At 36.4% G+C, this 72089-nt stretch overlaps 3 protein-coding genes across 6 annotated transcripts; all 3 read left to right on the forward strand.

Annotated features, from left to right (window-relative positions):
* Window positions 1–17197: 17197 nt before the first annotated feature.
* LOC132615383 (uncharacterized) lies at window positions 17198–21989 on the forward strand. Its single transcript, XM_060329986.1, has 3 exons — window positions 17198–17490; window positions 20004–20077; window positions 21632–21989. Exons 1-3 carry the CDS (start codon window positions 17263–17265, stop codon window positions 21717–21719), a joined length of 390 nt encoding a protein of 129 aa, XP_060185969.1. The 5' UTR covers window positions 17198–17262; the 3' UTR covers window positions 21720–21989.
* A 7575-nt stretch (window positions 21990–29564) lies between these two features.
* On the forward strand, window positions 29565–29990 carry LOC132613169 (uncharacterized). The gene has a single exon (XM_060327218.1). The coding sequence runs from the start codon at window positions 29565–29567 to the stop codon at window positions 29988–29990; it is 426 nt and encodes a 141-aa protein (XP_060183201.1).
* Window positions 29991–37818: 7828 nt separating this feature from the next.
* LOC132614475 (uncharacterized) lies at window positions 37819–44792 on the forward strand. 4 transcript variants are annotated; one of them, XM_060328930.1, is made up of 3 exons: window positions 37819–37972; window positions 39606–39892; window positions 40167–40543. In XM_060328930.1, exons 2-3 carry the CDS (start codon window positions 39611–39613, stop codon window positions 40332–40334), a joined length of 450 nt encoding a protein of 149 aa, XP_060184913.1. In that variant the 5' UTR covers window positions 37819–37972; window positions 39606–39610; the 3' UTR covers window positions 40335–40543. The 4 variants fall into 4 exon arrangements, with proteins under 4 accessions (XP_060184913.1, XP_060184912.1, XP_060184914.1 ...); XM_060328929.1 differs by lacking the exon at window positions 37819–37972 and adding an exon at window positions 37994–38979 and having other exon boundaries at window positions 40167–40542; XM_060328931.1 differs by lacking the exon at window positions 37819–37972 and adding an exon at window positions 44524–44792 and having other exon boundaries at window positions 39027–39892; window positions 40167–40337.
* The last annotated feature ends 27297 nt before the right edge of the window (window positions 44793–72089 follow it).

Consider the following 72089-nt stretch of genomic DNA (forward strand, 5'->3'; position numbering starts at 1 on the left):
TTTTCAAAATCTGGTCCAAAATTTATGGCCAAAGGCTAAATTTAGATTTTTAAGGTATCATTGACAAAAATAATTTAGTTATACTTAGTTACCTAATATTTTCTTAAGCGAAATGTAAAATCAACTGAATAAATTAATTAAAAGTGCCTTTCTTTTCTGTGGTTTTTAACCTTCTTTTCTGTGTTAGGGTGTGGTTGGTCTCTTCTTTCGTTCTCCTAAAGTTGAAAGGCTCATCTGACCTTCTTCTTTATAAAGCATTAATTGGCTGAACATTTAGGAGCTCAAAAGTACTGATCTTATATTTTGTGGTATACTAGTAAATATGTCTATAATTGAATCAAGTGAATTGAGTTTAGTCTAATTAACTTGCTATATTATGGCGTTGTATCAAGTCCAATCAAGCTTTGTTAAAATAAAATTGAACTTGGATCGACTCTTTAGGTTCTTTTCCGTGCGTGTGGCTTCTTTTTTAAAAAAAAAAAAATCCACAACACAAACTTATTATTTGGCTAAATAGATATTATAATTTATAATAATCAATAGTTTAAATGAGAATTATATTATAATGTGATTGAATTATATGAATTGTTGTTTTAAGTAAGAACATAAATTAAATGCAGTTAACTAAATATAGAGCATCAAATTGAAGCTAAAACATACATTAATTGTACAATCATTTTCTTTAACTAAACTGAATTTTATTAATTTAATTAATACACACTTAATTACATTGCATATCAACTGTAAAGTAAGCGAAACTTTAATTACCTAGAAGGGAAAAGTACAAAATTACAAATTTATTTATTAATAATTAATCGAATGTTAGAAGTTAAGCTAATTACTAATTAATCAAATGTTAGAAATTAAGCTAATTACTACATGGACCGGGTTGGTTCGGATTTTTCAAATACCAAACCAAACCAATTGCATCGAGTTGTAAATTTATAAACCAAACTAAACCAAGAAAATTCGGGTTTTTTAACTTCGGGTTTTCTCGGGTTATTCAGTTTTTTCGGGTTTCTCGGATTTTTTTCCGAAAAAAGGTCTTCATACAAAACATATGACTTTTACTTCAAATATTTCTTTAGTCCCAATAAGATACAACTATATAACTAAGGTGTTTCTTAAGAAAATAACACAAAATGTAGATGGGTGATGACATCGTATTAAAATATGCAACAAAAAAGATAATAAAATCCGGTAAAATAAGTATTGATAATTAATAAGCCATAAAGAAAATGACTTTAATCTAAATACTAAGTTATGCTAAAATAAGTACGGCTAATAAGTTTTAATTACATAACAGAGAAAAAAATTAAGCTATGTATTTTTACGCTCTAAACCAATTATGCAGAATAGATATCCAACATTATTGTCATTCCCAGTGTTAGGATTGCATTTCTTTTGTTAGCATTAGTGTTGAGTTGGTTTTGATTTGGACTTTATTTGAGTTACTAATATCCATGGGATATAAAACTTATTGGCATTCAAAATTCTAAGTTCAAGCTTAAAATAATATGATAAAAGACAAAAAACTATGAAAAAATTTAAGAAATATTTACAAATTACATTACAAATAAATATTTTTATGTATAAAATATTTTAAAAATTGAATACAAGTAATGTTGGGTCGGTTTAGTTCGGTTTGGCTTTTTTTTAGCTAAAATCAAACTAAACCAATTATGGTCGGGTTTTTTTTTCAACACCAAACCACTAGTTGGGTTTTTTTCTCGGTTTATCGGTTTGGGGCGGTTTGTCGGTTTGCTTTGTACACCCATTGTGAATCTATTTGATTGAACATGGAGTTTTAGAAAGAAATAAAGACTTTTGAAACTTGTGGTTGTAAATATGTGAACATTTGTGTGATTACATATAAAAGTTTGTAATTAAAGGTAAAATGAGAAGCTTAAGTAAAATTATTTTAAAATTAAAAAATAAACCATTCTTGATAAATCCTAGTGCTTTTTGTTTTGATGATTGTCAAACTGATTCAAAACCAAATAGAGACTTGGTCTGTGATCTACTTTCTGTGTACTATGCACCGTCAGCAGAGACAGCTTGAAGCCGAGCTACTCACTGCACAAGTACAGCAGTGAGCTAGTCCATGCTTTAGGTCAAACTATTGAATGAGTGGTCTTTATCCATCCCACATACTTCCCACTATATATACAACATATTGCAACATATTGTGTATCACTTGAAAAACCTAATCTAACTTGTGCAATAGCTGTTGTCGCAACAATTCAAGTGATCGCAAGAACAAAGTTACTTTCAAGCTGACGAACCAGATCTTGATATGTGTTTAGTCTATGTTCTTTAGGTTGTTGTAAATCTTTGTTTAAAATGTAAACCTACTCTTTTGTGTTAAGAAGTTGTCTGTAGGTGTTTTGAAAAGTCTCAAAGTGTACTTGCTGGAAGTATGTTTTCGCAAGCTTTTGAGTAGTACAGTAGGCTAGAGTTAGTCTAGGTGTATTAGTGGTCCTTGGTTAGAGTTAGTCAAGTGGAGGTGCTTGCAATCAGAGTATTGCAAGTGTGGAGGGACTTCGGGGGTTAGTTCCTAGGTTGCAAAAGTGTTATTATAAGGGTGGGAGATTATGGGAGTTAATTCCTAGCTTACGATAGAGTTGTAACCTGAAGTTGCTCAGTTAGTGGAGGTGAAATCCTACTGAGGTAGTTCGTGATTTTTAATCTCTTGAGCAAGGAGTTTTTCACGGTAAAATCGTGCCTTCTTTACTTACTGCACTACATAAGGGAACTGGTACACAACTGTTACGGTTCGATTTTACGCGGGTTAAGGCATAAAAGTGACTACGAGGTTGTTGGTGCTCTAATTGGATTTAATGTTTTTTTAGAGTCGCCACCTAATTTATTAAAGAAAAACTAGGAAAACCGGGTAAAAGATTTTTCAAGCAAAAGAGAAATCTTTTGGTACCAAAGTTCGAGGTAAGGGTTCTGGTGATCCCCTAGGAAAGGTTTTACGCATCCTAGTATTAAAGATCTGTAGAATACGGTTGACCTACGAGCTTCAATGTATGATTAATGTACTTATTTGTTTAAAAGTGTTTTGTTTTTCCGCAAAAATGTCATTCATGTCCCTAGCATAAAAAATTTGGCAAATATTCCCCTTAGAAAAGGGGTTTTTGGGTTCTAAAAATCCACGTAAGTGTTCAACTCACTTTATTGCCAACTAGGACACACGCGGAATTTCTCCCAAGTAGAGTCGCTACTATTCCTGTCCTAATAAGATGAGTTTAGTTCTTACGGGTTTTTATTTTTTATAAGAAAATATGGAGTATTCTCCTATATTTATACATACATATTTAGGTATATGTAAAAGAAAATCTCTTTTAGGTAAAAAAAATAAAATTATTCTTTTGAAGTCCATAAAGTTTAACCGTTTCCAATAGTCCAAAGTCCATCATACCTCTGTTTGATCCATGTACATTTCTCTTTGTTTTTTCAATTCATTTGGTTTTGGGCTTCCATGCCCAAATCATCCTTTTATCAAATTCTTAAACTCACAGCCCATTTTCAGTTTTAAAAACGTACCCAATTCAAACGTCCAAACCAAAAACAAAACAACTGCACGAGTTTTGCCAAGAATTGTTTCAACACTGTTTTTAGTTCCAGAAAAAATGCCAAGCAGCTTCTTTTAGAATTCACAAAATTATTTACCAAATTTTTGAAGAAGGATGTTAGTCATTACTCCTTTTCCTTTGAACTTAATAGAAAAACCCCATTTTTTTAACACTTCTTTGCCACAAACAGTGTTACTCAAAGCAATTTGAAAGAATTATCTAAAGTTTGATTTACCATGCGAAAAATTGCTTGTTATCCCAGTTTTAGAAAAAAGGTTTGACGACTTTCCTAAGGCACTAAACGTTGATTTCCTAGGTTCTACACATGCATAGGGTTCCAATATTTTTAGAGTTTTTACAAATACACATACATGAACAGATAATAAATAAATAAATAAATAAATAAAAGGAAGAAACTTAGGCTGGTGAGCATACCAAGCCCACCAATAAACTATTTTCACCCATAGTTGGGCCTTCAAAAATTTAGCTTCCCTTTCTATGTATTTTTTGACGGACTCGATCAAAATGAGTCATTGGGCCCTCAGCATAATGGGTTTATGCAATTGGAAGTCGCCCAAGCCAAGGTATTTCATGCAAGCAAGAATAAAAGGGATAAGGATTAGGATTTGTTCAACTTAAGATAGCAAAAAACAGACTCGTGTAATACATGTATGTATAAGGCAGGCCATTCGTCATTGGATAGGGCAAGAAACTGACTAAGTATACCTAGATTGGGGACATCAAACAAAATAGGCTCAAGACTTGCGAGTAAACCAAGGCCCATAGAAACAGACCCAAACATTGAAAATAAATAGAAAAAGCCCACAAGGCCAATTTTCTTAAAATAAAAAGTAGGCAGTGCTATACAAATATACACTTCTTCAAACTAATATACCATGGATATACACACCCATAGAGATACATAGATAGCCCAAAAAGGAAATCTTTTACCTTCTTGTTCCTGACGCCGCACAAGATCCAAGGGGTTTCTAGGAACCCCAGGCATGGCGTACACCAGGGAAGGCTTAGGCTTGATCCTTGAGCGCTACTAAGCATCTCCATTTATGTGCTAAGCTTATGGTATACAAGAGAGAAAGTATCAATACTTGTATGCACAACTTACTACAAAAACTAGCTATAGCACACATAATATACAACCAGTCGAATGCATTGCAAAATTCAATAATGTAACACCTTTAAAAGACAATCAGGCCCAAGTTAAATAAAAGTGAGAAAGAACCTTAAGCCCAAATAGTATCACTTATCAGAAATACAACAAACTAGGCTAACTAATGAATTACACTTAGTCAGTTAGAAAAGGCCCAAGAAACTGGCCTTAAACCCCCAAAACTAATACAATATTAATTAATGCGAACAGACTTATAGTAGTGATATACACCATATATGCTAGATATACCAACCTTTATACACTTGTGAGGTGTATAAAGTTAGAGTATATCTTATATATCTAGATATACCCTTTCATTCGTTATTGAGGAAAACAAACAACTCTACAAAGCAGATGATAAAACAAAGATGATAGACCCTCAAATATAGAAGTTTCAACCAAGCAAAATCCAACAGAATTAAGAAAAGGAAGGGATTTACAAGTCAAATGTCAAGAAGATATGTGATTATAGATATTCCTACTCTCTTTTTACTCAATATCAAATGATAGCCTCTTGCCAACTTAGTCTTAGGTGTCCATGATCACACATTTACTATATACGAACTCTAAATCCAACTTTTGTAAATAATTCCTTTAATCAGACACATGATAGGGGGAAAAAGTGTACAGAAATGTAAGACAAGAGCAGTGACAAGCAGGACATCATGTTTTTAAAATTATTTTTTAAAACCAAGTGGCAATGATAATGCTTGCAAGTTAAGACATGCCCTACACAGGACTGTATCATAAGATAGTTTGTAAACAGGTTCAAAAGATCAAACATCTCATCACATCTCACCAAACACAAGATTTTTGACTACTATCATGAGTCCCACAGACCATGATTGCTAGTTTTAAGAAAATACTGAACATGGATGCTAACACTTAGAACTCATTCTGGGACTTATAAATTGAAACCATTTAATCAACTTTGTGGCATAAGCCTCATAGTTATCCATGGAGCATGTAAAGATCTTAGTCACCATAGACAAGTCAATTTTATTCTTTAAAGTTGCAATCTCATTTTAAACAAAAAACCTCAAAGAGATTCATGTACTGTTTTAACTTTTGAAATTCATTAAGAGCGGTGTGCACACAATTTCATATCAAACAAAGTAATAGACAAACACCATTGTCAACTAAGCAAAATACTCCTAATTTCCGACATAGTGCAAAGGCTAAACAAGTTGTTTTTCACAGAGATCTAGCTTAAACAAAACCAAACTTGACATCTTAAGATACCAGATTTAGTAAAAGTTAACATAAGATAGGAGTAATAAGTTTAAACATGGTCTAATTCAATAGGATCAACCAAAAGTTTCCTACACTTAATATTATTGCAGTATTACCCATCAAGCATGAGACCATCAGGCCAAACAAAACCAAACTTACTCAGGCCAATTATAGCAAAACAGTCAAGCCAATATTCAATCTCACTAACATATTCAAGCCAACAATATCTAACAGTCATCTAACCTGCTCCCAATAAGGTAACAATACACACATTATTTAAGCAACACAGTATATGTTTGGACATGAATAAATTTAGGCATGAAATAAATAGAAGAAGAGTATATTTGACCACACAGGTCAGACTTGAAGAGTCTGTGCCTAACTAAGTCAAGACAAATAACTCATGGTATGGCCAGTTTGATGTAAACAGTACATAAGCACCCTTTTTTGCCATATTAAGACTTAAACTATATAATCCTGCTTTCATTACAAACAAGTTAGATTAGACTAACAAATAAAGCATGTCTGATTAGAGTTAATCAAGTTATTAAAGCCAAAGTCAATATGTGGCATATTTTGATTAGGCTAGATTATCTAGATATGTTAAGTAGACTTAGTTATTGATGGCAGAATTAATGTTCATCTAATCAACATACTTTAGCTCACATAATCTTACCTACTTTAACTAAAAACAGACTAAGTAGATATACGAACCTAATTAACTGGGCTAATCCCACATAGATAGATTTAGCTACCCTACTTAAGTAACAAAACACAATAACTCTACCAAAACATATAGATAGAATAGCATAGAACAATTTAAGGAAAGACAGAAATAGAAAGAAAATTTAAAGGAAAATTACCTCTTTTTTGTGAAGCCCTTTAGTCGAGATTCGAACTTGGAGACTTCAACTATTCCCCCAGATGCTCAGAATCACACAGAAACCACACAACCACAATAGATAGACTTTTAAAATTCTTAAACTAGGTTCAAAATTAAAGGTCTCAGGCAAACAAGCTAAGAATCCTAGGAATTAAACCTTTATATATGCAAATGAAAGTATTCAAATGCCCATATCTCCAAAGTCTCCCTAAAACGTAGTTTAGGGTTTCTTATTATAGAACCCCAAACTTGTAAACAAAACCCTCAACTCCCCGATGTGGGACAAGGTTGAATCCTTCGAACAAGCCTTGTTCCTCAACATATCAATGGTCAAGATTCATTTATAAATGCACCAAGGGCCAAAATTGACCCAAAATTACTCAAATCTGCTCAAGTCCTTTAGGACCAATGAAAATACTAGATTCAAATCATGTACAAACAAAATCCAGTGAGGATTTCAGTTATGCCCATTGCAAAAATGCAGAAAAAGTAAAAAGGATACGAAATAATACTGCTTTGGATAAGGATCGATGAAAAATGGCTGAGAGATGTCAGAGCAATAAATGCTCTTGCCATTCTCAGCCTTACAAAGGCAGTACCACCAACAAGGACCCATAAAATTACCAAATCCGGCGACGTGACGAGGAAAGAGAGGGAAAGGAATGGAGGCGACTAGGGTTGTTCCTTTCACTTTGAGTCAAACAAGACCCCTAGGTCTGTTTGTGTATGTATCTGTGTGTATGAGGGAATGGTGGGCCGGGTTTGGTCCTTTTTTTTTTGTCAAAACCACCCAAACTGGTGGTATTTTATTAAGTAAAAAAGCAATCTGTACAAACAAAGTGGAAAAGAAAACAAAGAAAGTGAAAATAATACTAAGGTTACATATAATCCTAATAACACTATAAGAGAAAGACTACTTTCCAAGGGCCTTGACTTGTATCCGTTTTTCACACCTTCAAGTCTCACAGGTGGAATGGATCAAAGTCTGTTGAAGAATTCTTCAGGCATTCTTGGTTATGATAACCTCCTCATGCAGTGTATGTTAGGATCAGCAATCACCTAGCATGTGTAGAAATAAACCAGATCATCTGAACACTGATAATACTGCATCATGGAGAAAATGAAGAAGTTCACTTGTAAACATGTTTTGATCTTATGCATCCTCAATAAGCATCCCTTTAACCTTGTGTTTGCTGCTATATTCTATAACAAATAATATGAAACTTCCCATCAAGCATAGCAGTGCCTTCAGCAAATTGAACAATCAAGTTAATACCACACACTGAAGGCAAAGCTATGTTCAGTTTTTACCTTCCCAACAATGATTGTATTATATTGTTTGCCTTGCTTGTGAACTGAATCTAAAGTTAGGGGTTAGATCCTTTTCCAAGTTGATTCACCTTCTTCCTGATGATGGAACTTCTTGAAAATGATGAAACTGCATTGTATCTGCAAAATCAAAAACCAGGTTAGTGAAATAATCAGCCAAGCAGTTCCCTTCTCTCAGAACATGGATATCTTGTATCTGCCTGCCTTCTCTTAATTGTTGGATCCTCTTCACCATCAGTAAGATACTCCATGGAACCTCCCATATACCATCTAAAATCTTCTGCATTGTTAAGGAGTCTGTTTCTACTATCAACGGCAGAAAAAGATGATCAATGCAGTCTGGCCCTTCGTGGGGTTGGACTCGATCTATTTTAAGAGGAAATAAAAAGGGCCCAACTTCAATATATATATATATATATATATATATATATATGCATATACATGTATATTATGTATATATCATGTATACATGAGAGGGTATGCAAGATTTTAATAAATAGCCCCATTTTTAAAAGATGTATTATTGGATATAAAATATATAAAAAATAATAAAACCCCATTTAATGCCAATCGGTCAGATTTTAAAAAAGATAATAAAAAGTAACTCAGATTTTAAAGAGGTAACAAAAGTAATTAAATTTTTTAAAAGAGACAATAATAATAATAATAATAATAATAATAATAATAATAATAATAATAATAATAATAATAATAATAATAATAATAATAATAATAATAAAAGAGATAATAATAATAAAAAGTAACTCAGATTTTAAAAGAGATGATAATAAAAAGGTAACTAGATTTAAAAAGAGATAATAATAATAATAAAAGGCAACTAAGTTTTTTTTTCTTTCTTTTTAACAAAAGACCTTAATTAAATTTGGCTAGTTGCCATAATTGGTTAATAGTTAATTACTTTAATTATAGCTGCTTAATGACAATTTCAAAATTAATTACACTTAAAACTCAATTAATTATGATAAAACAAATTTGATTAAATGAGAAATTAGGGGTAAAATGGTCAATTTACTTAATTAATCAATTTTCCTAGAATTTAAGTAGAGTAAAATACTTTGCAAATTGCTATTTTGATAATTTAGACAATTAAGTGAATGGATCATGAAAAATTTATCACTCTCTTCTTGGTTAATTTTAACAAAAGTATATTAATTGTGAAAAATACTCAAATTAATTTATAATGTTGTAGAAATCACCTTATCAAAAAAATTAACAAAATATAGCCTCAATAGATTTTTTTAGAAAATTATTTTGACTTTCTAAAAACATATTTCCTTCTGTTTAATATCTCAAGGACTCTGGATAATTAAAGTAAATTATGGGAGGTCAAAAATTAGGTGTCAACAACAATCAGGTCCCTCATGCATTATTTGGTGGACGCATAGCCTCTAACAAGTGGTATCAGAGTGGGTGCTTTCTAAAAGGTTAACACCTAGAAAGGATATGTGAAATGGCAGCCCCACCAAATATGGAAGAAGGACAGTCATTCACCAGACCTCCCAGATTTAATGGAAAGTACTATGGGTGGTGGAAGACTAGGATGCACGATTTCAACATGGCTGAAGACTTGGAGCTATGGGATATTATCTGTGATGGTTCCTACATTCCAGTTCACATGAGTGAAGACGGTAAAGAGACCATTATCAAAACGAGAAAGGAATTCAATGAAGTTGACAGAAAAAGGATTGAAAAAAACTATAAAGCCAAGAAGATTCTCGTGTGTGGAATAGGACCGGATGAATACAATCGAGTCTCAACTTGTTCATCAGCTAAAGAGATCTGAGAAGCTTTTCAAACTACCCATGAGGGAACAACTCAGGTAAAAAACTCCAAGATTGACATGCTCACCAAGGAGGACGAGATGTTCAAAATGAAAGAGAGTGAATCCATTCATGAGATGCACACCAGATTCACCTCCATAATCAATGAGCTTCACCCTCTTGGAGAAGTCATCACAACCACCAAGATGGTAAGAAACTTGCTTGGTGTATTACCTAACTCCTGGGATAGCAAGGTAAATGCTATCTCTGAGGCCAAGAATCTCAGCAAATTGACAGTCGATGAGCTCATTGGGAACCTTAAGACTTATGAAATGAAGATGATCATGAAGAAGGCAAAAAAGAATGAGGTGAAGAAGGAGAAGAGCCTAGTTCTCAAAACTGCAAGAGGAGACTCAAGTGATGATGAGTCAGAAATGGCCTATCTCAAGTAGAGATTTCACAAAATGATCAAGAAAAGTGAGGGATTTCCCAGAACATGAGGCTCCAGTAGAAACTTCAAGGGAAATGACTACTACTATCATATATGTGGGAAATCTGATAATTTCATGAAAAACTATCCTCAAAACAAGTAGGACAATTATGACAGGACTACAAAGAGCAACTAGGTCCCTGACAAGAGTTTCAGAAGGAAAGAGGCCGCTGATGAGATTGTGAAGCAAGCACTTGCAACCTGGGGAGACTCCTCAAGTGAGTCTGAGAGTGAAAATGACAAAAGGGAATTGTCCATGATGGCAATTAATGATGAAGCAACTGAGCATAAGTCAGACTTTACACTCACGGCTAAATCTGACACGGATGATGATGATAATGATGAGAACAAAGAGGTAAATTTCTTCGATTAAAGAAAAACCTGAAAGTTTACTCTTAAAGGAAACTCATATCACTGTCAGGCGTGTTGATTGATGCATATCACACCCTGATAGCAGAGACAAATGAGTTAAATCTTACTCTTGATGAAATAGAACTGGATTGGGAGGACTTGTGTGTGTTAGCTAAAGATATGAAGGATCAAGTTTATGAGACAAACCAACAAAATATCTTGTTGGAAAGTCAAGCGAGAAAAGATGAGGAAATCTCCTTCAAAAGAAGAGGAGAAGCAAGCAAGACCCTCTTGGAGCATGAAAAGGAGCTGAAGAAAGTAAAGCTGAACTTCACTGCTGAAACTAAAAAGAATGAGCAGCTCAGGAACGACTTAAAAAGGGCTAAGTTCGATCTTGACAAAACTCTCAAATGGATCTAGTTGTCTGATGAATTTACTTCCAGAAATGAGACCAATGGAAACAGCAAAAGAGGACTTGGCTTTGTGGAGGAGAAGGCGCCCTACAATCTTCACAGCAATCATGTTTTCAATATGGAAAACTGGGTACACACAAATGGTAGACAATCTGATCACCACCAGGAAGCCTTTGAAACAAGGACTGAAGTTGTTCAAACAGAAAGGAACCTTGTCAAGAAGGGAACGAGAAACAAAGGAACAAGCCCTCAATAGAAAGGATCTCGAAGGAAGAAAAGGAACACGCTAAAAGGAACATGCTACCCGAGTGGGTTAGAAGAAACTTAATCCATCCTTTCTACAACTACAAAATACCCAATCTAGTTTGGGTTCCCACATCCAACTACTGACATCGCCTAAAGAGGTGGGAAAGAGAAGGAGCAGTCAACATAAATTGATAAATCATGACAGCTCCAAGATGCAAAGACTGAGGTCAAAAGGTCTCCTTTCAAATCCCTTATAGCAGGATGTGTGTCGTATGGAGATGATTTTTTTCTCAAATGGTGCAGGAGGGGATCTCTCAATGGCTACAAAGGAAGTTAGGTACATCGCTGGCAAGTGTTTTTTGGCTATATCTAACTCACTTTTGTACCATTACAAGTATACATACATAGGAGGATCAGGAGAACTTAAGCGCAAGCAATTTTGCACAGTTCACAGTGATTGCTGATACATTCAAATTACCGCTCAGAGACCTGGTCTCCGTATCTCCAGTCAGTAATCCCTTCAGTACTCATAAATGTATTTGAACGGTAAGATTGACAAATAAAGTATATATCCTTTCCTCTTCTAAGATCCTTCAAAATAGTATATGTGCCAAATCGCCACTTAAACCAATCCTTTGTCCCCTGTTACACCTATTCCAAAAGTGTCAACTCAGCTTGTTTAAAAGACATCCTTCTCATCATGTCCTCTATTCACTTCCCTAAACCTTCGAAGTAAAGAGACCAGGTTCCTCCAAGACGAGAAGTAGTAAAAAGAACCTACAAAATCAAAAGGTTATCTTTGGGAGAGTTTTTATGTTAAGTTGAGAGAAAAGAGCCATAAATGAAGGATTTGATGGAACTGGTGGAATTCCAAGAGCGGAGATATCTCTTTACTCAACCACCACCATGTGTATATGAAGTAGAAATTGTTGAATTCTATAAGAATCTGCTATACTATGATAATGCTCTGGCCCTAACAGTGAATCTGACAGAGTATGTGCTCACTAAGTCGACACTTGGGAAAATCTTGGGAGTAAAGACAGTGAGATTGAAGGCAGTAATAGATAAGAGATCTCCAGAAAGTCATTGTTAAAGCTGAGGGTTAGCAACAACAGCTGGTCTCTGAAAGAGTGAGCTTAAGCCTGAGCATCAACGAGCTTTCGAGTTTGTTAGCAAGGGGATTTTGCCAAGGATGGAGGGATGATCTACCGTCACGATAACAGACCTGGGTCTAATGAAAGCTTACATTTTTTAAACCAATCAACTTGCCGGCCATCATGATCGAGAGAATGAGTAAGGTGGCGCAAATTGTGCAAGGAGGACCTGGTCTCCTGTATGGATTTTTCGTAACGAAAGCTCTTGCGCACTTAATGTAAGAATTGGGAGAGCCTCCTTGGGAACTAAGGACCATGTGTTCTCTCTGCAACCTTGAAGGAGTGTGATTTTGTGCCACGGGGACCTAATACTGGAAGTCCATCCATTCTCTCAATTCTAATTGAAGCTCAAGAAGCGGCAAATGCAGAGATCAAACGACTCACGGAGGAAAATTATCTTCTAAAAGCCCAACTGGCTGAATGACCGAAAGAACCAGATTTCAGGAGAGAGGCAGAAGAAGAAATTAAGAAGCTACGGGAAGAGAGGGATCAGTTGAGAACTCAAGTGGACGCACTTAGAGATGAGATGATAAAGGATCGTCAAGCCCATAGAAATTGACCTATACTTGCTCAGCCCCTTCAAGTCTCTACACTGTCCAGTAAATCCTTCCTAGGCCCTATCCCTTTTGCATAAAATTGAAGTCACCTTTTTCCTGAATTTTGCCAAATTTGCAGTTTAACTATCATTTGTGTATATTGAATAGATTACTATCTGCACTTGTGCTGATCTTTCTATTGGCATATTGATGTGTTTCTGTGCCTTACTGCTAGCTTGATTTCCTCTATCTTATTCATGATTATGTTGCCCCTGTGGCTCTGAGTTAATATATCTGAACTTCTTGTTAGCTGTGCTTTAATCTTTTTGATGTTGCCAAAAGGAGGAAGATATAATTATGAGGTAAAAGTGAACTGAACTGAACATGCGGTGGTTAAGGGGGAAGACATGTTGCTAGTTCACTTAACATGTGGTGATTAAGGGAGAAGACATGCTGCTAAACTAAGGGGGACAATTTGCGCTCTACTATGATGGTCTGCTTGACATGATGCTGAACCAAGGGGGAAGAACTGGAAGATTGATATGTGATGATATTGTGGCAATTTTTTTATTCCAGTTGAAAATGGTATTATGTTGCTAACATGTTATGGGTTCCTTGACAATGATGGTCTGCTTCGCAGAAGAAACAAGTAGGAAGCTGGTTCTCAGGGGGAACATCGTCTATAAGTTTGTCATCATCAAAAAGGGGGAGATTGACAAATCCGAGTGCTTTTTGTTTTGATAATTGTCAAACTGATTCAGAACCAGATAGAGACCTGGTCTGTGATCTACTCTCTGTGTACTATGCACCATCAGCAGAGACAGCTGTAAAGCCGAGCTACTCACTGCACAAGTACAGCAGTGAGCTGGCCCATGCTTTAGGTCAAACTATTGAATGAGTGGTCTCTATCTATCCCACATGCTTCCCACTATATATACAATATGTTGCAACATATTGTGTATCACTTGAAAAACCTAATCTAACTTGTGCAAAAGCTGTCGCCGCAACAATTCAAGTGATCGCAAAAACAAAGTTACTTTCAAGCTGAAGAACCAGATCCTGATATGAGTTTAGTCTATGTTCTTTAGGTTATTGTAAATCTTTGTTCGTTTGTGCTTAAATTGTAAACCTATTCTTCTGTGTTAAGAAGCTGTTTTGTAGGTGTTTTGAAAAGTCTCAAAGTGTACTTGCTGGAAGTGTGTTTCCGCAAGCTTCTGAGTGGTACACTAGGTTAGAGTTAGTCTAGGTGTACTAGTGGTCCTTGGGTAGAGCTAGTCAAGTGGAGGTGCTTGCAATCGGAGTATTGCAAGTGTGGAGTGACTACGGGGGTTAGTTCCTAGGTTGCAAAAGCGTTATTGTAACGGTAAGGGATAATGGGAGTTAATTCCTAGCTTACGATAGAGTTGTAACCTGAAGTTGCTCGGTTAGTGGAGGTGAAATCATACTGAGGTAGGTCGTGGTTTTTAATCTTTTGAGCAAGGAGTTTTTCCACGATAAAATCGTGCCTTCTTTACTTACTGCACTGCATAAGGGAACTGGTACACAACCAGATCCCTCATACATTATTTGGTGGACGTATAGCCTCTAACCATTCTCTTTGTAATGACTTAAAAATAAATAAGTCACATGAACTGTTCCGGATAGACTAATAATTAAATAACTCCTCCGAGCTTATAACAGTGTGGATTTAGTTTGTGTGTGTCAATCTCTCAGACCTATACTTGTATTTTTCTACTTCAAGTCTTCCCTCTTCTCTCTTCTCCAACAAGAAAGGGATAAGTCATTTCAATTTGGGATTTTCCCTGTTAAAGTCAAACTCATAGTTATTAAAGGTTGGAAAGAAGAATTTTTAAGGACTTGAAAAGACCATTAAAGCTAGTTCAAGTTTATCGATTTGCATATTTGTTATTTGTTTCGATTGGGTTATATTGAGTTTTATTGGAAATAGCTTAAGGAGCTTGAATATCAATTTTTGAGGTGTTTAGAGATAACTCGAGACAGAATTGAGATGGTTTTTAAATTGAAAACTCGAGGTTGAAGAAAATTCCCTTCATATATCCCGATGTTTATCTCTATATATATCAGTGTGTATCACCCTATATATCCATCTATCTCTTGTATATAATGTATATTTATATATATCCACGAAATTCTTTGTGTGACATATAATATATACAATGTTGCAATACACGTTAATTAATACAATATATAACATGATATGCAAATGTCATAATAACGCATTCCAGGTTCTGAAATTTGACTCCAATCTAGCCCAAATTGCCTCCAATATTTCTCAAATTTGGTACATAACTTAGTCTAGGTATATTCAGCGAATCTCGACCACGCCCACTCAAAAAGCTGTTACAGTTTCTGATTCAACTTTAATTGCGGTTTCAAAATTTATATTTTGGTGAAAATTTTTCATTGATGAACTGACTCGGTGATTTCAGAGATGATAAGACAACGAATGATCAAATGAATAAGTCCAATTGGTGGTAGGTGCATAAATTGTGCATTATTGTTAAAAATTAGGATTTGGCTACCCGCTGATAATTTTCTTGTATATTCTTAAACTTATCGGGTCATTTGCATTTTCCCCCTATTTTGTATCGATCTTTAATTTTTGTCCCTCAAGACAAATAATTTTTCGCGGGGTGTAAGTTATCCCATAATAGCGAGGCTTAACAGATAAAGAGAAGAGGGTGGATAACTTTCCAGATAGAAGATGACAACCCTAATGAATTGACTGTTTATATTTTCGCTCCATAACATCTTACATGCTATGCTAGATCCCTTATTAAAAGAACTTATGTTCCGCTAGACATAAGTTCAATTTTGAAGAGCAAACATTAAAGACCAGCCCATCTTACCCATTTACATTGTAACCCAAATAAGTAAGGCCAATTTGCACGATTGTCCTTATTCGGGTGGTCTTTAATTTTTGTCCCTCAAATTGATGGTCTTTAATTTTTGCCCTTGGCCTAAAATACCCTGAGGTTCTGGGTTCGAACCCCAGCTTAGCAAAAAAATAAAATAAAACCGCAAGGTAGAGTTTCGTAGCAAAATTAGGCCTATTCGGGCAAAAGTTAGGCCTTAAGGCAGAATTTGTCTTGAGGCGTAAATAAATTCTACAATTTTTTTTTCTTTTACTAAGCGGGAGTTCGAACCCAAAACCTCTAGGTATTTTCGGCTGCTTTTTTAAGTGAAGGCAAAAAATATAAGACAACAATTTGAGGGACAAAAATTAAAGACCCGCGCCTTTGTGCAAAACAAACATTTTTTTGCGCGGATTATCCTTCATTTGGGGTGGTCTTTAATTTTTGTCCTTCAAATTGCAGAATGCCCATGTGCAAATTCTGCTTGAAGGACAAAAGTTAAAGACCACCATTTTGAGGGCCAAAAATTAAAGACCACCCCCAGCGAAGGCCAATCCTGCAAATTGCCCAAAAACAAATGAATAACTAAGGGCAATTCGCAGGGGTGGTCTTTAAATTTTGCCCCTCATATTTGAAATCTTTAAATTTTGCCCTTCGGTTAAAACCCATGGGTTCCAGGTTCGAACCCCCACTCAGTCAAAAATTTTAAAAAAATTCGCAAGGCAGAGTTTAAATTTCGCTATGCCCCCACCGGCATACACTTGTTAAGGAATTACCAAAGTTATGCCGGACCTGGCATACTTATGCCAAGTTTGCCCATAAGGCAGAGTATGCCGGGTCCGGCATAACTTTGGTAATTCCTTAACAAATGTATGCCGGGTTCGGCATACACGCGACCCAAATCTTGCCTTGCAATTTTTTTTTTAATTTATACTTGAGCGGGGGTTCGAATCCAGAACTTCATGATTTCTGCGTGAACGCTCAGGGTTGCAACGCAAAGGGCAAAAATTAAAGACTAGCAATATGAGGGGCATAATTTAAAGACCACAAATATGAGGGGCAAAATTTAAAGACCACCCCAAAAGAAGGGCAATCCGCGCAAAAAAATGAATAACTAATTGGAGACGGCCCATAATGTTGGGCCCATATGACTTCCTCGCCCTCACTCTTTCACACTTCTAACTTTCTTCTATACTTTCAACACGCTCAAAAACACCAGCAAAAATGGCTCTAAGTGCAACAATCCGACGAACCGGCGGTTCGATCGCCGGCGTGAACTCCACTATCCGTCGATTTGTCCACGTCACTCCCCGTCCGGCCCCACTAGATAGCGTGGTTAATTTGCCGACGGCCACGTCACCGTCGTTAGTTTTACCTGAAAATGACAACACTAACAGTAACATAGGATTCATTGGTGGGTCCATGGAACTTATGGCTGTTCCTAAGAAGAAGGTTTGATTTCTCAAAGATATCTTTTTCCTCTTATATTTGGCACCTATAATGAATTTGTACTTTTAATTAGTTACTCCCTCTGTCCCAATTTATGTGATACTTTTCGTCCCCGATATTCAAACTGCATGAACTTTGACGTATTCTTTCACCAAATTGATAATTGGAAAAGTTGCAACATATGTAGTTTTCAAATATATAAATTTTAATCTTAAAATATTGAGTTAATCTAATCCAATTTAGCTTCAAAGTTTAGTCAAATTGACTCTTGAACGGTGAAAAGTATCACATAAATTGAGACCGAGACCGAGGGAGCAAAACTTTAAATTTAACTCTGCGTATGTGAGTGTCATGAAGTGTTGCTGGTCTCACCTCAGGTAAAGGAATTAGGGTCGTAATTAGGTTCACGGCGTGCTTTAAATAGTCTAACTATGATGAATGAATATTTGGAAGATTCATATATCTGTCGTTTGACGAATTTGAGACTTAGACATAGTTGATTGAGTTAAAATATCCACTAAATTTAAACACATTTGCTATTGTGTGTGTTCATCTTTCCGAGTTGATAGTTCAGTAAATTCTCCGTTTCAATTGATGTGATGGTGTTTGATTGGCCACATAGTTTTAGAATGAAAGGAAGGTTTTTGAAACTTATGACTATAAATCATCTCATAAGGGTAAAACGAGAAGTTTAGAGTTAAGTTGTTACTAAATATAGAAAATATCTGGGACTGACTAAAAAGGGAGTGTCAGATAAATTAGGACCGAGGGAGTACTTTCCTAGCGCGTTTGTACTTTGTTATGCAATCTGGACATCACTTTCAGGATTAAGTTTTCTTGCGCTAGCTTGGACTGAGGCATAATTTTGTTGTTATTGTTTGTTGCGGTAGCTTCCTTGCATATCATTCTGCTTTGACAGATTAGGTTCACTATGTACTCATTTATCCATTGCTTTACTCGCATTTGTCATTGGCAGGTCATTTTGGTTCTGTAAAGGGATAATAGTTTGGAAGAGTTTACATATTTCATTTTTTTCCTATTATGGTTTGTCTGCTTTGTGATCGTATTCTGTAGTTGGTACTGGGCTATCTTGTACTAGAAGATTTCTCTACTGGGGTCTCTCTACTACTTCTATAGCTGTTTGGCATTTTGTATTTAACATCAATTCCTGCTAGTTTATCTAAGCAACCTTGCGAAATCTTTGCACTTCCCTTGTTCCTGTTCGCTTAATTCTGTGCTCTCTTGAAAACGTTATAGCTACGGTCATACTAGAAGATAACCCTTTGGTTTGAAATATGACATCTAGGAACTAAAGGTACTTTTAACACTTTAGAACTTGATTTGGCTGTGTGGACCAGTAAAGTACTCAATTTAAACTTAAGCTTAATCCATTTACTTGATATATCCTTTAGTATGATAGACATATAGCACTGAGATTGTAGGAATTATTGCATATTTGCCTGTTCATAGCAATTTGAGGCAATGCAAGCTTAATGCCTCAAGGAATATTCTGTAGTTAGCTGCCGTTTAGGATCACTTTGAACATATTCGACTGACTTTATGTGCTAAGTAGTAGCAAGAGTGATACACTTAATCACACTTTGGAGGATATATATGCTGAGAGAACTTTCCTCCCTTCTTCTTGCTAGTACATGTCTTATGCTCATCTTTTTTCTTTCCTTCCCTTTGTACCCCTTGAGTATCGGTTATAGATTGGAATATGATCCTTGTTCCAGGAAAGCAAAGCCATTCTATGTGTTGCTCGGATCATCTAAATGAAAGTCGTCCTAGCACCCGTCAATGAAGTTTAGTAGTAACTAGTAAACCATAAGCATTTGGTTGATTTAAAAAAAAAATAAAGCCATAATTTTTTTTTTTGAGAATGTAACATAAAATAAAGCCATAATTACACGTACAACAACAACAACAACAACAACCCAGTGAAATCCCACATCGTAGGGTCTGGGGAGGGTAGAGTGTACGCAGACCTGACTCCTACCAAGGTAGGACGGCTGTTTCCGAAAGACCCCCGGCTCAATAAAAGCATAAAAAGAAGTCAGATACGGTTAGATAAGGTTAAGAGATTCGGATAAGAATTATTGATCTTTTAACTTAAATAGTAATCAAGTTAAGTATTGCTGGCTAAAACAAAATTGTATTTTAACTAAATAGAAGTTCCGATCTATACCCCCAAGTCCTAAAATTTATGTGATGAGAAATCCAACCCGTAGATCCACACCTGTGTCGGATACCCATAGCCGTATCGAGCAACACAGGCCATTGGCTTAAACAACATTAATCCTTCGTAACGCGTTTTAGTTGGTTGTGCATGCTAGCTTAGCACACTTGTTTAGATTTTCCTATTCCATCACATGTTTTTATAAAATATGTAGATGCTCTGAAGTTATGTGTGTGGGGTTGTTTGGGTTGTAGGATGATGTTCTCTTGGAGAGAGTAAGTTGCAGAATTTACATCTGATTGCTTTTTTCTTTTGTGGGTTGTGGTTGATGATGCAGACTTCCCCTCACAAGAGAGGCATAAGGAATGGACCAAAGGCTCTAAAACCCGTTCCGGTGATCATTCGTTGCAAGTAAGAGCTTTTCCAGCTAAGTAGACAAGTTTGATTTGAAAAGTTTTAACTAACAAGCAAAATCCCCAGTGTCATTTAGCCTGTATACTCCTGAATTTAGAAGAGCTGGTTTGAGTTTTTTTTTTTTTTTTTTTTAAATTATAAATTTTTAAAAATACTACTTTACCTGCAATCTCTCAAAAATAATATGAACCTAGATTTCAAGGGCAAATTTTAATGATTTGAATATGGAAAACACCTTAGCCCCCAAATTTTTTACAAAAGTAAAACAAAGAAAAAGAGTAAAAGAGGGTTATGCAATCAACATAAGGACATGATTATTTAGATAATAACTCCATGTATTCAGTTTGCATTGGGTTGCTTAGCTTATTCGCCAATGTTTGGTTGACATTCTGTTAACCTTCTTTGTGGAAGTTCAATGTGCTTTTGTTTTTTTTCCTTCTGTTGTTCTTAAATTCGACTACTGATAAATGAATGGAAGCATTCAGTCTGAGTACTGAGGTTGAGCCAGAAATGTCTGATTGCAAAATTAACTGCTCGGAACATTTGTTGATTCTCAGTTGACAATTCCAGATCTGGGACTTCTCTAACTAAGTTCTATCATTGCATACTAGTACCAAAGTTGGTTTGATTTTAGTTGAAACATTTCAGTTTTGAAATTTTACTTCAAATTTGCGGATTGAAGTTCCAATTGCTGAAGTGCATTGGTTTAACTGTGTTTTGAAGCAGATGACAGTTAAATATTTTCCAAAATCATAAAACAGAATTAATTGATAACCCTTCTACTCAGAAAAGATATAGACACGCTGTCAGAAGATGTATAATTGTGTTTCAGAATGTCAAGAAGGTTTTTATCTGCTAGCCTCATTTTCTTAGTCCAAACATTTGCCTGTTTCGAATTTAGTTTATCTTCTGTTATTATTAGCAACTCTCTTCCTCTCTAAACTCCCCTTCTCGTGAATTGTTAATTCATTCTGCCGTTCTTTTCCAGTTCTGTGTTCTTACCTTTACTGAAAAAAATCTGCTTTGTTTTCATGCTAGTGCTCATAATAGTCATGATTAGGACGTTCCTTAACGTTGCTTTTGTAAATAGATGACTTGTTAAAAGTAATGTCGTCCAAGGTGTACCTTGCTCAACTAACCACACAAGTATAATTAGTATGACCTCGTCATGTGTTTGGAAAATGATCTATCCTTGTCTTGCAATAGAACAATTCCACCAGCTAAGAAACTTTTAAAGCTGGTATTCCAAGGGGGCTGCGTGCGCTTTGCAGGGTGATGCTTATCTTGGTCTATACTCTATAATAGTTAATAACGACGATGATGCTTATCTAGGTTTACACTTAAGATGACTAGGGCATAACATCTGATTTGTTTATATTATCTGTCAACTTTATTTGAAGTGTTTGTGACTGACAAATGTAAAATTCAGTATTTGCTCCCGATTCTCTCTGCTCTTTTTGTCTTCAACTTATCTTTTTCTTGTTTCAAATGCAACCCCTTTTCGCATAATAACGCTATTGGCATATCTTGTTGATGCAAACAAACTTGCAGGGTTTGTGGTCGAGTCAAGTTGCCACATTTCTTCTGTTGCAGCGGGATTAAGCAGAACCCTGGTGAAGACAACAATTCTACCGGTTGATCAAATTAAAGGGATCATCCGACATATTTTCTTCATTTTCAAATCCCTTTCTTTGTGGTAGAATCTTCAGTTAGAAACTAGGAAGGTTATATCATGCCACATTGTGTAACAATAGTGTAGTCATTGCAGCATATACTTAAGTCCATGTTAAGAAGCACTATATCAGTTGTTTTATCTCTAATCTTCCCTTGAATTGGTGACAACTAAATGTAGCCAATTGCAGAAAAATAAGAATTAGAGACTAGAAAGGATACCAGAGGAAGTGCCACACTTCATATAGCTCTTTGGTGCTAATTACTTTGAAATAAAAGTGAACTCAATGGTCCTACAAACCCAACTTAATAAAGAAAAGGAGACCACAAAATCAAGATGTGCATTAACTAGTTGGTTTGTCAATTTGCTTCACCTCATGCTTTGTTGATTATTTGAAGAGAATTGTCTGCAACACTTGCTCCACGCTTTAATTTTTCTCTCGTGGGGTAAATTAACCCACAAAGAAAGTGGTGGTATTTCACATGTGTATCATGATTTGGTGTGTTTTATTCGTTCCATCATCAACTCCACAATCCTCAAACTTCTCCATGTATGAGTTAAGATTGTAATGTTGAACATAGTAATCTGATTGAAGAGAAAAATTGTCTATTGCGACCAAGGAAAAACGGTCAATAAAGGAAGGAAATGACATATTTTTGCAGCCATTAGCCCAAAATAGGCTGCCTTTTTTTTTTATACCACAATGGATATTTCGTTGGATAACCAACGAAATACCCAACAACACTGTTCCTGTGCCTCACTGATAACTTGCATTTCGCTACAAGTGTAGCGAAATGCAACAAATATATTTTTTTTTTTTCATTTCGTGAATCTTAGAACGAAATAGGTTTTTTTTTTTTTTATATATTTCGTGAATTTGAACGAAACTGATTTTTTTTTTTTTTTTTTTTGTATTTCGTGAATTAATTCACGAAATATAATTGTTTTTTTTTTTTTTGTATTTCGTGAATAAAAAAACGAAATATGGAAAATATAATTTTTTTTTATTTCATCTAAAAACGAAATTGGAAAATATATATGAATTTTTTTTTATTTCGTTCATCTAAAAACGAAATTGGAATATATATATATAATTTTTTTTTTTTGCATTTCGTTGGTAGATCAACTAAATAGGATAAAATATATTTTTTTATTTCGTTGATATACCAACGAAATAGGAAATTATAATTTTTTTTTTTGCTTTTCCTATTTTTTTATATAAACAAAATACAATTTTTTTTTATCCTATTTCGTTTTCTAATACACGAAATGCAAAAAAAAAATTATAATTTCCTATTTCGTTGGTATATCAACGAAATAAAAAAAAAATCCGATCTACCAACGAAATGCAAAAAATAATTATATATATATATTCCAATTTCGTTTTTAGATGAACGAAATAAAAAAAAAATCATATATATTTTCCAATTTCGTTTTTAGATGAAATAAAAAAAAAATTATATTTTTCATATTTCATTTTTTTATTCACGAAATACAAAAAAAAAAAGTGAGTTATATTTCGTGAATTAATTCACGAAATGCAAAAAAAAAAAAAAAAATTATATTTCGTGAATTAATTCACGAAATACAAAAAAAAAAAAAAAAAAAAAAAACCTATTTCGTTCTAAGATTCACGAAATGCCAAAAAAAAAAAAAAATTGTTGCATTTCGCTACACTTGTAGCGAAATGCAAGTTATCAGTGAGGCACAGGAACAGTGTTGTTGGGTATTTCGTTGGATAATCAACGAAATACCCATTGTGGTATAAAAAAAAAGGCAATCTATTTTGAGCTAATGGCTGCAAAAATATGTCATTTTGGCTCCGGACTCGAAGGAAATGGACAACCGCTTCACGAGACAATTTGACTTAAACTCCACTTTTGCACTTGCAATTCCCCGAAGGAGAATTTGACACCAAAACTTCAGAAGAAGGTAAGACAATGATGATGACGGTGAGACAAAGAAAGCAAAAAATCACATCATTCTGTCATGTCAAAAAGATGACAATAACAACAAATCCAGTGAGGCTAATAAATGGAGTCTTGAGAGAGTAAATTAGACTATACGTAAATTTTACCTTACCATAATTTCACCAATTATAGTAAACATTCACACTTTTTAAGACTATCTATTGAAAATTAATATGAAAATTATTATCTAAATTAGCTTTTAAGTGATCGAATTGTGCAAAAGTTCTTTGCACCTTAATTTTTTGTATTCTCTGTTAGGATTTGAATCCCAAATCCGACCTTTGTAAGCAGGTTCCCAGGAAAGATTGGAGGGTCACAACTTGACCACTTAAATACCAACCTCCTTAGACAGAACCTACTTACGCCGTGATGTAAGCGAATAATAAATAGCACACACAGATTTATAGTGGTTCACCCTCAATGTGAGAGCTACGTCCACGTTGCTGCTGCAGATCTTATTAAAGAAGAAATATTACAAGTGTTTACAACACTCAACCTCACAACCCCAATTCCACACTTAAGAATTTTACCACAGAAAATTCTCTCAAAGACCTTCTCTTACTTAGGTCTTTCACTAAGAGTATTTCTCTTAGATTTTTTTTTTCTCTCTTTGGGATGTGTTTAGCAAATGATCTTGATGATTTCATACAAATGAACCATAAGCTACCTATTTATAGGAATGAATTTCCTATGATGAGGTAAGCGCTTACATCACGACTATCATGAGGTAAGCGCTTACATCACGACTAAGATGAGGTAACCGCTTACATCACGACTATGTGAGACCCAACAAATCTCCCACTTGAAGACTAATTTTAATTTGTCTTCACACTTTGATCGATGCAGCAGCTCTTTCCTAGTTTCATACTTCTTGCAGGCCAACTGAAGCTGAACATTGCTTCAGTTTGTCTATCGTCACTGCCTTTGTCAGCATGTCTGCTGGATTCTGACTCCCTGCGATCTTCTCAAGCACTAACGCTCCATCTTCCAAAGCTGATCTAATGAAATGGTACCGGAGTTGTATGTGCTTCGTTCGAGCATGGTAGACCGGGTTCTTTGCCAAATGAATGGCACTTTGGCTATCACAATATAGCATACTTCCCTCGTGGTCCTGATCCAATTCCCGCAGAAAAGATTGTAGCCACATCATTTCCTTTGTGGCCTCCGTCACAGCAACGTACTCAGCCTCACAACTAGAGAGAGCTACTATCTTTTGCAACTTGGAAACCCAAGAGATTGCAGTACCTCCGAATGTGTAAACATACCCGGATGTGCGCTTTCTGCTATCAATATCACCACCGTTGTCAGCATCAACATACCCTTGCAATCCTGTTTTTTATTTTCGGAAATACAGAGCTAAACTCGAGCTGCCTTTCACATATCTGAATATCCACTTCACAGCCTCCCAGTGTTGCTTTCCCGGATTGCTCATAAATCGGCTGACAACTCCCACTGCATGTGCAATGTCTGGCCTTGTACATATCATTGCATACATAAGACTACCGATTGCAGATGCATAAGGTATCTTGTCCATCTGCTTCTTCTCATCCTCGGTTGTCGGCGACTGATCCTTTGACAACCGAAAGTGTCCAGCCAAGGGAGTGCTGACTGGCTTGGCATCATGCATGTTAAACCTTTTGATAACTTTCCTCACATATTCTTCTTGTGAGAGTTTGATGCCCTCCTTGCTTCGGTTGATTCTCATCCCAAGGATTTGCTTTGCAGCTCCCAAATCCTTCATTGCAAACTCTTCCGATAACCCTTTTTTCAACCGATCAATCTCCTGTAGGTTTGCTCCTACGATTAGCATGTCGTCGACATAGAGTAGCAGTATCATGTACGAGTCTTCAAATTTTTTGAAGTAACAGCAGTGATCTGCCTCGCACCTTGAAAAATCAGTTTTCTTCATAAAGCTGTCAAACTTTAAATACCACTGTCTTGGAGCCTGTTTTAGTCCGTACAGACTCTTTTGAAGTTTGCACACCAGATTCTCCTTTCCTTTGACTTTGAATCCCTCCGGCTGTCGCATGTAGATTTCCTCATCTAGATCACCGTGAAGAAATGCAGTTTTCACGTCCATCTGTTGCAGATGTAGATTTTCCTTTGCTACCAGTCCAAGAACAGTTCTGATAGTCACCATTTTGACTACGGGAGAGAAGATCTCCGTATAGTCGATGCCTTCTTTCTGTTGAAATCCCTTTGCAACCAGCCTTGCTTTATAACGCTTGCTTCCATTGGGTTCTTCCTTTATCCGATAAACCCATTTGTTTTGCAATGCTTTCTTATCCTTTGGCAACTCGGCTAACTCTCATGTATGATTTGCCGATAGTGAATCCATCTCATCTTTCATTGCCAGCTCCCACTTAGTCGATTCATCGACTTGCATTGCTTCTTCATAACATTCCGGCTCCACTCTATCAGTGAGTAGAATGTAGTTGAGGGATGGAGAGTACCTGTGAATCGGCTTCCTGATTCTGGATGATCTACGCAGTTCTGTGATTGGCGTCTGCTTATTTGTTTCAGAATCGGCACTTTCATCAGCACCTTCTCGGATTGTTTGTTCCTCTGCCTCGGCTGTACCTGGCTGCGGCTCAGGTGTCGGAAAGTCCCTCAAATCGACTATTTCCGATTCTTTGTCCTGACATTCTGAATTCTTTTGCAGCTTGTCTTTGTACAGTACCTCTTCGTTGAAGACAGCATTCCTGCTTCGGATGATCTTCCGATTTTGTTCATCCCAAAATCGGTAACCAAGCTCGGTGTCACCATAGCCAATAAAGTAACACTTCTTTGATTTTGGATCAATCTTGCTTCTAGCCGTATCATCATTATGAACATATGATAAGCAGTCGAACACTTTCAGAAATGAAAGATTTACCTTCTTGCCACTCCAGACTTCTTCTGGAATTCTGAAATCCAAGGGAACTGACGGTCCTCGGTTAATTAAGAAGGCCGCGGTATTGACTGCATCTGCCCAGAATGTCTTGGGCAGTCCAGAGTGTATTCTCATACTCCGAGCACACTCGTTCAACGTTCGGTTCATTCTTTCGGCTATTCCATTTTGTTGCGGCGTTCCAGGAATAGTCTTGATCATCTTGATTCCATTATCGGCACAGTACCGTTTGAAATCACCATCAGTGTATTCTCCGCCGTTGTCAGACCTCAAACACTTCAACTTGAGGTTTGTTTCATTCTCAACCATGGCTTTCCATCTTTTGAATACACTAAACACATCGGATTTATTTTTCATAAAGTAAACCCACACCTTCCTAGTTGAATCATCAATGAAGGTCACGTAATAGTGTGATCCTCCATGAGAGGGGACAGTGGTAGGTCCCCACACGTCTGTGTGCACCAATTCCAGCTTCTCGACCTTCAACTCCCTACCTGCATTTGAGAAGCTTACTCGCTTTTGTTTTCCGAGAATGCAGCTCTCACACGTATGAAGGTCCACCGTCTTCAGCTCCGGAATTAAGCCATTTGTCACCAACAGCTTCATCCCCTTCTGGCGGATATGCCCCAGCCGACAATGCCACAAATCTGTCTTCTTTGTGTTGTCAACCACAACAACAGTATCACAACAGCTAGCCGTCATGTAGAGAGTGCCAATCTTCTTTCCTCAGCCAACTACCATAGCACCTTTCGCCACCTTCCAAGACCCATTACCAAAGTTGAGATCATATCCCTCATCATCAAGCTGACCTACTGAGATCAGGTTTCGCATCAGCTTTGGAACATGTCTAACTTTTGTAATCTTCCACGAGGATCCATTTGACATCTTCAAATTAATGTCTCCCATGCCAACAACGTCTAGCGGCTCTCCATCGGCTAAATAAACTTTGCCGAGATTCTCAGCCGCGTGGTTTGTCATTATATCATGATGTGGGGTGGTATGAAAGGACGCTCCTGAGTCAAGCACCCAAGAGTCTATCGGGCTGTCAACCGATAGCAACAACGCATCGCCAATGTCTTCCGTAGCAGCGTTGATTTCAGCCCCCTTGTTGTCCTCCTTCTTTGGCGCCCTGCAGTTCTTCTTGAAGTGACCTGGTTTTCCACAGTTCCAACAATCAAATGTTCGTCCTGGTCTGGATTGACCCTTGCCATTCCTTGACTTCGATCTGCCCCTATTTCGGTTGTAGTTTCTGTCATAATTTCTACTTCTGTTTTCAACATTAAAAGCAGAACTCGTCGATGCCTCTCCAGAATCTGTCCTGCGCACTTCCTCAGCAAGGATACGATCCCTAACATCGTTGAACTTTAGTTTGTCACTGCCGACAGAATTACTAACCACTGCTCTCATTGGCTCCTAGCTATTTGGTAGGGATGCCAACAAAATTAGAGCTTGCACTTCATCATCGGAGTCAATTTTTACCGATGACAATTGATTTACAATGGTATTGAATTCATTTACGTGTGCAGCAACATGAGCATTTTCCATCATCGTTAGATGAAATAGTTTCTTCATGAGAAATACCTTATTATTTGCCGAAGGTTTCTCATACATGTCAGACAATACCTTCATCATATCTGCGGTGGTCTTCTCCTTTGCCACGTTGTGAGCAACGTTCTTCGACAGCGTCAGCCGAATGACTCCCAGAACTTGTCTGTCGAGGAGATTCCAATCTGCTTGCTTCATCTCCTCTGGTTTCGGACTCAGAGGTTCATGAAGCTTTCTGCCATATAAATAATCTTCAATTTGCATTCTCCAGAACGCAAAATCTGTACCATCGAATTTACCGATGTCGTGCGTCGTACCATCTTCGCCTCCCATCGTTTCTAAATCACAACACAACCTGTTGCTCTGGTACCAGTTGTTAGGATTTGAATCCCAAATCCGACCTTTGTAAGCAGGTTCCCAGGAAAGATTGGAGGGTCACAGCTGGACCACTTAAATACCAACCTCCTTAGACAGAACCTACTTACGCCGTGATGTAAGCGAAGAATAAATAGCACACACAGATTTATAGTGGTTCACCCTCAATGTGAGAGCTACGTCCACGTTGCTGCTGCAGATCTTATTAAAGAAGAAATATTACAAGTGTTTACAACACTCAACCTCACAACCCCAATCCCACACTCAAGAATTTTACCACAGAAAATTCTCTCAAAGACCTTCTCTTACTTAGGCCTTTCACTAAGAGTATTTCTCTTAGATTTTTTTTTCTCTCTTTGGGATGTGTTTAGCAAATGATCTTGATGATTTCATACAAATGAACCATAAGCTACCTATTTATAGGAATGAATTTCCTATGATGAGGTAAGCGCTTACATCACGACTAAGATGAGGTAAGCGCTTACATCACGACTAAGATGAGGTAAGCGCTTACATCACGACTAAGATGAGGTAAGCACTTACATCACGACTATGTGAGACCCAACATTCTCTTCCATCCAATGCCATGAGAAAGAACACTTGCATCTTCTTCCCCCTTAAAATTCAGATGTTTTTTTTTTCCTTTTATTTTGTTAATCTCATTTTTACTTATTTAATCAGGAAATACTATTTAATGAAAAAAAGTTCAAAAGGAAAATACTAGCGTAGCCCTAGTTATTAAATAAAAAAAGAGAATACAACATATTATTATTATTATTTTTTGAAAAAGAGTATTCTTTTTGTGAGTTAATCAGGTTCTGACTTGTTCAAAAAGAAAAAAGAATCTGATTTGCTAGAAGGTCACCGTATATTCATCTACCAACGCACCCGCCTCCAACCAATACAATCTAGTGGCTGACACCCAAAACCAAAAATGATAAAAAGAAAAAAAAATAAAAATAAAGGTGATTGACCAAAAAAAAAAAAAGAAGTTATTCCTTATTCTTTGAGAAAAAGGGTTTAAGAGCGACAATGAGAGATCTTTTATTTCCGCCTTCATTCTCAAACCCTAGTAGCTCTACCAACTCCAATACTATGTCTTCTTCAAAATCCCCACAAACCCAACAACACATTCCAGAAAAAGACACCACCAATTTAGAGTCAAAAGTAGAAAAACAAGACGAAGAAAAGGAAGAAGAAGAATGCGGGTTCTGTCTTTTCATGAAAGAAGGTGGATGTAGAGATACATTTACAGAGTGGGAAAAATGCGTCGAACAAGGTGAAAAGAACAAAGAAGACATTGTAGAAAAGTGTTTCCAAGTAACTTCTGCATTGCAGAAATGTATGGAAGCACATTCGGAGTATTACGCACCAATATTACAGGTGGAAAAAGATGTCGAGGCTAAGGTTTTCGCAGAATTCGAGAAAAACAACGAATCAGAAGGGGCAAATAAGTAATTTCACACAATTAGAAGATTTTGGGTATGAAGGAATTTAGGAGATTTTTTGACTAATGATATATTTATTTCCAATAATTGTAATAAAGTTGCTATAGATTTTCTGTTCATAGAATTGTATTTTTAAGTGCAAAGAGTAATTTGCATTGTATTTCCTTGATAAATTATTTTGATGATATACATGAAGGGATTTTGTAGCTCTTACCTTTCGAATATCAATGTGAAGTTATGGGCAGTATAATTATTAATTTATTGTGCCTAAAAATAATAAGGATAATGGTCAAACACACACCTAAACTATTATTTTTTTGCGAGTTTCACACATCAATTATCGATTGTTTTTTCTTTTCTTACTTGAAATATAACCATATATGCATTAAAACATACTCTTCAGAATCCCCACAAACCCCTCGGAACCGAGAACAATCTAGAAATCCAAGAATAAATTCTTGAAAAAGATACCATCATTTTGGAGGAAAAAGTAGAAAAGACACAAATGGGAAAAATGCATCAAACAAGGAGAAAAGAACAAAGATGACATTGTAGAAAAGTGTTTCGATGACATTGTAGAAAAGTGTTTCGAAGTCACTTCTGCTTTGCAGAAATGTATGGAAGCACATTCGGATTACTACTCTGAAACAAACAGAGAATAGACAACTCTTGTTCAATAGAGCTGACTTTTTATATTAAACGCTAAACTGGAATTACAAAGTAGAACGCAAATTAAACAGATCTAAGAAGAAAGGGATGAGAATTACTGATACAAAATTGGGATGAGGAAGTTACAGAGCAGAGAGATGAGAGATAACTGAACATCATAATACGCACAAAAACCGTTCTTTCTAACGTGGAGTCCTTAACCAGTTCAGTTGTTAATTGGGCCTGGATCCCAAATAAAACTCTCCAACACTTTCGTCGGCCCAATGACCCTTAGTGGATCATCTTGGTTCACGACATACTCACCAATACTACAGGTGGAAAAAGATGTAGAGGCAAAGGTTATTGCTGAATTCGAGAAGAACAACGAATCCCAAGGGAATTCGGATAAGTTTGAGCAGGAGGGATAGTAATTCTGCACATTTGAAAATTTTGGGTATGATTTCTGGTTATAGGAGATTTTTCTTTAGAATTGAAAAGGAATGGAGAGTTTTTGACTAATGATATATTTATTTCTAGTAATTATAGTCAAGGTGCTACAGCTTTTCAGTTCATGTAGTTGTATTTTTAAGCGCAAAGACTAGTTTGCATTGTATTTTCTTGTTTATTTCTGTTTGCAAGGTGGATATTTACTTGACAAATTATTTTGATTTGTGATATACATGAAGGGATATTGTAGCTCTTACCTTTGATTATCAACGTGAAGTTACGTAGTATATATATACAAGGGCGGATCTATGTAGAAGCGTGGGAGTGTCACGCCACCCGAACGTCTTGAGTGAAACTCTGTGTATATATGTATATCTGTATAAGAAATAGGATAAAGTGTAATCCTGCCACTTGGAGTTACAATTGACTGCATAGTGCCAGTGGTAAGAAGCCGTATTTTACTATCTAGGGTCGCGAGTTTGAATCCGACTGGCACACTTTTGAAAGCTATTTTAGTAATCTAACAATGATACATAGAAATTTTACTATTAATTCTTTCTGGCGAACTGGTTTGTAGCTTAACTTTGACCCTAATGGTTAGAGGTTCGAATCCGAGTCAACTTTTATTTTTGGTAAATATTTTAAGCAAGCCGTTAGTAAAAGGTTGTGGTTAAGCAGGTTTGAACCTTAGACATCCTCAAACTTTAGACTCACCAAAACCAGCAAACTAAGGTTCTTTCTTATTTATATATATATATATATATACTAGTTATGTGAGGCCCTTGCTAAGCCCGGGTCCAAACTTAAGATATAAAAATAAATATTTTAATTAAAGAAATATAATTTGTGTTAGTACAAGTGTACAACAACAACAACAACCATATACCCATTGTAGTCCCACAAGTAGGTAATTACGTTAGTAATAATTAAATTTCATATAAGTATATTTTCAATATATGAAAGCAAAACTTACATTCCACTCCTTTAATATTTTAACTTCCATTTTGATGAAATTATTTACTTCAAATCAAATGCGAAGCCAGAATTTGACATTTATAAGTTATGTATCCTAATTTTCTGAAGTTATTTAGTTACAAATAAATAATCCATACATAGTTAATGAACTTTTAAGACAAATACATAATTTAACTTGTGCAGCGAATGGAGTTGTTCCTCCCTTAATTAGGGATTAGGGGTTCGAACATGGATATGAAAAAAATCTTTGGAGGGAGCGCTTCCCCCGAATGGGCGCGATACAGTGCGAATTATCTAGATTAATTGGGCTCAAAAGCGGATATCGAGCACCAAACAGAAAACCAAAGAACATGAAAAATGAGGTAGGAGGTTCGATAGCTTTTAAAAAGTAGACCTTAAAAATAAAAAAAAATAAAAAATTTGACTTAAATAAATAAGATTAAGACCTAAAAGTAATTAATTAAAAAGTTAAAAAAAATGAAAATTCTTGTGAGGACTATAAAAGTCCCTAAGTTTGCCCTTATATATATAGTAGTAATATATATATAAAACACAATAAAAAATTCAAAACATCCAAAATCCAAAAGTTTAGCTTTTAAATTCTTAACCAAGATTGTAAATTTCCTAGTTTATTAGGAAACTCTAGAATGAAACAAGTTAAAGGTCTGTCTTGTTTATTTAAATTAAGAAATTTTGACTCTTCATAGCATCCAGTTCAATTTAGAACTCTTTGGCATTTAAATTATGATGAGAATATATGTATAGAGACAGCATAATTTTCTTAATTTAGTATTTTTCAAGACTCATGTTTATCTATTTTTATATTTACGTTAGTGAATTCTTTTATTTGACTTTTAAATAACGCTGGAATCAGATTCAGTTTGTTCGCACTTTGATCTTTAATTTGTTTTTATCATGCTAGCGCGAATAATAAGCATTTGTATAGATAACATTTTGAAATTAGATAGGGTACTAACTGTAGATACTGATTTACTAGTATCTACAGTGTATTGTTCTCCAACAGTTGTTCTTTGAAACGGACTAGAACTAGATGCACTGGATTCCATTAATTCTTTTTGACTTATTATCGAGTCTATTTCTATTTCGTCATCATTATATGGCATATCTTCTAATATTTTATCGAATTCGTCTGATTTCTTTTGATATATATGTTCTACTCTATATCCCCAATTATATATATATATATATATATATATATATATATATATGCTACATACCTACTGTTTAAAGCGGTATGACACCCGAAACTTTCAGATCCTGGATCCGCCTTTGCTATTAAAATGTCGACACTTCTTGCAAAAATTCCTGCGTACGCCGCTGGTGTCAATAATACTTCTACTGTAAGGATTTTAACTCAGTGTGGCCTGAGATTTACAACAGTAGTATGAGAGTACCAATATGACCTTGCGAATTAGTGATTGAAGTGAGTAGAAACTCTTGAAGATCAAGCGTCAAATCTCAATAGAAACGAAAGCCACTATGTGATTCTTTTCATATATTTGAATCTTAGTGGATAGAATCACTCGATATCGATATTGATAGGAGGTAATAGGTACCTAGGCTTGTACATCGCGATTACAAAAAATCAATCATTAATTTATTGTAGACTATTGATATGGATTCTTCGCTTTTTTCTTTCTGTGTGCAGAGGAGGAGACATATGAATGGCCAAACATATATACATGTGAAAGGCAGGGGCGGACTCACTAGCAAATTTTGGGTGCTCCAGCACCCATTGAACTCAGTCACGGAGTGTATAGCTGTATAGAAAATATAAAGAAAACAGATATAAATAGTTAATAGAGCATCCATGAAGTGATAATTTTACTTCTCTATTATTATCAAGCACCCCCGAACTCAAAATCCTGAGTCCGCCACTGGACTGAAAGGAGAACACGAAAATGGTCTGTTTTGATTCAAACAGTGGCGAATTCAGGATTTCAAGAGAATAGGTTCACCATGTTAGATTTTGTTTTTTAAAAAGACGCAGAAGTGCATTTAGTGGGGTTCGATCCTGTAACCTTAAGGGCTTAAACCCAATGCTTAATCAGTGCTCCACTCAATCTCATTTGATCATGTGTTTCTTCATTTAATATTAGATATATTTTAGAAATTATATACATAATATACCGAGTTTAGTCGGATAACATGGGTTCACGTGACCCATTATTTTAATGTAAATTCACCCCTGCCTCCAAAGGACAAAAGAAAAAGAGACTGTCTCGCGAAATTCCAGATAGAGAAATAGATAGAGAAAAGCGATGAACATGTTGAAAAGTCTTGTATTATAGCTACTCTTGTGCTTTTATCTTCTAGCAACTCTTTTTTAAAATCGTGGTATTCAATTTATGCACATCTCAACTAATTCAACAAAGTATTTCCTACCAGGTCATTTCTTTGGTGCCTCCTCTAGCAATTCTTATACTATCTCCGTCTCAATTTATCTGAACATGTTTGATTGGATAGTTTAAGAGAAAAAGAATTACTTTTACAACTTGTGATTTAAAACACGCCATATATATGTGTATATGTCAGTGTTTTAAAAGGCGTTTTCGGGGCGAGCCCTGGGGCGGGGCGTACCAAAAATGCCCCGGGGCGATGGGTAGGGGCGAAAGTCTCCAAAGGCGTACGCCCAGCAATTCGGGGCGTACGCCCGGGCGTTTGGGGCGAGTTTTTTTTTGTTGGGGCGTGTTTGGGCGTAAGCCCAGAAAACTTCTTCAAACTAAAACGAAATTTGCTAAATAAGTCCTTAATATAATGCCCAAATTCTCAAAAGTCAACATGTAATTACTCAAATGTTTTAAAAAGGAACTGAAACATTAAATTTAAAAGTCAAGACCTTTTTTTATTGCTAGAATGCCTAATATATATATTCTTTTCCAATTATTTATCTTGTATTCTACTATCTTAAAAAATTAACGAGCAGTCACTTGAACTTGTAAGTAGCGTATAATAGATTGTTCTAATTAGTATTTTTGTGGGGGTGGAGCATATATATATATATCACTTATTTATAGTTTTCTTCAATTTGTTACGCTATTTCACCTATTTAAAAATATTTATTATAATTATATCATTTTATAAAATACTAAAAATTAAAACCCCATGGGGCTTACGCCTCACTGAGGCAGACATAAAACGCCCCGCCTTACGCCCTCGCTTTTTAAAACACTGGTATATATATATATATATATATATATTGTAGTTATAAATTGTTTCACTAAATACAAAATTAAAAATTGAAATTATTAGTAATATAGAAAGATATTATTCTTAAAACCCCATGGGGCTTACGCCTCACTGAGACAGACATAAAACGCCCCGTCTTACGCCCTCGCCTTTTAAAACACTGGTATATATATATATATATATATATATATATTGTAGTTATAAATTATTTCACTAAATACAAAATTAAAAATTGAAATTATTAGTAATATAGAAAGATATTATTCCTTTTTAGACTAACTAAAAAAAATGTCACATAAAGGAGTATTAGACATCATCAAGTAAACTCCTGTGGCAAACTTTAATAGTTGTAGAGTCAGTTATTGGAAAGGATAAACTAGCATAAAAGCCTTCATTTATTACATTTAAATAAGAATGAATATGCAGTAGCAAGAGAATATTTCTCAATTTAATATAAACTTGCCAATCTTTTCACAGATCAATAACTTACAGGAGTTTGTACTTCGACATTTATATTACAAAGATATAAAACAACTAGCTGCTAATATAGAAGTCACAAACTTCTTATAATTGACTGTTTTACAAATAGAAGCAAAGCCAAAACTAGTACAGAAATGCTTTGAATCTTACCATGGATCAGTGAACACAACTGTATAATAAATTCCAAAATCCATTTTCCATCCGGTAGCGACGACTGTGCTTTTGATTGGTACCGCAGTTGCCCTTTGGTGAACATTGGTGCAACATTACATATTGATAAATTCCTAACTTTAGGTTTGACAAGTTTATTAGAAATGGCTAATGAAATAAACATATTGACGCCCCATTCCTATCCTGTTGAAGATGATGAGTCTATTTAGCTGAAAAACAGATGATGAATAAAATTCATTTCTATGTAACCAGGACAAACAAAGAGTAAAAAAAAAAAAAAAAAAAAGGAACAAATGAAATCAAGCGTCATGAAATTAAGAGATGAGGAGTATCATTTGGTTACACACCAAAAAGGCATAACACTAGAAAAAAAAAACATTTTGCAATTTGTCATAGATATATCGAGGGGTTGATTTCTCAATAGTCACTCAATTAATAGTTATTATTTTGAAAGTTATCTTTCTTCTTGATTCTAATTTTCTTCAACAAAGAAAGTGACTTTCTGAGATAATAACTAGTAGTTGAGTGACCATATGAGAAATTAACTCATATAACGAGGTGATATCCAATGTCATAGATTACTAGTTCATGCGCATCCTCACGTTACTGGTTCATGGTCATGTTCCACTCGTTCTTAGGGTGATGTTGTTCTCGCCTTCTGTTAGCTATTCGATCACTTGTCTTCATCTGTTTGGTAGCATATGAGTCCTTATTCGACCCCTTATCCTCATTAACCTTTCATTTTCTATTTCTTAGTCAAATACCTTCACACCGTTGAGTAGAAGGTTTAACTTAAGGCTTCATGAAAATTACATTGATGATTCTTTAGCATCATTGGGATTATTGATATTAATTCAAACCATTTTTCCGCATTTGATTACTCTCTTGGTTTCATTTTACTTATCCACTATGTATTTCGCATCCCTTGAGAAATTATTTTATTATGTGTTTAGTGTACAAAATTTCCATTGCCCATTACAATTACTATGCTTGAAAAATCTAAATTTAGATTACTAGTTGTCCAAAATCACCAGCCACAACTACTAGCCATCTATGTCATCACAATCACCATCACCATCATTGTCAACCACCACTATCGTTGCCAACTATCAACCACCGCTGTCAATCACTACAATTAGTCGCTACCACACCTATCACCCCCATCATTAGAATTACATGCACAATCACCGCCACGGCCACCTCTGCCACCACCATCCGCCACTACCACAACTGCAGTCAATCCCTACTATGAACCAAGTACTCCACCATCACAACTATCACTGCCACCAAAACCACCAACAATATCGTGAACCACCACACATTCTTTAGCTGCCACCACCAACACTGCTAACTACTAATTACATCAACCGACTCCACCATCACAACTACCAACCGCCACCATCCGGCCAATTACTAGAACACTAACCACATCCACTATCACAACTATTACCATCCGCATTACTAGCCACTAGCACCAACCATCACTACCACCACCATTACAAACCATCTCCACCAACACTAGCAAACATAAATGTTTCATTGTTTATCAAATAATGATCTGTATTTTATTAAATTTATATTTTATTAATTTGTTTATTTGAATTATATATTTATTGCAGATTCAGATATTTGAACAGCAAACAGTCTTAAACATTGAGATATACATTCGGTATCCAGATCTATATACAACATTTTAATCATTGAGATATACATTCAAATTCGAATATCTTAATCCAAACAATGGGCCTAAGCGAGTCATTGGGAACTTAAGTATATTGCCGTTTTGTTGAAGTGCTTTTAGTTACTCGGACCAAAATTTATTTTTTAAAGATAGAAGGACCACGCATGCTCAGTTTTATATTATATCTCCACCTTTATACTTGTTAGAGAACAAAGTAGCCGTTAAATATTATTTCTTCCATATATGACTCAACTGTACAGCTCAAATTTTGCTCAAGAATTTCTTACCTTTTGGAGAAAGGATTCTGCTACTTTGGCTCACCACCGTAGGAGCACTCAGTGAGGCGTCACGCGTCACCATTACCTCGTAACTGTCACCAGGTTGGCTTGTTGATTTTGCTCCCCTCTTTCTTGATAACAGTGGTTAAAAATGTCTGATGACAAAGCTGCTGTGACTGAAATTATTTCAGCAGTATCTAAAATTACAGAATATAAATTAAATGGATCTAATTACTTAGATTGGAGTAAGAAAATCAGGGTTTACTTGCGTAGTGTTGAAAAAGATGACCATCTTATCGAAGACCCTCCCACGGATGAAACTAAAAAGGCTTGGATGAGAGATGATGCTAGATTATTTTTGCAAATCATAAACTCGATTGATAATGAAGTAGTTGGTTTGGTTAATCACTGTGAATTTGTTAAGGAGTGAATGGATTATTTGAAGTTTCTATATTCTGGCAAAGCCAACAATGTATTTCGAGTTTATGAAGTTTGTAAGGCTTTCTACCGTACTGAGAAGGAAGATAAATCGCACACCACGTACTTTTTAATGGAGTTTAATAAAACCAGTGAGGACTTGAACATGCTTCTACCATTTCGTAGGGATATTAAGGTGCAACATGCTCAGAGGGAACAAATGGCAATAATGGGTTTTCTAGCTGGACTTCCCACTGAGTTTGAGACTGCTAAATCTCAGATTCTCGCGAATTCTGAGATCACATCTCTCCAAGATGTTTTCATTCAAGTGTTGTGCACAGAGAGTACTCTATCCAATCATCAAACCAATGCACTTATTGCCGAAGAAGGAGGTGGAAATGATGCTAGGAGATGAAGCAACAATGATATTGATAGGTGGAATTATAATAATGATTCCGGGAGGTGTAATAACAACAAAGGAGGAAACAGTGACATTATTTGTCGCTATTGCAAAGAACCAGGACACGTAAAGCGTAACTGTCCGAATTTACAGATTCGCCGCCAAGTTATTGCTGCTTGTTATCCTATTTCACCCTCAACTGTTACAATCTCGGTTGATGAGTATGCTAGATTTTTAGAGTATCAGGAATCCATATAAGAATCCGCTACTGTTCCAGCCCTTGCAGAGTCAGGTAACAAATGTCTCTTTTCATAATGTGGCCATTTTTTTGGTTAATTAAAAATATATGTGTTGGACCTTTGTAATAGGCACATGCCTAATAGAAATCTCTTGGCAGAGAAACTTTCTTGGAGCCAAAGTTTGGCTCATGCGGAGGAGATTAGTTTGGTCATTTCTCTTCTCTTTTTTATCCAACTTGGAGGCCAAGTTTTGCCCCTATAAAAAGGACACTTCTCCTCAGTTGAAGACACACCAATTTTGGGAAGAACTTCTTGAGCTTGTCTTCTTTTTTCAGAGAATAATTGTAAGAGAGTTGTTTTGGAAATACTTGTGTGAACCCTTTCTTGGAGTGATCTTTTGAGGTTATTCTCTTTGGGTATTTGGGATATTAGAGTATTTAATTACTCTAATTTTTGTACTCGCTTTTGTGCATCGTACTCTCTTTTGTGTATGCTGGTGTTACTTCTCTTTTGGTTGTGAATGTAGATCAAATTGGCTGAACCACGTTAAATCTTTTTCTCCTGTTATCTTTGTTATTGTCTTTAATTGACTACTTTGTCTAATTCTGCACTTACCCAAACACCTGATCCTAACACTTTTTCTCCTCAAACAAATGTGTCATTGATTCTGGTGACATAGATCACATGACAGAGAGTACTCTGTCCAATCAGCAAACCAATGCACTTGTCGCCGAAGGAGGAGATGGAAATGATGCTGGGAGGCGGAACAACAACAACAATACTGCTGGGAGATGGAATAATAACGAAGGAGGAAACAACGACCTTTTTTGTCGCTATTGCAAAGAACCAGGACATGTAAAGTGGAACTGTCCGAAATTAGAGATTCGCCGCCAATGTATTGAAGATTGTGCAAGGATTCGGGAATCAATGAAAGATCCGCTCCTGTTCCTTCCCTTGCAGAGTCAGGTAACAAATGTCACTTTTCCTCAAATAAATGTATCATCGATTCTGGTACCACATATTCATGACAGGTAGTTCCAAAATATTCTCTAAATTCCGGTCACATAAAGCACTATCCTCTGGATCTAATTATACCATTAAGGGATCTGGGACTGTTGACCCCACTTCATCTGTTACATTGTCCTTTGTGATAGGTTTACCTAGCTTTGCCTTCAATTTGATTTCTGTGAGTAAATTTACAACTGCTGATCTCATTCTTCCCAATCATTGTCTTTTTCAGGATCTTATGACAAAGCAGACTATTGGTAAGGACATGTATCTGATGGTCTCTACATTCTTGATGCATGGGTGCCTCGGTCAGTTGCTTGCTCCAGAATCAGCTTGTCATTTGAAGCACATTGTTGATTTGGACATCCTACTCCTCAGTTTCATAATGTACCTTCAATAGAATGTGAGTCTTGTCATTTTGCAAAACACCCTATAAACTCATTAAGCTTTCAAATTAGTTTATCAGATATTTGGGGACCATGTCCCATTGTGTCTAAGGTTAGGTTGAGATATTTCTTTACTTTTGTGGATGATTTTTCCGAATGACATGGATACTTTATGATGAAAGGTGTTCTCCCATTTCTCTAATTTTTGTGCTGAGATTAAGACACAGTTTAATGCTTCTATAAATATATTGTGGAGTGACAGTGCTAAGAATACATGTCAGCATCATTTAAGAACTACATGAATCAACATGTTAGTCTTCATGAATCTTCATGTCGGGATATACCCTCTCAAAATGGAGTAGCTGAGAGGAAAGATTGATATGTGCTTAACATTTCTCTTCCTTTGCTGTTCCAAATGAAAGTCCCTTACTGGTCAACTAAGCTTTCACAAATTCCTTTTGGATTCTTTACTTTCCAAATGAAGCAGCCATTTTGATCACATCTTGGTGCCACTGCTGATCATCTAAGCTTTCATGAACATATGCAACTAAACCTTCTTCATGTCCTCATAATGTTGAGTGTGTGCCTGTTTTATCGCATCTTAAATGACTAACGCTGCCTCTTCACATGTAATTGAAACTATTATGTCACCACCCTGCAGAAGAAATACTGTTGCCCTCACCTGCAAGTGTGTATTTCTTTTAATTAGCATTTTGTTACATTTGGAGTTGACATTGTGCCTCTACTTGAGCACAGTAGTCCAGAAAATAACAAGAAAATAGATCTGGAAACTACAGAGTTGAAGTTCTGAACCAGTGGAAACCAACCCTAGAATAAATTAAAGTGCAGGGTATTGTGGGAGTTATGAGAGCTGTTCCTGTGACTTTTTCGTGTTTTCTATGTTGCATCTCTTATGTTAGTTGTATGAGCATTGTGATTCAGGTGTTTGGTTTTCTATGAATGATTGAGAGATTGCTATATGTTTGTTTCTTTCTCATTCAGTTTTACTTTCGTGGGCTTTTACGATCTCAAAGCTGCACCTGTGGTGCTTCAGAAGCTTCCAATTTTCTATTCCCTTTCAATGAGGGGCTAGTGGTGGTTAAATTGAAAGACCATCTGCACATATTATATTCCATTGGTTTGCTTGTATATTGTTATGACACGATCAAATTCTGAATCTGCACCATTGCTGTAATTTTACTAGTTTTATGTTGTGTGCTGTTGCATTCATCAATTTATCCTGTTTGAATCTGAATCCACATGACTTTTATGTGGAAGCCCAAGATTTGCCTTCAGTTAAATCATTTTATCTGTTCTGTAAAATGTTTCTCTCTCTTTTTTTGTGTGTATGCCATAAGCATTAAAGTTTTTTCGTTCTCTCTCTTTTAGTCAAATCTTTTTAGCTGCTGCAGCATTGGCTTATAAACAACAAATTCTAGTGATAAGTCAAATATCACTCAAGTTCACTAGTTGGTGTGAAAAAAAGGTCCTAGGGGATTACTATGACTGAAGTTAGATAGTGGTTTTCATAGCCTATATATAGTTGCACACATAGCATCCCTGATTTTGGCTGGGGTTACATACTGAATTCATCCATGAATTTGAATTTCTTGGATCTTCTATATGAAGATTTAGAAGTACAACATAAGTTGCTGAAGAGATAAGGTATAATTGCTTTTTCTTCAAAAGCGATTTCAAATGTTAGTCAAGCCTTACTGTAGGAAAAATGCATGGGATAAGATGTGACCTGCAGAATAGTGAACAACAGATAGTGGTTGCATATTTGTACTGATAGTGTTATCATAATGCTTGCTGAATTTCAGTGGTAGAATTTGTGGTGTTTAGTATGAACAATCTCTATGCTCGGAGCTTTCTATTTTCGAGTTTGTGATCCTGTGTCCATCTGCGCAGTGGTGTAGCCACAGCCCGGCAAGGTTGTTCAACGAACACCCTTTGCTGAAAATATATACTGTGTAGACATGTAAATTATTACGTATTACAGACATATATTACATATTGAACAACCTTAATATATAGATTATATGAATTCGAACACCCTTGACAAAATTCCTAGCTCCGCCACTGCATCTGCATACTCATCTGAAGGCTCTGTGAACTTTCTGGCAGCTTGTTCTCCTCTGCTGGAATCTTATAATATTTATTGATGCAGTAGTGTGTGGAAATGCTAACAGTTTCTTCCCTATTCTTCCTTGTTTCAATGACTTTGTTTATCCTCGCTACTAGCTGTTGAAGCTGTATGAGAGCTTCCTAAAAAATTGCTCTCAAACTATTTAGAAAGTCTGCCTTTAGGCCTTTCTTACTGGCAAAGTGGCTTTATTTGTCGAAGTTAATTGCAACTAGAACAGGAAAAAGAATAAATGACAGAGGGTTTGACTCTAAAATCTTTATTCGGAAGGCCAAACTATGAAAGCTTCCTGTACCAGCATTCCTAAAATAGAGTAATATCAAGGAAATACGACTATAAAACAAGAAGGTGCAAATGTTTTGACAATTAGACCTATGGAAAATACGAGTAAAAATTCTCCACACCCAATGTTTATACTAAATTAGATGATTCAGGAAATGCCGCCTAATTTTGAACAAAAACTAGAGCATGCAAATAGTTAACCATTACACACTTAAAGATACAAAGGAATTATACAAAAAAATGCAATTATTGAACTATAACAAATAGGGAAATAGGGGTGTACATGGACCGGGTTGGTTCGGATTTTTTAGACACCAAACCAAACCAATAAAATTCGGGTTTTTCAACCTCGAGTTTTTCGGGTTTTTTTTCGGAATAGTCTTGATACAAAACATATAACATTTAGTTCAAATATTTCTTTAGTCCTAGTAAGATACAACTATACAATTAAGGTGTTTCATAAGAAAATAACACAAAATGTGAGAAGAGTGATGACATTGTATTAAAATATTGAACAAAAGATAATAAAATCAGTTAAAAAAATATTGCTAATTAATAAGCCATAAAAAAATGACCATAATCTAAAAATACTAAGTCATGCTAAAATAAGTACGACTAATAATGATTAATTCCATGACAAGAAAAAAAAACTTAAGTTATGTATTTTCACTCTCTAAACTAATTATGCAAAACTAAAGAATAGATATCCAACATTATTGTCATTCCTAGTGGTAAATTGAATTTCTTTTGTTAGTATTATTGTTGAGTTGGTTTTGGTTTGGACTTTATATGAGTTACTAATATCCATAGGATATAAAACTTATTGAAATTGAAAATTCTAAGTTCAAGCTTGAATAAAATGATAATAGATAAAAAACTTTGAAAAAATTTAAGAAATATTTATAAGTTACATTACAAATAAATATTTTTATGTATAAAATATTTTAAAAATTGAATACATGTAATGTCGGGTTGGTTTGGTTCGGTTTGACTATTTTTAGCTAAAATCAAACCAAACTAATTATGGTCGGGTTTTTTTTTTCAACACCAAACCAAGTCAAACCAAACCACTAGTCGGGTTTTTTTCTCGGTTTATCGGTTTGATGCGGTTTGTCGGTTTACTTTGTACACCCCTAATAACAATTACCAATGGCATTAATTTGTGAGAAGGGTCAGGTGCATGCTTTCCTTGAATACGAGTTACCCACGATTGAACCACTTAGTCACATTATGGGTGTGTTGCACATGTATTTGGTGTGCATTTGAAGCTATCATCATCATATCATATTATACTAAAAGTGGGAAGCTCCTTCCTTCAAATTTAGATCACGCTTTTGCCCCGCTATAAATCACTACATTAATGTTATACAACAATATAAAGTTAATCATCATTGTGATAGGCCTACTGGATTTTCCAACTCTTCCAAACGAATTTTCTGCAATCAAACCTTTTCCATCCCTAGCTATTTAAGATTTTTAATTAGTTTCTCAAGAAACTGATGAAGTCTAAAGGTCAGGACAATTAAGTAGGAAATTGATGGATCTTTTTCATTTTTAGTTTTTTGGCTCAAAAATCTTTAATGATTTGATTCGTTTCACCTTCCCTTACCCAAAATCGCCTATTTAAAGTCACCTAGAAGGGCAATTGGATTTGCAAATTTCGTTTGATCTTTTACTAGAGTATGACACTTCTCTTCGGTTAAGAACCATTTTCTCATCTTTGTTTTATAATTCCCTTTCTTTATTTAATTATTGTTTTTTGGTTTCCTTTTCAGTCACAACCATAGGCGAGTTAGTGACAGCAAAAAGAAGAAAACACCATTGATCTTCTTCTTAGGACTGTTAGGGGCAGTGGCTGTGTTGCATTTGGAGAAGTCATGATCATGAATGTTCCGAAGGGAAATTGTTTTTTATCATAATGCTTATGGATTACAATGAAATAAAGATGTATCTATATTTGTTTATATTGTGCTGATAGTTTTTATAAAATAATATTCTTTATATTTCAAGAGATGCAGATAAAGGAGACATATCTTCTGAAGATGTTTGGAAATGTCAATATTTTCTGAAGAATATAATTTCAAGGATTGGAAATTTTGGTACTATTCTTTGTTAAGTGATGATAGTTTGTCAGTGGTGCTTGGATTCATGATTAAGTATTCTCTTGATTATGATATATTATTTCTTTCCTTTTCTTTTGGTCAAATACGTTCTCTGATTACACAAAGAAAGTTGTGCAGATTAGAATTAAAGTAGCTACTACCTATTTAAACTATATAAAATAGTGAAAGTGTTATTAATATTATTTTTATTATATGTAAATGAAAACAAAAAGATGTCTTAACGAAAAAATTATATATTTCATATGACAAGCAGAAAGTAAAAAGTTGATAAATAAAAAATTCATGTAAAATTGGAAAATCATTTTACTTTTCCAAACGAACACTCCTGTAAAATTTGTGTAATACTAATTAATAGGTATAAATTCTTCTATTACTAACAATTCTTCTATTACTAACCATCATTATACTCTTTAGTGTAGCATAGAATTCAAGAAATAATTATGGGGATACTTAATAATTACATATCAAGTTCAAATAATCTGAATTGAGAAGAGATGAAGGGATTATTATTATAACCTTCTTAGTTAATTTCTTTAAAATAAACTTATGCTAATTAATCACAGAAGAAGAACCGAACACCTTAAGTAGTTGAAGGCTAAGTCCAAAATCGCAATAAGACATCTAACAATTTACGTGGGGCAGAATTTTGTCATATAATTAGCTTTTTTCTTTTATACCTCAAAATTTGATTACATAATATTTATATAATTCTTTAGAAGTATGTTTATTAGTAAGGTATATACGTGTTCAGAAACTAGTTATACTAAAAGCGGAAAACTCTCAACTTCAAAGTTCGTTTACTGTTTTGTCTCTACACTAAATTAAAATATAATTAAATATTTTATTATAGTAATATTTTAATTATATATTGGCAGAATTAGAAGCCCAACAGTTGGACTTTAATTCTTTAGTTTCGTCTTTGTAAATTCCCTTAGTCATTACTCCTACTATTCCAAAGAACAAAACAAATTATATTTATAGAACAATTCCTGTTAGGTTAGAATTTGAAAAGCCAAAGAATGAGAAAGCAATGACAGAAGATAAATAGTAGGAATTGCAAAAGTTAGTCATTTAAGACATGAAATCGTGCATAGAAATTATAAGACATTAACTTTGGAAATTATATGGAGTTAAGTGCATATAATGTAGCTAATGAATTGAATCCCACACAATTAATAAATCAAAACAAAAGTTTGAAGATTTTCAAAGAATAGTTTTGCTGCTAAAGGACATTTATTAGTTTTTTCCTCTCTTATCTCTCTTAAGTTAAAAGATGGGTAAATTTAATAAATAGTTACTTAACTATCACTTTTTCTCTCCAAAGTCACTTAATTATGTTTTCTAACATAAAAGTCACATAACGATCACTTTATTTCACCAAAGTCACTTAACTATATTTTCTAACACAAAAGTCATATAACTATCACTTTTTTTCCATCAAAGTCACTTAATTATGTTTTCTAACATAAAAGTCACATAACGATCACTTTATTTCACCAAAGTCACTTAACTATATTTTCTAACACAAAAGTCATATAACTATCACTTTTTTTTCCATCAAAGTCACTTAATTATGTTTTTTTAATATTTTAATATTTGTATCGGTTTAATTCTTTTTAATTGAGTTTGTATCTATTAGGATAAAAATAAAAATAAAAATAAAAATATTACCCATCGGAAGTTGGATTTCTCAGTAAGTGTGACTTTTGTTTTAGAAAACGTGGTTAAGTGACTTTGGTGAAAAAAATGATAGTTATGTGACTATTATGTTAGAAAATATAGTTAAGTGACTTTAGTGGAAAAAAGTGATAGTTAATTAACTTTTATATTAAAAAGTATAGTTAAGTAACTTTTGTGGAAAAAAAAAATGATAGTCGGGTGACTATTCATCAAATTTGTTTGATGTTTACGCTGTCCAGCTTCACCATGGCTGTGACGGCAGCGTCGCCGATCTCTTATTTTAAGAACGCCACTTTTAGTCCAAAACCCAAAAAGGACACGTTGGTAATAACCTTAGTTCCAAATCGACAGGCTCAATTTGCACTCCAACACATGATGGAGATTCTATAACTACAAAACCCACTTTGAAAAAAAGTCTGAAGAGATTACACGACTGTGTGAATCCAATAAAAGTTTGTCGGAAGTTTTCCATACAATTCAAGAATACCTCAACAATGGCTTTTACCACTCGTTTGAAAAAGCCGACGCGTTAGGCGTACTCTTACATGCCTGTGGTAAACACAAGGACATTGAAACGGGTCGTAAAGGCCATGAAATAGTTTTTTCATTGACCCAAATAAAAGATAATGTAGTACTGAGTACACGACTCATCACGATGTACTCCATGTATGGGTATCCTTCTGATTCTAGCTTCAATTCGATCAGTTACATAGCAAAAACTGTACCAATGGAATGCTCTTATAAGTGGGCACACAAGAAATGAGCTTTGGTTTGATGTTATTTGTTTGTTTATTGAGCTGATGACTTTATCCCAGGATAAACCAGATAATTTTACGTTTTCGTGTGTTATTAAGGCTTGTGGAGGGGTTCTTGATGTGGGTTTAGGGAAGCCGTTCATGGGATGGCATAAAAAATGGGTTTGGTTAGGGATGTATTTGTAAATAATTCGTTGATTGCCATATATGGGAAGTTTGGTCTCATTGAGGAAGCTATGAAATTGATTCAGCATATGCCTTAGAGGAATTTGGTTTCGTGGAACTCGATGATTTCTGGGTTCTCAGCGAATGGATATATTGAACTAAGTTTTGATCTTTTCAAAAATATATTTATAGGGGATGAAGTTACCTTTCCAGACACGACTACCATGGTTATTATATTGCCAATATGTGCAGCGCAAGAGGAAGTGGAAATGGGAAAGATCATTCATGGTTTAACTGTAAAGCTAGGACTGGCTAATGAGCTAACGGTGAATAATTCTTTAGTGGATATGTATTGCAAAGTTGGGTACTTTGCTGATGCACGAATTCTGTTCGAGAGAAATGAGAGCAAAAATGTGGTATCTTGGAACTCAATTATCAGGGATTATTCAGGAGAAGGAGATGTTAGAGGAACTTTTCATCTTATGAGAAGGATGCAAAGTACCAGTGAATATGTGAAGGCTAATGAGGTCACTCTATTGAATGGTTTGCCTGTGTGCTTAGAGGAGTCAGAGCAATTGATAGTGAAAGAACTGCATGGCTACTCTCTTAGAAATGGTCTTGAATGTCATGAGTTGTTAACAAATGCTTTTATAGGTGCCTATGCAAAGTGTGGATTGCTCATATATGCTGAGATTGCATTCTACGGAGTGGTAAGTAAGACAGTAAGCTCTTGCAATGCACTGATAACTGGCTTTGCTCAGAATGAGGATCCATCCAAGGCTTTGACTCTGACCTTTAAAATGATAGATTCTAGCTTTCTTCCTGACTTGTTCACTATTGGTAGTCTTCTGTTTGGTTGTTCCCACTTAAAACTGCTATAGAGTGGTAGACAAATTCATGGTTTTGTGCTTAGAAAGGGTCTAGAAACTGATATGTCTACACGAGTTTCCCTAGTTTCATTTTACATCAATTGTGAAAAACTAGAACCGGTCATGGCTCTCTAGGCGTCTGTGCCATCTCCCTATCTACATGCGGGCATGAACGCAACGTCCATAAAAGAAAGGACGTCAGTACGAACAATGTAGTGAGTATGTAAGGCATGTATAACAGCATAAGCAAGAAATAAGAGAACATAAAATGAAGAGATAACCTGTAACTGATTGCCTCTTAAGGCGGAGTCATGCATGCTAACTTTTACTTTAAAATAACATCATAAACATATGCATATACATAAACTGCTTGTCATCATCAACCCGTGTCCGGGGTAACCATCTCATGCCGCCCACTAGTGGTGATAGCCCGGCCAACTAGGCACGGTGTTATCCATAAGCCGCACACTTACACCAAGCGTAGTGGTGTCTGCCCGGCCAACAATGTTACACCTCGGAAAAATTTCATGTCGTCATATGGTAGATAGACTAACGCAATGTGAAGAGTATATGATGTTTCTATAAGTAAGAAGTAGTAATTAATGGTTCTAATTAAAATTCCAAAGACGTTTGAGGCAAGGGAAGAAGGTTCGTTGAGAAAGCGAAGCATACGCTGTGTTTCAGAAAGGTTTTTGCAAGGTACCGAGCTAATGTGGACTTAATGATGTTTTAAAGAAGAGTTATAACGCTCTTGAGATTGTTAATGAAGTGTTTAACAAGTGCCAAGAGGATTGCATAAGGATCGGAGATCAAACGAAACGACAAGAGAAACTTCGGAGAAAATGAGAGTTATACGGCCAACTTATACGGCCCGTATAATTTATACGGTCCGTATAAGGGACCGTATAACCTGTCCAGATAAAGGTCCTCCACTGGAAGCATTATACGGTCACATATACAGACCGTCTAAGTTACACGGACCGTATATGTGTCCGTATAACATAGTCGGGATAGATTTTAATTTTATATAAGGATACCCCAAGTTCATTTATTTCATTTCCCATTTTCTCTCTACACTCTCAAAAACCTCTAGAACTTTCTTCACACCATACCAACACATATCCAAGGAAAATCAAAGATCAACATCACTAATCCAAGGGAATCAAGTGTAAGGGAGTCTTTAGGGTTGTTTGAAGTCAAGAAATCCCTTTAGATTGAAGCTAGGGTTTTTCTTCAAGTGAAGCATTTTCATCCAAAACTTACTACTACACAATCAAGGTGAGTTTTATGATCATTTCATGTTATTTAGAATATTGAGAGGTTGAAAGACTTGGATTATGGAAGGAAGTAGAAGATGGGTTACAAATATGGGAATAGTAGTATTTTTGAGTAGTAGCTTCACATGAATCATGATTCTTGACATGTTACGAGTATAATTATATTATAAATGATATTAAGAATATGGGAGAAAAATTATATGAGGATGAATGTGGTGTTATATTATGGCTATGATTATGAATGACTTTGAGAAGGAATTTTGGGAATTGGATAATGTTGAACTTGTCTAGTTATGGATTATGATATTATGAATAATGTTATTGATGTTTGGGAGTTGTTATATCATACGGAGGAAGTTGTAGAAACAAAGGAAATGTTGCCCAATTTTCGTTAGCTTTAGCCTAAGCTTAAGTACGTTTCCGATTATCTAATCTTAGCACGAATTCCTTTGAATGTAAAATTACGAACTTGGAAGAAAGTGTATAGTCGGCAAGTTAGAAAGGCGAAAAGGAATGTAAGGCTACTCCCTTCTTTTGTAAGGCATGATTCTTATGACATGACTTTCCTCATTCTCCATGACCTTCTTACATTCCAAAAATTATGAGTCTACGTTTAATAAAGAGCTTCACATGAGATAAAGATAAGAGATATGCTACGAATATGATAATGATGATGATGAGTCTAAGTCTAAAGATCCTAAAGCTCATGATATGATATTACTATGAAGCCAATGATTCTTATACGATCCTTTGAGGTGACTCATTGTTGTTACACTTACCTTATATTGCTAGTTCCATCAAGGTGAGGCAGGATGCTCATGACTATGCCATAATGGAACCAGGGGTTCTCGACCTTACGTCACCCTGATAAAGCTATAGCTTGTCTTGGAGTTTTATTCATGCTTTATGATAAGTATATGATAATGAGATTACACCGTACCTATATGGCCGGGCAGACACTGCTAAGGCGGGCAACATGTGCACCATGTCTAGATGGCATGGGCAGACACCACTAGTTGGCGACATGAGATGTTTACCCCGGATGTGGGAGGCCTGGACACGGGCTTATGATGATCACACCGTACCTATATGGTCGGGCAGCTTATATATGCATACTTGATATGATGATTTTTATGATGTAAGTAAGCATGCATTGTTCCGTCTTAAGTGATGTTCAATTACAGGTTGTTTCCTTACTTGATGTTCCATTGTTTCTTTGATATGTTATCATTGATCATGTCTTACATACTCAATACAATGTTCATACTAACGTCCTTTCTTTTGGACGCTGTGTTCATGCCTACAGGTAGATAGAGAGGTGGCCCGGATTCATAGAAGCTGATCAGCAGATTTACAGGAGCACTCTATTATTCTGAAGGTACTATTTTGATACATTATTTTGTGTACATATTTGGGCACGACGGGGTCCTGTCCCGTCCTTATGTCTAGTACTCTAGTAGAGGCTCGTAAATGCGTATGTGTGGGTAGTAGATGTCCCATGATGACTATACTATACTTTTGTATATCATTTTGTAGCCGTGAGGGCTTATGTATATAGATATGTGCTGCTTTGGAGATTATATATGTTCAAGTTGAGTATGATGATTAGTCAAATGAGTGGTGCTCGGTAGTCAACTCCGGGTACCCGTCACGGCCCCTAGTCGGGTCGTGACAAAAGTGGTATCAGAGCAGTTCCGTCCTAGGGTGTGTCTACGAGCTGTGTCCAGCAGAGTCTCGTTTATGGGTGTGAAGCGCGCCACACTTATAAACAAGAATCTGCAAGGCATTTAGGAAAAATGACCATTCTTCTTCTTATTAGATCGTGCCATAGAGCCATGTTATAAGATTTTCTCCTCCCTAATTGTGCGCTATGATTTCAGTGATGCCGGTAAAGAGAAAAGTCACAGCCTCCCAGAAGGGCAAGGCTACGACAGAAAGACGGATAGAAAGGGAGCCGCCAACTAATGTAGAAGAAGGTGAATCTCATAATAAGGCTCCATCTAATACCTTTCACACTCCGCCTATTCTAGAAGAACAAGAGGGGGCTTCAGTTCCAGCTCTTATGCCTCCAGTTCCTCCATCAGGTGCTTCGGGTCAACAAATGACCGAAGCTATTCAGCTATTGACACAGCTAGTTACCGCTCAGGCACAGCGACAGAGTATGGGTCTAAGTGATAGGGCGACTAGTGCTAGAGCCCGTGATTTCATGAGTTTAAATCCTTCAGAATTTTTCGGGTCAAAGCCGGATGAAGACCCGCAAGGTTTTATTAATGAGATGTTGAGAACATTGAAAATTATCCATGCCTCTGATACTGAATCTATGGATTTGGCATCTTATAGACTCCGAGATGTGGCGGTTCTTTGGTATAATAACTGGATATCTTCAAGAAAGGAAAATGCACCTCCCCCAGTTTGGCAAGAATTCGTAGATGCTTTTATCCGCCACTATTTGCCACCAGAGGTTCAAAGGGCCCGAGCTGACAGGTTTCTGAATCTAATGTAAGGAAATATAAGTGCTCGGGAGTACATCCTTCATTTTAATTCATTAGCTAGATATGCTCCGACTATGGTGGCTGACATGGGAGATAGAGTACACAGATTTGTGAGTGGCTTAGGGCCACATTTGTTCAAAGATTGCTTGACAGCTTCGTTGCAAGAGGGGATGGATATTTCCCATATTCAGGCCCATGCCCAGGACTTAGAGGAGCCACAACAGCCGCGCCGAGGCGAGCATGATGTTGATAGAGGACAGAGCAAGAGGGTCATATCTGCTAGTGGTGAGTATAGAAGGGGTCAGCAACAGTATTCCAGCTATTTGGGCCATTCCGCGACTAGTGCACCTCCTCGTTTTGCGGGCAGGAGATTTGATCGCCCCATTCATTCTGGTCCGGGTCAGTGTTCGAGAGTCTCAGGTCCTCAGTCTGGAGGCGAACCTAGCCAGCAGAGACCACCAGTGCGGTAAATTACATTCAGGTCAGTGTCGCCGAGTTTCAGATGCTTGCTATGCCTGTGGTCAGGTTGGGCATATAATGCGAGATTGTCCATCGATGAGTAGTAGAGTTGGGGTTCAATCTACAGGATCAACAGTTGGTTCTTCTTCGTCGGTGCGCCTGATAGGGGTGACTCCCCAGATTCCAGCAGGCCGCAGTAGGGGAAGAGGGGGCGCATCCAGTTCAGGTGGCACCCAGCCCGTATTTATGCTTTGGCCAGACGTCAGGATCTGGAGTCCTCCCCGGATGTGGTTACAGGTATATTGTCCATATTCTCTCATGACGTTTATGCATTAATAGATCCGAGTTCTACGTTGTCTTATATTACTCCTTATGTTGTTGGTCGTATTGGGGTGAAGCCCGAGCCAATTAAACCTTTGGAGGTATCTACTCCGGTTGGTGATCCCGTAATAGCTAGACAAGTATGCAAGAATTGTGTAATCGTGGTATGTGATCGTCAGACTAAAGTTGATTTAGTTGAGATGGAAATGTTATATTTCGATGTGATTATGGGTATGAATTGGTTGACCTCTTGTTATGCTAATGTCTATTGCAGAATCAAAATAGTCCGATTTCAATTTCTGGGAGAACCCGTGCTTGAATGGAAAGGTAATACAGCGTCTCCCAGAGGGTATGTTTATTTCCTACCTTAAGGCAAGGAAGATGATAGCTAAGGGCTATATTTATCACCTAGTCCGAGTTCATGACACCGAAGCAAAGCCGCCGACTTTTCAATCCGTCCCGGTAGTAAATGAATTTCCGGATGTATTTCCAGATGAACTTCCAGGCCTTCCTCCGGAAAGAGAGATTGATTTTGCTATTGATGTGTTGCCGTACACCAAGCCTATATCTATTCCTCCTTACCGAATGGCTCCCACAGAATTGAAAGAGCTGAAGGCTCAGTTGAAAGATTTGCTTGAGAAAGGATTCATTAGGCCCAGTTCATCACCGTGGGGAGCACCTGTCCTATTTGTGAGAAAGAAAGATGGTTCCCTACGGATGTGCGTTGATTATAGGCAGCTGAACAAAGTGAAGATTAAGGATAAATATCCACTTCCAAGAATCGATGATTTGTTTGACCAATTACAGGGTGCCAAATGGTTTTCTAAAATTGATCTGAGATCGGGGTATCATCAAGTGAGAGTTAGAGACGAAGATATTCCTAAGACAGCTTTCAGAACGAGATATGGCCACTATGAATTTTGGGTGATGTCATTTGGGTTGACCAATGCTCCGGCGGTGTTTATGAATCTGATGAATAATGTGTTCAGGCCTCTCTTAGATCTGTTCGTGATCGTATTCATTGATGATATTATAGTATACTCTCGGACTGAAGCAAAGCATGCAGACCATTTACGTATTGTCCTTGAGATTCTTCGGACTCCTGAATTATATGCAAAATTTTCGAATGCGAATTTTGGCTGAACTCTGTGACTTTTTTAGGCCATATTGTTTTAGCTGATGGCATTCGAGTAGATGTTCCAAAGATTGAGGCTGTGAAGACTTGGCCAAGGCCTACAACGCCTACAGAAGTCCGTAGCTTCTGGGATTGGCAGGTTACTATAGAAGATTTGTGGAAGGATTTTCCTCTATTTCAGCACCATTGACGAAGCTAACTCAGAGATCCGTAAAATTTCAGCGGACTGATGCTTGTGAATGCAGTTTCCAGGAATTGAAGGATAGATTAACTTCAGCCCTAGTCCTGACACTCCCAGAAGGGCTAGATGGTTATGTTGTGTATTGTGATGCCTTTGGTGTTGGGTTAGGCTGTGTGTTAATGCAACACGGTAAAGTCATTGCCTATGCTTCAAGGCAGCTACACAAACATGAAAAGAACTATCCGACCCATGGTCTTGAATTAGCCGCGGTTATTCATGCATTAAAAATGTGGAGACATTACTTGTATGGCTACATGTTGATATTTATACGGATCACAAGAGTCTCCAATATATCTTTTAGCAGAAGGAGTTAAATCTATGGCAGAGGCGGTGGTTAGAACTGCTGAAGGATTATGATGTGAGTATTTTATATCATCCCGGAAAGGCGAATGTAGTAGTTGATGCACTCAGCCGCCAATCAATGGGTAGTCTATGCGAGGTCCCTCCGGAGAAGAAAGAATTAATTCGAGAGCTACACTAGCTAGCCAGCCTCGGAGTTCGCCTAATTGATTTAGGCAATGCAGGACATGGTTTCCATGACCCAACTGCTTCATCCTTAGATATGGAGGTGAGAGAGCGCCAATATGAAGACCCTCAGTTGAGTCATTATAGAGATACATTCCCTGAGAAAGAGAAGTCGCCATTTGAAGTTTCTACAGATGGAGTTCTTAGATATCGAGACAGGCTATGTGTTCCAGATGTTGCCGAACTACGTCGTCGGATTCTAGAAGAAGCTCATTATTTTCGGTATTCTATTCACCCAGGAGCGAAAAATATGTATCATGATCTTAAGTTAATGTATTGGTGGGATGGAATTGAGAAAGACATAGCAGAATTTGTGGCTCAATGTCCAAATTGCCAACAAGTGAAAATTGAGCATCAAAAGCCAGGAGGATTGTTGCAAGTAATGGAGATTCCAGCTTGTAAATAGGAAGTGATCAACATGGATTTCATTGTAGGGTTACCTCGTTCCCGAAGCAAGTATGACTCCATATGAGTGATCATGGTTAGACTCACGAAATCAGCTCATTTTCTTCCAGTCAGAACCACATATTCGGCAGAAGATTATGCAAAATTATATCTTAAGGAGATAGTGCGACTCCATAGAGTCCCAATATCTATTATCACAGATAGAAGAGCACAATTTATAGCTAAGTTCTGGAAGTCTTTCTAAGAAGGTTTAGGTACTCAGGTAAGGCTTAGTACAACGTTTCATCCACAAACTGATGGGCAAGCCGAATGCACTATTCAGACCTTGGAGGATATGTTACGGGCATGCAATAACAATTATCATTCCAGTATTCAGATGGCCCCGTATGAAGCTCGATATGGAAGAAAGTGTAGAACTCGAATTGGGTGGTTTGAAGTAGGAGAGGTACAGCTAATAGGTCCGGAGTTGATCCAACAAGCAGTGGAAAAGATCAAGGTTATTCGAGATCGACTATTGACAGCCCAAAGTCGCCAGAAATCTTATACGGATAATCGTCGGCGAGAATTAGAATTCCAAGTTGATGATTGGGTATTCTTAAAGGTGTCACCGATGAAAGGGGTGATGAGATTTGGCAAGAGAGGAAAATTAAGTCCTCGATACATTGGACCTTATAAGATTATCCGCAAGGTAGGCCAAGTAGCTTATGAACTGGACTTGCCTCCAGAACTTGAATCAGTCCATCCCGTTTTCCATGTATCAATGCTCCGCAAATGTGTTGGAGATCCTACTAGGATCGTTCCGGTAGATGATGTTCAAGTTACAGAGAGGTTGGATTATGAAGAGGTACCTATTGCCATACTAGATAGGCAAATACGGAAACTCAGAAATAAAGAAGTAGCTTCAGTCAAAGTCTTATGGAGAAATAATAACCGAGAAGAAATGACTTTGGAAGCGGAAGAAAATATGAATTCCAAGTACCCACACTTGTTTCCACCCCCGGAAGAGATCCAAGATGAGACATCAACATTATGAGGTATGTATTCTTTCTTTTCATGCATTTGGTCGTGTGTGGCCATATTTTCTTGCCATTGTATTGTAGCCCTGTGAGGCATTGTTATTGTGGGCTGTTGTGACAAGATGGTAGCGCCATATTACAGGGGAAACTCTGGCAAAATTTTTGTAGAATTCCCGAGAACTTAACATTCGAGGACGAATGTTTTTAAAGGGGGGAAAAATGATACACCAGAAAAAATTTCATGTCGTCGTGTGGTAGATAGACTAACGTAGTGTGAGAAGTATATGATGCATCTATAAGTAAGAAGTAGTAATTAATGGTTCTAATTAAGATTCCAAAGACGTTTGAGGCAAGGGAAGAAGGTTCATTGAGAAAGGCGATGCATGCGTTGTGTTTCGGAAGGGTTTTTGCAAGGTACCGAGCTAATGTGGACTTAATGATATCTTAAAGAAGAGTTATAATGCTCCTTATATTATTAATGAAGTGTTTAACAAGTGACAAGAAGGTTCCATAAGGATCGTAGATCAAATGAAACGACGAGAGTAACTTCACAGAAACTGGGAGTTATACGGCCAACTTATACGGCCCGTATAATTTATATGGTCCGTATAAGGGTCTGTATAATCTGTCCAGAGAAGGGTCCTCCACTGGAAGCATTATACGGTCACATATACGGACCGTATAAGCTATATGGACCGTATATGCGTCCGTATAACACAGTCGGGACAAATTTTAATTTTATATAAGAAGACCCCAAGTTCATTTATTTCATTTCCCATTTTCTCTCTACATTCTAAAAAACCTCTAGAACCTTCTCCACACCATACCAACACATATCCAAGGAAAATCAAAGATCAACATCACTATTCCAAGGGAATCAAGTGTAAGGGAATCTCTAGGGTTGCTTGAAGTCAAGAAATCCCTTTGGATTGAAGCTAGGGTTTTTCTTCAAGTAAAGATTTTTCATCCAAAACTTACTCCTACACAATCAAGGTGAATTTTATGATCATTTCATGTTATTTAGAATATTGAGAGGTTAAAAGACTTGGATTATGGAAGGAAGTAGAAGATGGGTTACAAATATGGGAATAATAGTATTTTTGAGTAGTAGCTTCAAATGAATCATGATTCTTGACATGTTACGAGTATAATTATATTATAAATGATTTTAAAAATATGGGAGAAACATTATATGCAGGTGAATGTGGTGTTATATTATGGCTATGATTATGAATGACTTGGAGAAGGAATTTTGGGAATTGGATAATGTTGAACTTGTCAAGTTATGGATTATAATATTATGAATATTGTTATTGATGTCTAGGAGTTGTTATATCGTACGGAGGAAGATGTAGAAACAAAGGAAATGCTGCCCAATTTTTGTTAGCTTTAGCCTAGGCTTAAGTACGTTTCCGATTATCTAATCTTAGCACGAATTCCTTTGAATGTAGAATTACGAACTTGGAAGAAAGCGTATAGTTGGAAAGTTAGAAAGGAAAAAAGGTATGTAAGGCTAGTCCCTTCTTTTGTAAGGCATGATTCTTATGACATGACTTTCCTCATTCTCCATGACCTTCTGACATTCCTGAAATTATGAGTCTACGTTTATAAAGAGCTTCATATGAGATAAAGACAAGAGATATGCTACGAATATGATAATGATGATGATGAGTCTAACTCTAAAGATCCTAAAGCTCATGATATGATATTACTATGAAGCCAATGATTCTTATACGATCCTTTGAGGTGACTCATTGTTGTTACACTCACCTTATAATGCTAGTTCCGTCAAGGTGAGGCAGGATGCTTATGACTATGCCATAATGGAATCGGGGGTGCTTGACCTTACGTCACCCCGATAAAGCTATAGCTTGTCTTGGAGTTTTATGCATGCTTTATGATAAGTATATGTTAATGATATTACACCGTGCCTATATGGCCTGGCAGCCACCGCTAAGGCGGGCAACATATGCACCATTTCTAGATAGCATGGGCAGACACCACTAGTTGATGGCATGAGATGTTTACCCCAGACGCGGGAGGCCTGGACGCGGGCTTATGATGATCACACCATACCTATATGGTCGGGAAGCTTATATATGCATACTTGATATGATGATGTTTATGATGTAAGTTAGCATGCATTGTTCCGTCTTAAGTGATATTCAGTTACAGGTTGTTTCCTTACTTGATGTTCCATTATTTCTTTGATATGTTATCATTGCTCATGCCTTACATACTTAGTACAATGTTCGTACTGACGTCCTTTCTTTTGGACGCTGTGCTCATGCCCACAGGTAAACAGGGAGGTGGCTCAGATTCATAGGAGCTGATCAGCAGATTTACAGGAGCACTCCATTATTCCGGAGGTGCTATTTTGATACATTATTTTGTGTACATATTTGGGCACGACGGGGTCCTGTCCCGTCTTTATGTCTAGTACTCTAGTAGAGGCTCGTAGATGCGTATGTGTAAGTAGTAGATGTCCCATGATAACTATATTATACTTTTGTATATCATTTTGTAGCCGTGAGGGCTTATGTATATAGATATGTGCTGCTTTGGAGATTATATATTTTCAGGTTGAGTATGATAATTAGTCAAATGAGTGGTGCTCGGTAGTTAGCTTTGGGTACCCGTCATGGCCCCCTAGTCGGGTCGTGACAAACAAGGCATGGTGTAATCATACACGTACATTACATAAAGCATGCATGAGAGCTCAAGTAAAAGCTATAACTCTATCGGAGTGACGTAGGGTCGGTAACCTCCGATTATATTATGGATCACTCATCATCAATAGGTCTTACCTTGAAGGGACTAGTGTCATGAGGTGAGATGGCCAACAATGAATAACATCAAGGAAATTATGAAATAAGATCATTAAGCTCCTAATAGCATCAATTCATAAGCTTTAGAATCTCTAGAAATGGAATCATCATCATCATCACCATTATCATAGAATACATCTCATCTCTATGTCATGATCGGCTCTTAATAATATTGAACTTGCTACTCTTGGAATGTAAGGTCATGGAAATATGTAGGAAATCGTAATATAGGAGTCATGCCTTTGAAAGAAAGGGACTAGCCTTACATACCTTTATGTCTTTCTTAATGACTAATCATTCTCCTTCCAAGCTCACAACTCTATATTCAAGAGAATTCGTGCTAAATTAGATCATTTCAAACATGCTTAAGTCTAAACTAAAGCGACTAAGAGCTAATGAAAATTGGGCAGCATTTCCTTTGTTTCAACAACTTTCTCCTGGTAATAAAACAACTCCCAAATAGCAATAGCAACTCCCATAATATCACAATCAATAGATTTCTCAAGTTAAACATTGTTCACTTCTCAAATTCACTTTCAAAGTCATCCATAACCATGACTACAATACAACAACATATTCATTCTTCCCATAATACTTCCTCAACATCCTTAGCATCAATCATAACAAGATTATACTCATCTCATACTAAGAATCATGACTCAAATTAACTTACTACTCAAAATATAATTATTTCCATATTTAAGCTCATATTCTACCTTCTTCTGTAATCCAAGTCTTTCAACTAATCAATGCTTTTAATAACATGAACTAGATGTAAAACTCACCTTTGATTATGTAGGAATGATATTTGGATGAATATACTTCCCTTGAGAAAACCCCTAACTTCAATACCAAAGGATTTCTTGACTTCTACAAACCCTAGTGAGCCTCTTTGCACTTGATTCTCTTGATTCTTGGTGTTTAATCATAAGAAGACTTGTCGAGAGAGTTTCCAGAGATTTCTTGGTCCAAAAGTGGTGAAAATATGATTTAGGGTCGAATTTTGTCTATTTATAATAGTCTAGAAAATTCTGGACCGACACAACATGCTGCGAAGTTGCGAGGTCACAAAGCGCGCTTTGCTAGCCGCATGTTGTGTCGCAAGCCTCACAACGTCACCAAAATTCACTGTCACACTTTGCTGTGCAAACGTGTCTCCGCAAAACGTGCTTTGCTGCTCGCATGTTGCGCCACATATTGCGCCATAATGCGACACTTTATCAAACTTTCGCCGAAACTTAACTCTGATGATACGAGGAGTCTTAAACCTTCTCGATGCTTACTAAACATGGTTTTACTCCATTATATACCCAAGATGGACATATCTATCCTCATGACCTCACAAAATTTGTCCTACCTCCCAAGACTAGGACAACTTGCATTCAGCGAAACTCAACGTATGAAAATTCGAGGTGTAACCATGCCGGGCTCATTGAATAAGGTCAAAAATACATTGAGAAATGCAGATCTTGCATGGTCTAACACCTAAATTGGAGCATTTCATGTGTAAATGACATGCTGGGTCATGCTGGACAGTTTGTTGATGCCTTAAACCTTATGACTGAGATGCCTATGCAGCCAGATGCTCAAATTTGGATCTTATTGCTAAATTCATATATAGGTCATGCCCAGTTAAATCTTGAAGATATATTCTGAGAAGTTACTAGAATTAGAGCCAAAAAGAGCATACATTTATATTTTAGTGTCCAATTGTTTTGCTAGACATGGGGACTGGGATTCTGTTAGACAATTGCGACAAAAGATGAAGTAATTGGGTTTGCAATAAGAAATTGGTTGAAGTCGGATTGAAATAGGAGGAAAAAGCTTTAACTTCGAGATTTCCAATATGCTTCCAAGCTATAAGAGCTATATTGAATTTTGGGGGACATAGGTGGTGTGGAGATAATTTATTGAAGAATGAATTCGCGAGCCTACACATAATTTCTTGCCAAAGAGACTTGACCATACATAACTAGGGGGACACGAGGTGGAGAGTCTTTTTTTTGGACTTGAGATTTAGGAGGGATTTCCACTACTGAGAGGAGAAGAGTTTCAAATATTATTGGCTCTACTCCATAAGCAAGTCGCATTGGTGGGTATTCCTAATGCTTTACAGTGGGATATGGGGAATAATGGTATGTTCTCGGTCAAGTCGTATTAGGAAAAAATTTTGGTTTGTGAGGAAGTTGCTTTTCCTTGTGATGCGATTCACTCGGCTAGCTACTAGAGGCGTGATCTTGATGGCGCAAAATCTTAGAAAGAGAAATATTATTTACGTCAGTTGGTGTTTTATTTGCAAGGAAGCAGGCGAGGACATGGATCATCTTCTTTGTCATTGTGCTTTTACCATGAGGTTATGGTGCGATATGTTTAGGTGGGTTTCTCTAGATACATGGATGGAGTCGACTTGACCTGCCTTTGTTGACCTTCATAATTGTTCATATGTACATTTAAGGCCAAAATCATATTTCTTATATTGGCAATCAGTGTTTTAGTTCTCCTTCCATGAAGATATTTACCTTTTCAAAGAATCAATAGAGCAGTGTGGTAGAAGATGTTCTGAAACATAACTTCAGCGTGTAATTTCAGTTCTCAAAAAAAGATGAGAACGCCAAGGTTGATATTCCAAGAGCCAAGAATTTGTTGGTAGCCTAAAAAATTTTCCTTTGACCCTGTACATTTTTGTTGTACGTAGAGGAATCTGCCATTGACTTTAGGTACCTTGTTTTTCACATGCTGGAATCCCCTCGATGCTTCTCAGCATTGTATGTTGTTCTTGTTCATATGTAAACCTTTGTTTTGTTGTGTGTAAAGAGAAGCTGGAAAAGTGGAAGTAAATATAAAGGAATAAAGGTTGTCTTCATTGTTTATTTGAGTTGGGTACTTCTCCATCTCAGCCTTCAATATTTTCTATAACCATACCCAAACAACTTGAAGTAAATCGTTAATATTTTAGCCAAGTAAAATGAGAGTTATTTCCTACTATATCTTATAACATTTGTAGTCCAAATGTCCAACAATGTTCTCCATAAATTTAAGATCACTGGAGGAGTAAAGATTATTGTGTTGGGCTAAATTCGTATGATACAGTTGGACCAATATCGTGATGACACGTGGCAAGAAACATGAGTCAAGAATAAGTCAGCACATAACCTCCTCGGAGGAAGATCTTTGTGCCTGGAGGCGTATCTAGCACCGGAAGACCGTTGAATGGCTCCGGAAGAGAGACCAACAGTCTGCCATTACAAATCAGGCTCTACGCCTTCAGCAGAATGTTAATAGGCTTTATTGTCCTCTTTATTGTTTATCATTATTGTGGCATTACTGCTCATTATTAACAGAGGCATGATTCGTAGAACGTGTACCTCAAATCTTATGTATAAATAGGACTTATCATTCATTGTAATGGACACAAAATCCAAGAGAGAATTACAACATATACTATACACTTGCCTCATTTTAAAACTCTTTTTCACTTTATTTAGAAACCAACAAGGATCGAATTACAAGTTGTGCCGAAGTCATTAGCGTCAGGCTTCACCAAGGCTCAGGATTTTCCAAACTTTACTTTGCTTATATTTCGTTTATATTACTTTAAAATGCAAATTACTGTTACACCTCAGAAAAATTTCATGTCGCTGTGCGGTGAATAGACTAACATAAGTTAAGGTGTATATCATGTCCCTACCAGTAAGAAGGGATACTTAATGATTCTAATTAAGATTTCATAGACAATTGAGGAAAGAGAAGAAAGATCGTTGGAGAAGGTAAGGTAGAGAGTGTCTTACCCCGTGTACAAGTGTACCAGCAGGTATTCCTGGTGATTTACGGGGTTAGAAATTGAACAAATCGAATCGGCGCAATCTGAACCGATTCAGGAAATTCTGTAGACACCAGTCAGTGCCGACGGGCCGTCGACATGTCGACGGACCGTCACTGTGCACCGTCAACATTTTTTTGCGGGCACAAATTGACGGACCGTCGACTCAAACGTCAATATGTTTCTGCAATTAGGGATTTTCAGGCGTAAGTCGACGAAGCAAGTCGACAGACCGTCAACACGTGGACGGGTCATCGACCCACTCATCGAACCACTTCTCTGGAACCTTCCAGTTTCAGCTATAAATAGACGAGTCATGATCTAAATTTTCAGTTTTCATTCTCTCTTATTCTTGAATGTTCTAGAATATTTCTCTCATTATATTATTATATATCCAAGGAAAATCAAGGAGTACCAAGAATTAGTAAAATCAGGTGTATGGATGCCCAGTAGGGTTTGTAAGGATCAAGAAGTCCTTTTGTATTGAAGTGTGGTTTTCTCCAAGTGAAGTATTTTCACCCAAATTCCATCCCTACATCATCAAAGGTAAGTTTTATGTTCAATTCATGTTATTAAGAACATTGAGTGGTTGAAAGACTTGGATTATGGAAGGAAGAAGAATATGGAGTGCAAATATGGAAATAGTGATATTCTTGAATGATGACTTGATTTGAATAATAGTTCTTGACATGTTATGAGTACAATCTTGTGGTGAATAATACAAATGATGTTAAAGAAGTATTATATGAGAATGAATATGATATTATACTATAGGTATGGTTATGGATGATTTTGAAGGTGGATTTAAGAAGTAAACAATGTTTAACTTGAAGAATTTATTGATTTTGTTATTATGGGTGTTCTTATTGATGTTTGAGGGTTGTCTTATTTTATGGAAGAAGTTGTTGAAACAAAGGAAATGTCGCCAAATTTTCATTAACTCCTAGTTGCTTTAGCTTAAGTCTTAAGTATGTTTTTGGTTGTCTAATCCTAGTACAAATTCCCTTGAAGGTAGAATTGCGAGCTCGAAAGGCAAGCAAGAAGGCTATAGAGTTAAAAAGATATAAAGATATGTAAGGCTAGTCCCCTTTCTTTCAAAGGAATGACTTCTATACTATGATTTCTTTTCTACATTTCCATGATCTTCTTACATCCCAAAAGATGAAAGACAAAGATTATTAAAAGCTTCTTATGAGATCGAGATAAGATATGTTCCATGATAATGATGATGATAATGATACTATGATGAGCTGGATATTCTTACTTTTATGACTTCATTAATGTTACTTCTTGTTGATTATCTCACCTCATGATATTAATTCCTTCAAGGTGAGACATAGTGATGAGGATTATTCCATAACATAATCGGAGGTTACCGACCTTACATCACTCCGATAGAGTATAATTTTTATTTGATCACTTATGCATGCTTCAGGATAAGTATATAAAGACGATTACACCGTGCCTAGCTTGCTGGGAAGCACCGCTAAGGCGTACGGCTTACTACACTATGTCTATATAGTATGGGCAGACACCACTAGTGGGCGACATGAGATGTTACTCCGGACGCGGGAGGCTCGGATGCGGGCTAACGATGATCACACAGTACCTATATGGTTGGGAAGTTATAGATATATTATTACATGATATGATGTTGTTATTTATATAAGTTAGCATGCATGACTCCGCCTTAAGAGGCAATCAATTACAGGTTATCCCCTTCATCTTATATTCTTGCATCTCTTATCATATTATTGTGTATGCCTTACATACTCAGTACATTGTTCGTACTGACGTCCTTTTATTTTGTAGACGCTGTATTCATGCCCACAGGTAGATAGGGAGGTGGTCCAGATCCTTAGGAGCTATACCAGCTTACACAGGAGCTTCCCACTACCTCGAAAGTATAGCTCACTGATGCATTCTTTTTTGTCATATTTTGGTATGACAGGGTCCTGTCCCGTCCTTGTGTCTCAGTACTCCAGTAGAGGCTCGTAGATACGTATGCGTAGGTAGTAGATGTCTCATGAATACACCGGTGTATATTTGTATATCATTTTTGGTAGCCTCGCGATCTGATGTGTGTGTGTGTATATATATATATATATTTATGTTTTGTAAATGTTGATGGCCATCTTATGATAAGTTTCGTGTTGGGAATAATGTGTATTCAGGTTGAGTTGGATGGCAAGTATGATAGGTGGTGCTCGGTAGGGTAGCTCCGACTACCCGTCACGGCCCACTAGTTGGGTCGTGACAGTTACATTACTTTATTGGTCATATTAATTCACGTGTTCTTGACCACGAACACAAATTCAACTGGACAGTTTTACGGGTAAATAGTTTGGCGCCCACCGTGGGGCCATGACAGTTGTAGTAGTTATTATGACCATTGTTTGTTTTACTAACTCTTCGTAAATTTCATTCCTTTCCCTAAAATCAATCACAGGTATGACAAGAGGCAATGACAGCCGGATTTGCACTGACGCCTTGCCTATTCCAGAACCCGTGACAGGCCTACAGCCTCAGGACACCTCGGGGAACGAGGCAGGAAATTCAAGTCACCAATGAAGAAACTCCTACGGAATCATATAGATCACGTGGGGTCAAAGCCACGCTATAAGGGAGGAATTGGATCAGTTGAAGAAGGTTGTTACTTCTCTAATGTCTAATCCTCAGGCCAGGGTTGCGGCTCCAAACTTACGAAAATGCTGTCAATGGTGGCAGTCAAATGATAGGGAGGAACGGAGATGCTTCCAGGAGCGAGTCCGTCCCGAATAACCCCTTCCAGGTGCAGGTCATGCGGTTTATGAGAGAAATCTCGGGAAAAGTAGATCAAACTGCCAAAGAAGCCGAGAAGAACACTAAGGAATTTGAGAGACGCCTGGAGGGCTCCCCCGGTTACGGAAGGCCCAGACACTAAAAGATACAATCTGTTGGTACAAACACCCGAGCAAAAGGGTAAGGAATAATTACGGGAGAGCCAGGCCTGCAGAAGAAAAGAAGGCTCTCGATTCCCCGGCTAATATGATCAATATGATTTTTGGCGGGTCCAGGATGGCCGGTACTAGTTTTGTCCCATCCAAGAAAATGAAGATTTCGGTGTCAAGGAAGAAGAGGATTCGGGAACTCCCAGATGCAAGCGTGATTACTTTCACCGAAGAGGATGCTGAACGAATTACTTTGTCGCACAATGACACCTTAGTCATCACAGTGCTAATTGATCGCTGCCAAGTAAAGTGAGTAATGGTCGATCCGGGGAGCTCGACTAATATTATCTGCTAAAAGGTGGTGGAAGAGATCGAATTGCTAGATAAAATCATACCGGCTGCAATAACCCTTTCTGGTTTCAACATATCCAGTGAAACTACCAAAGAGGAGATCAACTTACCCGTAGAAGATAGATGAATCGTCAAAATAACTAAGTTCTACGTGATCGACGGTGACATGCGGTATAACACAATCTTCAGTAAACCTTGGATCCATGACATGAAGGTTGTGCCATCAAGTCTGTTGACACCTAATTTTTTACCTCCCATGATTTATTTTAGTCACCCAGAGTCCTTGGATATCAAACAAAGTGAAATATGTATTTTTAGAAGCCAAAATAATTTCATAAAAGTTATTTAGATAATATTTTATCATTCTTATTTGGTAAAATGACTTCTATAACATTATAAGTCATTTAGAAATTAATTTACATATTTTTTACAATTATGATACTTTTGCTAAATTTAGCCAAGAGAGAAAATAATTTACCACAATTATTCACTTAATTGTCTAAATTGTTAAAATGTCAATGTGCAAAGTATTTTACTTTGTTTAATGCAAAGAATCTGTCTAATTAATAAATAAACCATTTTTGCCCCTTAATTCTTGTTTAATCAATTTATTAGAATTTTGTCATAATTAATTAAGTTTTTAATTGTGATTAATTCTGAAAATTGCCCATTAAATGGTTGTAATTGAAATAATCAATTGTTAGCCAATTATGGCAATAATTGAAAAGCCAGTTTCATGGCTTAATTCAATTAAGGTCACTTTTTACAAAATTAGTTTTTAACTGGCCAAGTAGTTTAAATGTGGTCCTAATTTAAATATCCAACTGAGGGACATTATTTAAATTTGGCTACTTATTGCATATTTGACCCTCCATATACATATATACGCAGATATACATATACACATGTGTACATCAGGTATACACGTATATCAGGTGGGCTGCCCGTCTATTTTCATTTCAGTTTGGCCGAGTCCAGCCCAATACAGGGCCAAATTTGGCCATTTTCATACAAGTATATATGTGTGTGTCTTCAGCCAAACAGACCCCTTAAGGGGTTATTTGTTTCAACCCCGGGTTTCAGCTGCCACCCTTTTCCCTTCCTCTCTCCTCGCTACCATGGCCATTTTTGGCAAAGATTCAGGCATATGCTGCTTTTCCAGGGTCTGGTATAACCAGATCGAGCAAGCATTAATTGCTCCATCTCCTTTTCACCTAACGCCATCCAAACACGGTATTGTCTTCCTTTTTCCTTCATTTTTTTACCACTACAACGGTCGTATGACTGTAAATCTTTAATTAGTTTTGTTTGCTTGCAATTTTGAATCTGCAAGTCTCATCAGTCCATGAGGAACCAATGGATCGATCTTGACCCAGTCCATAGCTGACCCTTTATTTATTTTTGTGTTTGTTCCTGGCCATTGGATGTGGTTTGAGAGAAGCAATTTCACAAAATTGCTAGACTCCCACATCAGTGAGAAGCTAGGATTTGAGGATTTGGGAGGGTTCTATATAAAGAACCCATCCTCCACATTTGACCAAGTTTGAGCATATTGAAAATTCTATATACTCAAAAACTCGAAAATACCTGAGATTTCAAAAATATATGCGATCTTTAATTTTTTCTGAGTTAAGTAAAATTTTAAGAGCTTATTTTCTCTTGTTTTCTTGGTTTGTGTGTGGCTGAGTACGATTGAGGGACGAAGGAATCATCCAAGTTCATTCTCGATCAAGGTTGTGCCCAGAAAAGGTAATTTTCTATCTCCTTTTGGCTTCTTGTTTTGTTAATCTTGTGTTAGTCGTTATATGCTTAGTTATTTAGCCTGCTTTTACTGAGTTTGAAGTTTTAGGTTGTTAGATGTTCATTACTGTGATATGTTAGTTTGTTTAGATTGTTTCGTTGGTTTAATGGTATAGTTTGTATGAAGTTATGTGCTAGATGGATGTTTACTATACAAGTGTGATTAGAAGTGTGTTGAACAACCTTTAGGTTAGATAATAGATGCTAAAACATCCTTGTTATCAGTGTTGGTTGATATGGTCTCTATATAATAAAAAAAATTGTTGGGATTGTTGTTTTTCCTTAAAAAATTAAGAGACTGCCCTTATATATGTGTGCTTTGAATCATATATTAGGGACTAATGTTCATTTTGTGATTCAGTCTCTATGTAGTTCATAGTTAAGCTTTTTTTCCTTTAGTTAAGTTTTCACTTCATAGTATTGTATTAGCTTGCTGTTGTATGATTTAGTTTCTATGTAGTTAGTTTAATTTTTGTCTTTATCTTTAATTTAGGGATGTTTGAATGTTAATCATTTTAATTAAATTAGTTTTAGTTTAATTACTTAGGTATTAGGTATTAAAACCAGATTGATTTCTTATACTTGTGTCAATCCTGTTTTGCTAAGTAAGATTAGAAGAAAAATGTGAAATCTCTAATTAACCCTATCTAGATGTTCACTTGTTCAAACTAGTTGTATAATCTATTAATCATGACTGAGTACTTGCCCTGTTTAAGATTATTTAATATCTCGTTAATATGTGGAGTTAGTTTACTTGCTCATTAGGGGTTAAAACTAATAATCATTTAGATACTTACCTGTGTTCTAAGGTCAGTTAGCTTATGTTGGTGGATTATATCCTTGTTTCTTTTTTCTTAAACCTGCTTGATGGGCTCATGATCTTTGTTATACACTTGACTAATTCTTTAAAGGTTGTTGAGTACATGTTTACTTTTTGTGAGTTTAAGGAATCATGTTTGTTTTGGTTTGTGTACTCTTTAAATTTATGTCATCAGATCAAGGTTGCAACACTGTTCTGAAAGTGTTATATGTGTTTTGTTTTCTCTCATAAATAAATTGTAAGTCCACAGTTCAGTCAAACTAGGTCTTTACTTGTATTGTTTAATGTTGTTTGGTATCCTGAATCACCACAAACCTTTAGGTTGTCCTGTAAGACATCTTTTGAGACTAAAACTGCCAAAAAATGAAAATGATGCCTTATGTGCTTAAGTATAAGGAAAGCTAATATCGGTGTTGAATGGATTCCTTTTGTTTGAAAACCATTTGTTGACAACTACCTTAACTATGTAATGTTTGAAATCTGTTATGAGTTAAGGGATTAGGATCTGAGATTTATAATGAGATGAAGTTGGAAAAGAGTTAAATATGCTGATAAGGATCCAGTTTGTTGGGAATAACTTAGTAGTTGCTTTATTTGGTCTCTATGTGTTGGTTTTTCCCTTGTGAATCAGAGGTTTAGATCTGTGTTGAGGTGTTAAGTGTTGGGTCTATGACTTCTTTAAGTGTTGAAAGGTTGTAAATAAGGAGGATGGCACTTGAAAGGTGGACAACTATAAGTGTGACTTACCTAGGACTTAGAAGAAGGATAGGGGACTTGGAGACTCAAGCTAACTCAGTCCCCATGTCTATTCTTTGAGTTGCTGGGGTTCCCTCAGGGAAGTCCACATTCCATGGGACCCTCCAAAGTCTTAAAACAATTAGCACATATATTGAGTTGTTATTTTAAGGCCTAAACTGATTTTGCAGCATTTTCATCTCCCTCGGTATGGTTCTGTGATCATATGAGCTTCAGTTTATATGGTATTGAGTCCTATTTCCTTTATGTGTTTTTCCTTTTGAATGGACATTCAATAACCTCAAGACTGTCCTGAAATCTTGTATGTTCATGTGTTGTGTCATTGCCTTAAATAGGTTGGTTTCTTCATCATGATATACTGGAATATACCCATGTATACCTCGTATTCAAACCCTGCATATGCTGCATATGTAAAAGCTTGGTATAGCAGGTATATCTTTGGCGTATCATCCATAAGAAATGCCTTAACTGTCAAATCTCTACATGCTAATTTTCTCTATTGATGAGTCTAGTCCTTGTGTTTTATTGGGCCTAATTTTCATTAGAATGTGTTTGGGTCGAGTTTGCCTCTCATGCCTTATTTTGATTTGTGATTTGGGCTAGTCTTTTGAATAAACTGCCTGGGTCTAGACTGTACTTACATTATTGAAATTGGGCCTACGACTTGTCTTCCCCTTTTTTTTTTTTCTTTTTTTTGCGCGGATTGCCCTTCTTTTGGGGTGGTCTTTAAATTTTGCCCTTCAAATTTGTGGTCTTTAAATTTTACCCCTCATATTTGTGGTCTTTAAGTTTTGCCCTTTGCTTGGAAATGTGGGCGAATACATGAAGTTCTGGGTTCGAACCCCCGCTCAGGCATAAAATAAAAAAATAATTTCGCCAGACAGGACTGGGGGAGTGTATGCCGGATCCAGCATACAATCTTTAAGGAAAAGCTAAAGTTATGCCGGATCCGGCATAACTAAAAGTCTGCCCCATAAGGCGGAATTTTTCCTAAGACATAGTTTAGTTATGCCTTATGGGACAAAATTTTAGTTAAGGCATAACAAAATTATGCCCCATAAGGCAAGAACTTTTCTTAAGGCATAGACTTTGCCTTATAAGGCAAAGTTTAAGTTATGCCTTAAGGAAAAGTTCCGCCTTATGGGCATATTTTTAGTTATGTCTTTGGGGCACACTTTTTAGTTAAGACATAACTAAAAGTTTACCTTGAAAAGTTAATATATATATATACTTCAAGGCAAAGTCTGCCGGAGGGGGCAGACTTTTAGTTAAACACAACTAAAAGTCTGCCCCCTCCGGCAGACTTCTAGTTAAACACAACTAAAAGTCTGCCGGAGGGGGCATAGCAAAATTTAAACTTTGCCTTATAAGACAAACTTTTAGTTATGCCTTAAGGAAAACTTACGCCTTATGGGGCATACTTTTAGTTATGTTTTATGGGGCACACTTTTAGTTAAGGCATTACTAAAAGTTTACCTTGAAAAGTTAAAAAAAAAAAAACGTATATATGCTTCAAGGCAAAGTCTGCCCCCTCCGGCAGACTTTTAGTTAAACATGACTAAAAGTCTGTCGGAGGGGGCATATCGAAATTTAAACTCTGCTTTGCAAATTTTTTTAAAATTTTTGACTGAGCGGGGGTTCGAACCCGAAACCTATGGGTTTTAGCCGAAGGGCAAAATTTAAAGACCACAAATATGAGGGGCAAAATTTAAATACCACCCCAAAAAAGCGAATTGCCCTTTTTTTTGCACTATTTTCTTGTTAGTGTTTGTTAGTATAATTAAATTACTAAAGTATGGATTACCAGTTTTGCTTTAACACATAGGTCGTAGACATACACTAATCCTTTTCTCTTTTGTGCGCCATGTGATTCAACCTTGGGCCACTTGGGCCTTCCCTTGCATTAAACCTTGTTTGGCCAGAGGCCCAACCTCATTCTTTTATCGAGTCCGATGAGAACAAATAAGGGAAGCAAATATGATGAAGGCCCATCCATGGGTAAAAATGGAGGTTGGTGGGTTTGGTAGGCCCACCAGCCTAATTTTCATTCCTTTTCAATTCTAGTTATCTATCATATATGTATATGTATGTGTAAATACTCATGTAAAATATTGAAACCCTTATGCGTGTAGAACTAGAAAAAACACATACTATTTAGGAAAGTTGTCAAATGATTTTCGAAGAAAACTCAGATGATAATTATTTTTTCATAAACTGGGAATTTAACAATAAGTTTAAGTCTAAAAACTGTTTTAAAGGTAAGGCTTAGCACAAAGAATGAAGAGCGGGATTTGGTTAAGTTTTAAAATTGATTCAAAATTTTGAACAAAACGGAACATTTCTTCAAAATTTTGAGTAACATATTCAAATGATAAACTGTGGAATAAGTGTTTCAAAATTGGTTCAAAGGAATGGCTTGATTTTTATTTTTTTTAAGGAACGCATAGTTGGTTGTACCAAAAAACAAATTTTGGACTTGAGCTAATCTGGGCAATTTCAAAAAAATGGGTCTAGACTTGAACAAAAATTCGAAGGGAAAATAAAGGTTATTTGGGCCTGAAAGCCCACATTAA

The sequence above is a fragment of the Lycium barbarum genome, chromosome 10, assembly GCF_019175385.1.
Source record: "Lycium barbarum isolate Lr01 chromosome 10, ASM1917538v2, whole genome shotgun sequence".
Classification (NCBI taxonomy): domain Eukaryota; kingdom Viridiplantae; phylum Streptophyta; class Magnoliopsida; order Solanales; family Solanaceae; genus Lycium; species Lycium barbarum.

Bases quoted from the DNA above. Each gene is read 5' to 3' on its own strand.
- LOC132615383 (XM_060329986.1), top strand. From the start codon at position 17,263: ATGGCTCTAAGTGCAACAATCCGACGAACCGGCGGTTCGATCGCCGGC. The intron at 17,491-20,003 runs GTTTGATTTCTC...TTGATGATGCAG, and splicing joins TGGCTGTTCCTAAGAAGAAG to ACTTCCCCTCACAAGAGAGG. The intron at 20,078-21,631 runs GTAAGAGCTTTT...ACAAACTTGCAG, and splicing joins CCGGTGATCATTCGTTGCAA to GGTTTGTGGTCGAGTCAAGT.
- LOC132613169 (XM_060327218.1), top strand. From the start codon at position 29,565: ATGAGAGATCTTTTATTTCCGCCTTCATTCTCAAACCCTAGTAGCTCT.
- LOC132614475 (XM_060328930.1), top strand. From the start codon at position 39,611: ATGACAGAGAGTACTCTGTCCAATCAGCAAACCAATGCACTTGTCGCC. The intron at 39,893-40,166 runs GTAACAAATGTC...TGTCTTTTTCAG, and splicing joins TCCTTCCCTTGCAGAGTCAG to GATCTTATGACAAAGCAGAC.